We start from the raw sequence: 72,089 nt of genomic DNA, 5'->3' as shown, positions 1-72,089 counted from the left end.
TTAGTAACTGTAGTTTGCAAGCGGCAACAAATTGAACAATTCTTAATTTATTGTCATTAAGGACTTCAGTCATGAAACAGTTCTTAATTTATTTCCAGTAAGGCCTTCAGCTGTGAGTGTCGATACTTATCTTAAGGTTTTAATTTGGCAATTGTATTTCTGCAGTGAGTATTAAGACCTTGGTCATTTGTCTTTTATATTTTAATAACTGTAATTGTAAGTTGCAGCAAATTTAATCAATTCTTAATTTATTGCCATTAAGGCCTTCAACCATGAAACAATTCTTAAATTATTGCCATTATTTTAATTTGTTGTTTATTTTAAATAAATTGTGTATGATTAAAGGAAAAGCCAACCAATAGTAACTGATTACGGCCCCGTCCATAATCTTAATCCAATCCTGCCTTCCTTGACCACCAGGTTTCACTAACTTCCTCTTATTGCCTCGTACTGTTGAAGATACTGAAATCATTGCAAATGCTTGGATGTAAAGACCAAAATTGTAAGTATGGGCTAAATACAATCATACTCTTCGAACTTACGCGAAGTACTACACTACTCGAGGACCTGTAACAACAAGGTAGTCGTCAAAAATGGTTCAAACGGCGCTGAGCGCTATGGGACTTCACATCTGAGGTCATCAGTCCCCTAGACTTAGAACTAATTAAACCTAACTAACCTAAGGACATCACACACATCCATGCCAGAGGCAGGATTCGAACCTGCGACCGTAGGAGCAGTGCGGTTCCGGACTGAAGAGCTTAGAACCGCTCGGCCACCGCGGCCGGATCCTTTGCTAGTCTATAACTACTTTTACAGAACTCAGTATAAAGGGCGATCGTTAATAAAATCGACAAACTGCGGAGGTGGATTCCTGACTGCAAATGGAGGGTAAAAGTTCATATGAACATATGTTGGGAAATGCATCATTGTCAGTGAAGACAGCGCTGACAAATGAAACCTCGTTCCGTGTGTTACTTGTGTGTTTCAGTCTGTGTACTTGATACAGGGTACTGTAAGAAGCATATGGTCTGGTTTTCAAGTCGGTGACAAGCCGAGACGGGTTCTGTACGGCCAAGCAGATGGAAACGGTCGAGAGGCAGCGCGGCTGTACCAAAACAAGTACCCCCATAGACACGAAGAACATCACACATCATTCCAAGTCCTCTTTGAGATTTTTTGTGACCATGGGTCCTTTCAGACAGACGAACGTGCAGGGAGGCGATAGACTGTGCTGGGTTCTACAGGATATTGAGACGATTCCTAGCTCCAGGCCAGTGGCCCGCCAACATGTTATAAGCCAAAGTACTATTATGTGTATCGTGCACGATACCTGCAACGAGTGGACGTATTATCAGCAGCGGATTTCCCTGTACGCGAAGGAATTGTCGGTGGTGTATATGTCAGGATGGTATTAGGAGCTCAGGTGGGTACACAGAATGTTTTTCCTACACGTAAAATGAGAAATGCCAGGATTCAGGAAAAGGCGAACACTAAGGCGAACAGTATTCATGAAAGCTCGCTACGGTCACTGTATGAACCGCATATGGTACTCAGAGAGCATTTCGCCCTCGTTAGGAAGCAGTGGTGGACACGTCCAGAGGGCAAGGACGCTCGAGGGAGCGACTTGCTGTGGTGACCGCTACGTCACCGACCCTATTGCGTACCTCACGTGATGGCACCCAGTTCTCCCATTGTCGGGTTTATGGCAAAAAGTTGGCGACTCTCAGTCAGTAATACCGTGATCGTCCCTAGTTCACCATAGTAGCGTGGGAGCCGGCTACAAATATTGCGGAGTAACTTACGTGACTGCTCACGCCACTGCCTGAGACTAAGTCAAAATGTGAAAGTAGAACGCAATAAAAGTTTTTACCATTATTACCTGTAAAACTGTACAATGGTCTTAGCACCAGGCCGCGAAAATTAGGTGATTTCTGTCATCAGTCCTCTTTATAGGCAAAGCGACCTTTCACAGAACTGGCATCATCAATTTACCTAACCTTTATCTGTGGGCTACAGACGCGGACCATGGTCAGAGGAACTTTCTTTCGTCAGTGCCTTCTACCATGGCGACAATGCGTTTCTAGGCACATGTTTATACGACTTATTTCCAGTTAAGAATCCGTTCCTACAATTTATCGGCTCTATCAGGGTCGATTCTAGAAGTCGGTCAACGCGGGGCGTGGGGCGGGGGGCGGGGGGCGGGGGGGGGGTTGTTAAGGGGGTAGGGGGTTTACGGGAATGCAATATCGCTTATCAAAAGGAGAGTTGGGGTTCTACACCGACAAATCGGTAAAATTTGGTGTTGCTTAAAGTAGATTTTGGTAACGGTTTTGGAGTTCAGGATAGTAAAAAAACTTATTTTACCATGAGAGATTTTATGAATTACATAAACCAGAAAACGGTCAACTTACAACAAATAAGTTTTCATTAATTACAGAAGATGATATGATGTAAAAACTTGAACATGACGTGAATATAAAACAATTCTGTAACAAAATTCACTGGATATTTCCGTGTTTCGCCCAGTTTGTCATGCTCATTTGTCTCTGTTTCTTTTTACTGAATATGTCAATCACATTTTCAGTGTCCATATCTCTTTCTTTATGGATATTTGCAAGAGCCAATCTATATATTCTCACCTGCTCCATTGTGCTGCGCAAATAAATCTTTATTCTCATCAGAGTAGAGAAGCTTCGTTCATGAGTGCTTGTGGTGACAGGAATAGTCTCAAATATTTGAAGCAAAACGTGTACATTTGGGAAAAACTGCTTATCACACTTCTGTAAGGCTTCACCTGCTGTTTCAGGTCTTTTACATTCATCAATCCACTTTTACTTCCATAGTTTCAACTCTTCTTTCATTACAAGCGTAGAACTCCCCAAAAACTGTTCATGTTTCTCGGATGCCTGGCTCACTCCATCTTCACTGTATTTTAAACAGTAGCCGCAATAAGACCTTCAAGTGGTAATATGGTGTGAAAATCTTGGGCGTTGCCAGCACTGCAACAGCGTCTACAGAATGTGTGCCCAGGAAAACAATACGCTTTGACCCAGGTGCCAGCTTTTGTCTGAGGTCAGCAATTTAAGTTTTTGTAGGCGTACCCGACATATTTAGCTTTCTTGACTTTTGTAAGTGGTACATTGATATACATCAAATATATATTAATGAATAATAAGACGCCCATTTTAAGTTAAATGACATTTATCGGTTTAGATAGTAAGCTATTTGAGGCTCTTATTCTTTTCTTAAAATGTGTTTGAAATACATTGCAACCTTTATTGCTACACAGTTATAAAAAATGACTTAATCTATTGATGTAATATATTCGCAGATTTCTGAATTTTATCCAGTTTAATATTTTAATGTCATACTCCTTGGGGGAGGGGGGGGGGGGGCTATGGGGGCTATAGACTGAATCTGTTGAAGTAATATATTCGCTGATTTCTGAAGTAATTTTATCCATTGTAATATGATACTCCATTGGTGGGGGGGGGGGGGGGGCTATAGCCCCCCTTCCCTGCCACTGCCCTTGGGCTTTATTTAAGTTCGCACTTTAGTCATCCATCTGCTAAGTTCTTGTGCTCCATGTACAACCACGGCATCCTTCGATGGTTATTGTTATTCAGTTGCTATTGTCGTGAGGCATCGTATAATCCTCCCTTGGTTCTTACATCTTCATCTTCATTTGTGTTTCTGCTCTTTCTTTTCGGTTTTTGATTGATTTGCCCTCGCCACTCGTTTTCTATTCCTTCCGGGATCCATCTCCAGAATTTCCACGTCTCCCTGACAGGCCCAATTCTAATTCGTATGATAACACCCCCCTGACTTATTTTATGTAATATATCATGCTATATGCTAACGTTGGCTGTGTCATGTATGGGTTCATCCCTCAGATTGCACCTTTGGTAACAACATATGTTGTATTTATAAGTACAATCTGTCTTACTTCTTTTCGATAGTAATAATACAGTCTGACATAGCTACAAGACGGCAATCATCAGTTACCAAATCCACCAATTATAATTGACATTACTATAAAGAAAATTATTGCAAATGCGTGGGCTGTGATAATAACATTATAAATTTGGTCGTCACCTGATGTTAATATTCACATTCTCGCGGTGTTTTACTTGATTCATTAAAGTACAAGATTTTAGCCGTAGCCAAAGTGTGTCTGCTTCTAGTAAGTCGGCTATGAATCGTTCACCCATCCCCGAAGCGATTGTTATAAAAATTGGAAATTTGTGGTATGATCTTAAGGGACAAAACTGCTGAGGTCATCGGTACCCAAGATTAATCAAACTTAAACGAGCTTACACTAAGGACAGCGCACACACCCATGCCCGAGGGAGGACTCGAACCTCCGACGGGCGGAGCCAAGCGAACCGTGACAGGACGCTCAAGACCACGCTGCTAACCCGCTCGGCGAAGCGATTGTTGATTGAGCATACCCAGAGGAGCCCTGCCTTCACCCCTAGGGCTAGTGAATAAGCGGAAAATCACAGTGAATGGAACACTACTTCGGCGACAGCGATGTAAGCTGCCGTAACAAGCCTGTGAATGTTGTTCCACATATTCTGGTCGATAGGGGGATAGTGCCGTTGTCTGTGAAAGCTATCCATTGTCAGTGTCGAATTCCACATTCTGTGGTCTTGCGGTAGCGTTCTCGCTTCCCGCGCACGGGGTCCCGGGTTCGATATCAGGCGGGGTCAGGGATTTTCTCTGCCTCGTGATGACTGGGTGTTGTGCGTTCTTCATCATCATTTCATCGTTATTGACTCGCAAGTCGCGGAAGTGGCGTCAAGGACTTGCAATACGGCTGCCGAACTTCCCCCGCATGGGGCCTCCCGGCCAACAATGCCATACGATCATTTCATTTTTTTCCACATTCTGTGAATGTTTAAATCACCCTCACCATCAATTAAATCATTCCCTAAATGAATTTCAATAGCTTCCCTGAGAACTGAATCCCAGAGAGATGAAACACGTTAAAATATGGAGGCTCTCTTAGTTCCTAGCGTGCTTGTCTGTATGCTGCTGATGTATCAAGTTGTAGCATCCGAGTATAGCGTGTGTGCACCGCGCAACATGAACTGTACGTTAACTACGTCCCATATGCAACAAATACACATTGACAGGAATCATTACACATGCCTGTCTTCCTTAGAATCAAACCTTCAAATGTGTATGAATTCCTAAGAGACCAAATTGCTGACGTCATCGGTACCTAGACCTACACACTATTTAAACTAACTTATGCTATGAACAACACGCACACCCATGCCCAAGGGACGACTCGAACCTTCGAAGAGAAGAGCCACGTAATCCGTGACATGGCACCTCAAACAGGGCGGCCACTCCGCCGGGCCCATTGAACAAATCACTCATTATAGCAGACTGCTTTGGTTCTGGAGGAAAAATAATGTTTGGAGAGGATATGACCTATTTTGGAACACATATTCCCTACGACAAGTAAGGAGACCGCGGAAATGAACCTTCCCGCTTTAGCGTCTAAGGTGGGGCGGGCACTGAGATTTTCATCTCAGTAAGGGTAAAACATTTTCCCGGTACATAGCTTAGAAATTATGAGGACATTGTAATCTGCTAACTACGTTTACCTAACAGCTGACACAGTTTCTCCTAATAGTTGGTATCAGTGTAATTGTTGTATAACCTGTTCTAGTCTCCAAGATTTTACGCCTCATGACACTTACGTTACTTTATGTTGGCCCTGTTGCAGGCGCTAATCTCGCCATTAACTGTTATTATATGGATAACATTTTCCACCGATTTTCAAATCGATTTATGTGGACACCACAACGTATTCTCGCTCACGGAAAACCTGTAGTATAACGCACGGCGTAAAACTACATATTATTAAGAATTTACTTCACTTTTTGAATGCTTGTTTTAACTTCTAAATATTACACAACAATTTATTATTTTAATGTTGGCAAAAGCGATAGTATTTTTGCCTCTGGGACAAAGACAATAAAATCGTTGAAAATAAACTGATGGTTCATCGGCTTTCTGTCATTGTCGCATCACTTAATACACGGTTGTCACCATGTACCAGATATGGGTAGTAAAACAAATATATCGATACTATACCCAAAGTAAGGATCACTTTTGAAATATCGATGCTCGTGTGTCGATTTTTTTATTCTTTTTTTAAACTAAAGGAAAGTATGAAAGTGCGTCCCAGTTGTTTCAGCAGATGTAGAAAATATTCTAACTACAGACTAATGCCGTCCGATGAGAAATTCCGCTTCACTTGCGAAAACGAGTACTTGCTGCAGTAGCTCTAACAAATTTCTACAGTGTCAGAGAGTGAGATTTCTTGAATAAAATGTCGATTTTAAATTGATCATCCTCTTTTATTATTCCAGTTTTTGATAACATACTTTATTTTATAATTCACTTTACATATGTCTTACATCGCTTTTGCGCCATTTATGGATATTTTCGGGTCATTTTAATGAGAATTTTTCAAGTACCTTAGGTTTTAAAACTCCAGACATTACGGTTACTGCTCTTTTTCCACATTCGTCAACTAAATGAATTCTTTAAAGTCAGTAGCGCCATTACATGTTGTTTATATACCGTTTACATTTACACTTACACAATCATGATTTCGGCTTCAAAGTGCCTTTATCAAGTGTTTTACGTGTTATACATTGCCTAAGATGGTACACTGTCATATTAAAATACACTATTAGGCACATTGTCTAAGAGTCTATATATCAGTGATGAAACAAAGCAGTAGGCTCTGTCTAAGAGTCAATATTTCTGGCAATGTGCCTAATAGTGTATTTTAATACGACAGTATGCCATCTTAGGCAATGTATAACACTGAAAACACTTGACAATGGCACTTTGAAGCCTAAATCCTGATGTGTAGGTGTCAATGAAACACTGTAAATAAACAATAGTCTAACGGCGGTACTGAATTTAAAGAAATATATCATGATTGTGGCCCCGCATTATGAAAAAAATTAGTACATGAATTATCACCAAAGCAGCTGCCTCCCAACTGCTTCCGCTGATAGATAACAGTATCACCACAAACTTCACTGACATGTACTCCAAAGAAATTTTTCATCACCAAGATTACGTTTAAAACGTCTTTTGACCGGTTTTTGAAGGCGATCTCTTTAAAGTTCATGTAGTTCACTCGTTGTCATTTCTCATTATGAGAACTTTCAAATTATTTGGGTTGTTCAAGTTGAGTCAGTAGTCGGTCTTTAGAGCAATCATACGTGCAAGTACATTCATTTTACCAAAGGTTTGTGCAGAACGATAAGAGCTGTCTGCTCGCAGCCATCGATCTGTACGCGTCCCCTGACGAAAGACACCATGCCCCACGCTGACGTTGATATTACGATGAACCGAAAAACCTAATAAATGGTGACGTGGTGGCATGTGTCGTTTCACAGCTAAATGATAAGCTGTAGGTTCACGTGGATGTTCAAACGGTCCGATATTTGATAAGTTTACATAATGTGATGACACCTAAATAAAGAAAAATTATAAAGTTTCCCAGACGTTTGACTTTGTACAATGCCGAACTAGTCTGTCGGAACAGCCTTCATTTTCTTTTGATCATCCATATTGCTTTGCAGGCTATGTGAAACGACACCAGCGCTTAGAGATAGCCAACGGAATTATTTTGGCTTCTTTGTATGTAAGCAAGAAACAAATTTGCCTTCCAAAGCGTCCGCATTAGCCGCAGAATTTTCCGCGTGCGGAGAAATTGCATTGCGGCTGATGAAAAAAGTGAGATCTGGCCCGCGCTTATCCCACTTTATCAGCAGCGCGCCGGCGGCGCCTAATGCGCCAAAATGAGGCGCAGTTTGGCGCGGCTCTACTCTGCTCTCACATTCATGGGACCCGAATCCAACGGCCGGCTATCGCTCCCCCCACCCCCAGCAAACCTACACAGCAAATGGGCCTCGCCCGTTACCACACCGACAACAAAAGCGCCACTGAGGCACAGTCCGAGCATGGTTTACTTATTCTGCAATCTACGGCATGATGTTAGCTCTTCGGAATGTTTTTCTCTTCTCGAAATTTTATTTTCAGCGTTGCCACAGTTATCGACTCCTCGGTACTTGTCTATGGTCCCGGGTCCACATTCACTACGAATTTCTGGAATTATGATTTTCTATTTTCTTTTCCTTTCTTGCTTGTTGCGGCCTGCCACAGATTAAATTCCTATCACGTGCCAACCTCTTCATCTCAGGATATCAAGTGCAGCCTGCATCATCAGTTATTTGCTGGAAGTATTCCAATCTCTGTTGCTCTTTACAGTTTTTAGCCTCTACAGTTCCCTCTGGAATCGTGGAAGTTATTCCCTGATGTCTTATCAGGTGTCCTATGATCTTGATCTAATTGTCAGTATTTTCCAAACCACCTTTTCCTTGCCGATTCCGCAGAAAACACGTCATTCCTTACCTTATCAGTCAGTCAGTCGGGCGGTGGTGTTCATTAAGCTGCAAGTCTGATTAAAGTGGCGTTTTGCAGGCCGCAGGCTGCTCGTTGTAATTGTTGGTACAGATGTCCGTATGTGCACAGTTTTAATGTTTCTGGCGCACACAATTTACGTTTACTTATGCTACACACAGTTTATAAAACTTGCAGACCGCGAATTCTGTAGAAAGTCATTTCGTATTATGAGTGCCGCGAGCGCGAAAAACCGTCCTGTGTGGGAATGTACTCACACACAATAAACAGTTCGCATAAGTTCAGAACGACTGTTACTGGTTATAGGCGTCCGGTAGTTCATCGAAACGCGAATAAATACGTAAGTTCACAGTAGGCCTACTTTAGTGTACGAAAACACAGGCAATATGCAAGCGTAGTTCAATTCACAGACACACAGCTAAAATACCGTCCATTCTCGGTTGCAATGTCAGTGTTACTTCGTTTCACGGCACAGAATCAGTATTTACTTCGCCCAGTTTCTACACCCACTATTGTCATATCACGTCTTGGTATAAAACATTCATTAAAAACGTACATCGCTTGCCACTAAACTCAATCTTTACCAGCTCGTAAAAGTCAGGACTCCGACAGTAAAACATGTGTCCGCCTCTCTAGCTAGACAACAACACACACCCGCTCTGTTGGATCGACTATCGATATTGCTCTCTCTCAATATTCTCGCCCACAGTTTATACAGCATCAAAGTAAATTACATATATCTTTACACAGCTATTTTCTACCAAACTTTTTACAGTTAACGATAAACATAAAAATTGAAGCCTTCCAGAATCAATAAACTCTAAACATATTTATCTACTTACAAAAAAGAAATAGTTTCCTGGTACATATTACATCTAGAAAACAACTTTTATCTCTATATTACAGGTCAAACGAAAAATGCGCTACAACATCAAAGATATATGAACAGACGGAAAAAAGGAGAAAAAAAACAAGATAAATATATATCTATCGCAAATAACGATGTCATCACATGCACCACATCTCAAAAGCAATGATTCTGTTCAGTTCCACTTTCCCCACAGTCCACCCTCCACTACGATACAATGCTGTGCACTAAACTTATATTTTCAGGTACTCCTTCCTCAAATTAAGGCCTGCGTTTGATGCCAGTAGTCTTTCCTTTTTGCTATAACTAGTCTGCTTTTAGCTTCCTCCTTGGTCCGTCCATTGCGGGTTATTTTGCTGCTTGGACACCATAACTTCGTAACATCATCTACTTGGTGATCCACAATTCAAATGTTAAGTTTCTCCCTGTTTACATTTCTGCTGCTTCTCATTGCTTTCGTCTTTCTTCGGTTTTCTCTTAGTCCATATTCTGTACTCAATAGACTGTTCCTTCAATTGAACGCATACAGTAATTCTTCTTAACTTTCTCTGAGCGTAACAAAGTCATCACCGATTCGTATCTTCGATACTCGTTGACCTTGAGTTTTGATTTTACTCTTAAATGATTGCTTTATTTCAATCATTGCTTCTTCGATGTGCATATTGAATAGTAGGGGCCGAAAACTACATCCTTACGTTACACGCCTTTTAACGTGAGCATTCGTCCTTCGTCTTCCAGTCATTTTGTTCTTCCTGGTTCTTGTACGTACTGTATATTACCCATCTCTCTCTATATCTTGCCCCTATTTATCTAAGAATTTCGAACAGTTTTTCGAAGTCGACTGGTCTTATGAACGTGTGTCGATTTTTCTACACTCTTGCGTCAGAACTTCGTCTCTGGGGTTTTTACCATTACATTTAAAATGGTTACGATATACTAAATTCCTCGACAAGTTTTTAATAGTTGTCCGAAAAATTTCTGTATCATCTTACAGCTCACCAGCGCTGTCATGGTGATACAAGACTAGCGCAGATGAAGTACAATGACTGTGTTGGTACCTCAGCCACAGAAAGTTATAGTTTTCTTATAGAGATGTAAACTATTATCTTATTTTAGCATTTTAATGTAGGTGGTAGATGTTTTTTACAATCTGGACAGCAAAATAACCAATGACGGCCAAATTAGAGAGGATATGAAATACTAACTGCCAATGGCAAGAAAAATTTTTTGTGAAAAGGAAAATATTGTAAACGGAAAGATAAATTTGATAGAAATCCCCTCCTGAAGGTATATGTCTGCGGTGCAGCCTCGCACGGATGTAAAACACTGTGGACAAACAGTTGAGACAATAACTAAAGGTCATCTTTTGAAATGAAATGCTGCCGTTGAATGTCGAAGACTAAATACGTAGATCTATAAGTAAAGAGGAGGCGACAAATTGCGTGTTAGCTTCTGTCAAGGGTTCTTCTGCCGACGTCTCTTCGATGATTTTTCTGATGTTTCCCCATCACGAGAGGCTGTCATTATCAAAGTTTCACCCTCCATTTCTGGTGGCGGACTGGAGTCGGGCTCGCGACCGTAGGTTACATGTATCTGGCGCGCCAACGTCCGAGGGCTTTTCCGTGGTCGTTACCGCTGCTGTCCTACCTTTGGTACGTGCAACTGTCGTTCGCCGCAAGACGGAAATCATAAATCCGTTCACTTTGAGAATCTATCTTTTTTGTTGAAGCTATTCCTATGTCTGCTTCCGTGGACAAGTGGGTGTGACACCTCTTCTATAAGGCAAGAGCTTCCGTGTCATTGATTCCAGTCCTGCAGCGGCAGCGGTAATAACCGGGGAAAAGCCCTTGGACTTTGGCGCACGAGATACAAAAATATGCTACTGCGAGCTCGACTCCGGAATGGAGGGTGAAGCCTTCAGAATGCCACCCACTCGTGATAGTGAAACGTGAGACAAAATATCAAACAAACGTCGGTCGCGAAACCCGATACAGAAGCCAACAGGCGATCGGTCAACAAGTGGTCACGAAAAAAATTGTTGAAATGTCTCTGGGCACTATGGGACTTAACTTCTGAGGTCATCAGTTCCCTAGAACTTAGAACTACTTAAACCTAACTAACCAAAGGACATCACACACGTCCACGCCCGAGGCCGGATTCGAATCCGCAGCCGTAGCGGTCGCGCGGTTCGACTATAGCGCCTAGAACCGCTCGGCCACACCAGCCGGCTGTCCACGAAAGCCTTAACAGTTTTGTAATGAGGTGGAAGTGAAATGGAGTGGAGATAAATCAAACTTATTTAATGGTGAGACGGGATCGTTTGATGAGACATATGATGAGGCCTTAAAGAGTCTTACAATCGTTAATGGATTGAATTTTAAAGTATAAAAAACACCGTCGAAAAAAACAGGAATAAAAAATTAATGTAGAACAATGAAATTTACGGATATACGTTTGTCAAGATATGTAAGCGATTAACGTAGCAGGATCACAGGTTAATGGAAGAGTGAGATAAGCATTGCAGATGTGATACATTGGTACATTAATAACCGGTGTAACCGCGAAAATGTTGAATGCAAGCATGTAGATGTGCATGAATTGTGTTTTACAGGTGCCGGACATCAATTTGGGGGATGGAGTTACACGCCTGTTCCTCTTGATCGGTCAATACAAGGGCGGTTTATGCTGGGTGTGGATGACAGAGTTGTCGTCTAATGACGTCCCACATGTCCTCGATTGGAGACAGATCTGGTGGTCGAACCGGCAAGGCTAACAAATGGCTATGAGCACTATGGGACTCAACTGCTGTGGTCATAAGTCCCCTAGAACTCAGAACTACTTAAACCTAACTAACCTAAGGACATCACAAACATCCATGCCCGAGGCAGGATTCGAACCTGCGACCGTAGCGGTCGTGCGGTTCCAGACTAGCGCCTTTAACCGCTCGGCCGCTCCGGCCGCAAGGCTAACATGTCGATACCCGGTACAGCATGTTGCATTACCACAGCGTGCATTATCCTCTTGGGAAACACCCCCTGGAATGCTGGTCAATATGGCAACACAACGTGTCGAATCACCAGACTGACGTACAAATTTGCGGCCAGAATGCGTGGAACAATCACGGGAGTGCTCGTGCTGCCACATGAAATCGCACGAAAGGCCATAACTCCTGGTGTAGGTCCAGTGTGCCTAGCATGCAGACAGATTGGATACAGGCCCTCAACTGGTCTCCTTCTAACCAACACAAAGCCATCACTTGAACCGAGGCAGATCCAGCTTCCATGAGAAAACTGACCGCCACCCTTCCCTCCAGTGAGTCCTTGCTTGACACTAGAGAAGTCTCAGATAGGAGTGGTTTGGGGTGGGTGGATTGTATGATACAGGGCGTCTGGATTGGAGCTATCCTTGGAGTAACCGACTTGTAAGAGTTCGTTTGGTCACTATGGTGCCAGCTGCTGCTCACATTGCTGCCTCAGATTCAGTAGGATGGCCCACAGTCATACACCGAACACGATGGTCTTTCCGCTCGGTAGTTCCACTTGGATCTGAAGCCCCATTTTCTCATGACCATATTTTCCCCTGACCACCTCTGCCAGCAATCATGTACAATGGCTACGATCCTGCCATGTCTTTCTGCAATATCGCAGAAGGAACATCCAGTTTCTAGTCGCCCTATTACACAACCTCGTTCAAATTGAGTGAGTTGTTGTTAATGGCGTCTTGGTCGGCTTAGAGACTAAAATCGAATTATGAATTCCATTCTCAAAGGTAATTGACGGTCACGACCGTACAGAATGTATTTAAAGCACACATGATTTGCAGCCTCATAGTGGCGCTACCAGCGCCACGCTTACGCACGAAATTTCAGCAGAAGTCCTCTTTTATGTCGTACAAATCGTTTTTGGTACTGAGATTATTTTTCCATTAGTGGAGTTGACGGACACGAGACTTGAATACCGTAATCAGGTTCAAACGGATGCAGACTGCAGCAGGAATGCAAAGATGACGCGGCTTCACAAGATAAACAGAGAGAAGAGCAGCATAAAACTAGTCTTCGGACTGGAAAGCAAAAACGGTAAATTATACACAGATATATTGAAAAGTAGTTAGATTTTCCTACTATTCCTAGTCCTAAATGCACGCTGTTAGACGTTAGCACAATTCCTTACAATGAACTAGCAGTAGCTTCCATCGCATATATTTGTGGTCATAGAGCCACCAGAAGTATGAAGTACATTATTACACAACATGTAGCATAAAATATTTTTGGTTTAGTCATTGCCTTTAACCTTAACAAATACTATATACTGAAAACCAAATACTGTTTAATGACAGACTTTTTTAAAGAGTGCTTGGAAATAGCTCGCAACAGTACGACAGTAAAATGATTATTTATAGTTGCAGCCATCATGTGTCAATTAAAAAAGTGTTTCGCAACTACTTGCATTGTACATGTACTGTCGTGGCGCAGCTTTTATTTAAATAGTGACAGCACACTGACATGACTGCCCTGCTCGTACATGTGATTGCGCCGTGCGCTAGCTATCGAGACAATAAGACGAGCCAGACCCTATTCAAATCTATTTGCGTGATCCTCTGTCGAGCCAGAGTGTCGATTTCAGACCATTCTACAGGTCCCTAAAGGCAGCTCTTGGACGCACCACGCTATCTGTCTCCGAAAATTCGGAACAAACAAACAAACATCCAAAAAGGCCCTGAAGGCCCAGTGGTACCGACCGGTTGCTGTGTCATCCTGAGCGCTTTGGCATCACCGGATGTGGGTACATCGGGATATGTGGTCAGCACATCGCTCTCCTGGTGGTTGTCAGTTTTAGGGACCGGTGCTGCTACTTCTCAGTCGAATGTCTCCTCACTTGGCCTCACAAGGGCTGAGTGCACCCAGTTGCCAGCAGCTCTCGGCAGATCCGGACGGTGACCCATCCAAGTGCTAGCCAAGCCTGACACTCTTAACTTCGGTGATCTGGCGGAAACCAGATTTACCACGTTGGCGAAAGTTCGAAAGCTAAAATACGCTATCACACAGAACGAAGTTTACACGATTCACAATCAGATGAAACATGTAACTTAACTCTTCTAAGGTAACAACCGTGATGACAGCGATGGCAAGCGGCCACAAAATTAAAATAACTAAATTTTTGGAAACTTTAGTAAAAATGTAAGAATAATGGACTGCAACATAACAGTGAAACCAGAAACTGTCGACACAAGTGAATGGACAGTACTGAAAGTTAAATAAGACAAACTAGGAATATTAGAGGGAAAAATCACGAGGAAAAGGGTGGTGCAGAGGGACAGCCATAAACCGTGCATCAATTTCCTGATACCTTACCGTCGTTCTAGACAGACTTCTAATGTGGCGAAAATACACAGAGGAAATAAGTGACAGCGCCACACCATCTTCGAAAAAAATATGATAGGAAAATTGAAAATACAGCAAGAATTTAACGAATACAATATAACAAAATTGTTACGTAGGTAGCCAACAAGTCACACTACATTTGCTACACGTAGTGGCAGCCACAACGTAAGGACCAGACAAAAGAATATTCAACGCAAAGTGCTTATACTTCACCTTAATTTGGAAGTTAACAGTTTCCAGTCCTGAAGCTCGCGTCGTCGTCACGAGAAAAATGTTTGGTCCAGTAAGAAGAAGAGAGACTTGTAAATTAAAAAGCAATGAGAAATATATAAAAATATAGACAAAATAACAGAAATACGAATGAAAATTCGCTCACAAAATTAACAGCTCTAGCACAAGAAATCTACAAATGCTGCTTCAGATAAGTTAGAAAGGCTTAGAAATACACTACACAAATGGTAGAGAAGTAGGAGAGAAAAATATATTCAGAAAGAATCTGTAAAATTCAGTATTTCAAGGCAGAAGCACTAAGAGAAACGGTGTGATGCGATGTGGTGCAAAGAGACATGATGAAAAAATAATGCTGGACGAATCCGAAGGGGGAAATGTAAAGGAACTAAAATTATTCTCTCATCTCCAATTGGCTGAAACCGGAGTCAAAGACATTTCAATAATATCAAAATTATAGCCCCCATACGTGGGAAAAAAGGAAGGGAAGAGAGAGTACATGAAGAAAAGTACATTCCTGAAAGTTCTATGTAGTCCGTGCGTAAACAGGAATGTTTTAGCCACAGGTAAAATTACGGCCGTTTTTAGTGTGTTTTTTTGTCGACGACTCCGTTGACTGTTCGTGTTTGATTACACAGTTATTCGTATACTTCCTAGGTGCAGACCATGGATTACAAAGGCCAACGAGAAAAATATTTTCGATTTCTTTTCTAATTTCATAGTTTTTTGTGGCACTAAATTCATACCTCGCCTCAGGTTTCTTCAATGAGGAGAAGGAGAGTAGAGTTTATCGTACTGTCGACAACTTAGTCGTTAGGACCGGAACACGAGTTCGTATTAGGGAAGGATGGAGAAGGAAAGCGGTCTTGACCTCTCGAAGGAACTATCCCACAATTTCTGTTAAGCCCTTGAGGCAAATTACGGAAAACGTAAAACAGGACGGCCGGACACGGGTTTGAACCGCCCTCCTCCAAAATGAGAGTCCAGTGTGCTATCGCTATCGCTTTCTGTAGTTTTGTTCCATCACCTAGAGTTTTGTCACAACGTGACCTCGTCTTAACTAGGAAACTAGCAACACGCTTGTAACTGGAAAAAAAGAATAATATAATTTATTTTAAAATAAATAATGAATCCATTTCAGTGGTACGCTACTTCGAGAATTATCCACACGGTATACCTATCGAAATATCAGTATCCAATAAAATGTTTTCCACAGTGAATTACCTGTTGAACGTCTGGAACTGATCAAGAAAGGTCTCTTCTTATATTACATGTTCATTATTTCGATACCTCAGTGACGGCTCTAATATTGCTCCTCACGGAAATTATTCAAATGGTGAGGACAAATCAAGGTGACGTTTCAGAAAGTGAATCCAGATGCTCTAGACACATTCTAACATCATAATATTTCGAAGCTTGTTCCATACACCAGGAATAAAATATGGATCCTTTTTGTTGTTTGCTACGCTCCTGACAAAGTACGAGGGGCGTTCAGAAAGTAAGCTCCGATCGGTCGCGAAATGGAAACGACTATGAAAATCCGATAAAGCTTTGCACAGATGTGTTGGGTAGTGTCTCTAGTATAGCCCCAGTTAGCATCACGTCGCTCTTCTCATTTCTGAGCTCGCAGTGAGTGCGTAAAGATGCCTAGAAAATAGTGTCTGCCGCCAAGTACGAGGGCCTGGTGAGAAATTTCGCCTGAAGCTATGCAGCTAACATTACATAACTGTCGTGCTGTTTCTTCTTCAAGACAATTCTCAGCCGCATTCTGCAGGGGCAATGAAGATGCTCCTGCATCGTTTTCAAATGGAAATGTGAGATTACCCACAATACAGTCCGCAATTGTCTCCCCCTGAGTTTCATCTCTGGTCACATGAACCGCTGTCTTTGAAGACAACATTTTGACACAGACAACGAGGTGTAGGCCAGCGTGGAGAATTGGCGGAAAGCACTGGCGGCTGCCTTCTATGATGAGGCTATTGAAAAGTTGGTACAACGCTATGACAAAAGTCTAAGTCAGAACGGCGACTACATAGAGAAGTAGCTGAAAGGTGTAGCTAATTGTTACAAGTAAAACATTTCTGATGTTCACTGTGGTTTCAATTTGGCAATCAATCGGAGCTTACTTTCTGAACAGGCCTCGTAGTTAGGAAAGCTTACGATAAGGGGACACAATACTAGGGAACATATTGATTATAGTCCAGGTATAAAAGTGTCACAAACAGCTTATCAAGAGTTCGGAGGTATAAAAGTGTCACAAACAGCTTATCAAGAGTTCGGAGGTATAGCAGGGACAGCCAATCGAAACTGATGAGTTGTTGATGACACTAGAAGCGAATGCCTACATTGAAACCTTCTAGTTGTGTTGCACTGTTTGGGAACACTTACTCTTTGTTTTTGATGGTCACAATAGTCGAATATGCTATACGCTGTGTTGCAGGAATTGTTGCCAGACTTCACGGCCTGATGGAAGCGCTGCCAAGATTCAGCATGGAACTGTAAATTGCGGCGTTGCTGCCATAGCTCCACCAACATACTACAGATCAGTAATTGTGAAGAATGTGTAGAAACGAATTTGTAACAGTTTTCCAATGAAGCATACTTACGTGACTGCACTTTTTGTGAAGATCCTCAGAGATGAAGGCATTGTGTGCTATGTCGTTTATGTATATCGATGTGTAGCGATTGTCCTCGATGTCTTTGAGATGCGGTTGTTATTATTTTCGCATTGTCAGCAACGTACTGTAATCTGTTTGCTTGGAAATCTTCTGCCCATTCGTTTGCCCTTGGCGCAGAATACTTCTGGCCCGCTATAGCTCCCCGCTGATCCTGCGCCGTTTTCTGATTGTATCTGTGGAGAATGACTGCGGTAAGTTTTCGCAGGACGTCTAAATTTTCTTCATTTTCTGTCGTTGTCGATTGGTGAGATATATGGGAGATAATGCTAATTATAAACAAGCAAAAGCCTAAAGGTAAGTTCACAGCACATTCAGTGTAATATCTGTTACGAAATTCACCAATAACTTTTCTGTTGCTCACTTTTAGTACTAGTCAGTTGTTTTCCATTATTGGGGGGTACTTGTTTACTTGTGTCAGTACGACTCCCTGTCGGGCATGTATCTCTGCGTGCGTGCCCAAGTGTGTGTGTGTGCGTGTGTGTGTGTGGGTGTGGGTGTGTGTGTGTGCGTGTGTGTGTATTTGTGCCTATGTTTGGTGATCAGACATTCTCACAGTCAGAATCCACAAACGTGTATGCAGTTTTAATGAACAGCTTTACCATTTTGCTGTTGTATCAGTTTTTTTCAATGAGAGAGGAGGTTATACTGGGTACAGTGACGAAACTGATGAAATGACTGAATTGAAACAGGCGGCAAGGAAGATAGTATAGGAAAGAAAGAACTTAGAACGAGGGCTATTCCCAAAATAAGGTCCGATCGGTCGCGAAATGGAAATCACTGTGAAAATCGAAAACTTTTTATTTGCAACAGTTAGCTATACCTTCCAGTATCTTCTCTACACTGTCGCTGCTCCGATTTAGACAGATGAAGCAGTGTTTTACCTACTTTCCAATGGACTCGTCATAGAAGGCTACCGCCTCTGCTATCCGCGAGATCTCTGCGCTAGTCTGCAAGCTCGTTGTCTGTGCCAAAAGGTTGTATTCTTAGTCAACGGTTCACATAAGCAGAAACGAAACTCAGAGCTAGCCAATTAAGGATTGTGTTGCGGGTAATCAAACACTTCCCATCGAAAACGCTGCAGGAATATCTTCATCGCCCCTGAAAAGTGCGGGCGAGAATTGTCATACAGAAGGAAACGCATGACAGTTGTGTTACGTTGGCTGCATGACATCAGGCAAAATCTCTCACCAGACCCTTCAACTTGGCGGGACACACTTTTTTCTAGGCGTCTTCAAGGGCTCACTGTGTGGTCAAAACTGAAAAGAGCGACTATTGCGCGATCGACGGGCACACTAGAGACGCTGCCTGACAGATCTGTGCAAAATTTCATCAGTTATTCATTGTCGTTTCCATTTCGCGATCGATCGGACCTTACTTTCCAAATGGCCACGTAGTTTCTATTAGAACAGAGTGTCCAGAAATTACGTACCGATTTTCTTGAAAAACTATTGTCGTCTTATTATTTACAGTGGTATATGATTATCACATGTAACATTCACCATGAGCACCATTCACATATCGACACTTCTCAAATCTGCCAACTATGGTACAGAAAACATTCCGGAGCATTTGTGATGTTATAGCTGTAGAAGCGTGTCTAATTCGGTCTCGGCGGTCCACCCTCAGATGATGCAGTGTCGACGAAAAAGATACTCTCCATACGAAGAAGAGGTCGGGAAAAAGGGCCACGCAGATCATGTGTCCTGTGCGCCTAATGTGTACTCGAGGAAACACATCACTGGAAAACGTACTCACGTCTCTGGTATAATGGCATGGTCTCCCACCCTGTTGGAAACAAACTTATCCACATACTGCTAAGAAACTCTTACAGCATATCCAGGTGCAGTGTCCGACTGATGAATTTTTCGGCGAAGAAAGAACTGAATATTTTGTCAACGGATTTTACCATCCACTTTGAGAAAGTCGCACGGGAATTCTAAGTGTTTCACCAGCGGTGCGTCAACCCGGAAGAGGCAGTTATGTCCGTTAATCCTTCCTCTAGTATGGCAGGTTGTCACATTGTTGAATAGAATCTGGTTGAAGATGTTATTTGCGTCTGCTTCAAGAAATTCTTTGCTCATATTTACTCGTTTGCGAAATCCATGCAATTTGTCTGTAATTTTGCAGTTTGTGTCACACGTAGCAGCACTTTACGAGTATGTACCGTCGAGCATGGAATGTCTAATTCCAGCTACAACTGCCGTACCGATGTCGGACTGCATTCAATGGATGTTTTAGCGACTTCGGTTCGTTCATGAGATGTCGATGGATGGCATTGTCGTGCTCGTTTTTAACGGTACCAGTGCAATGAAACTCGTTCACTAATTAACTTCTTTATACCTGGGATTCACAGTCGTGTAGGACTTTATAAAAGACATCATATTTACGCCAGTGAATGTGCTACAGTCACTGGCATAAATGTGATGTCTTTTATATCGTTCACTAATTGTTGAACTGCCTTGTTAGTAGGTCCAGGTTTATGGAATCGGCGATCAAATCTTGTCCGAATTTCACGAGACGACCTCGTCGCGGCATTGGTTACCTTCTTCTGCACGGTTAACATCACGCTAGTTCGAGTATCTGTAACAACTGCTTTAGCTGTACCATGAAACCTCAACAACTGCGACTGTTACATCTACGGCGCACCTGTTATGCACTAAAATATCCATCGTACCCCTACATCATCGTTTTCTACAAAAATGAAATTAAATTCCTGGACACCCTGTGCTTTTCACCTAAGAAGGAAGGTACACAACAACTGCCGGGAGAAGAGTCGCTTTGCACCTACGCACTAAAAGTACGTCAGCGCACCACAGACCACTCTGAATGTGGAAACAGCCATACCAGACAATATTCTAAGGGAGTGTGGCAAATGTCCTAGTGTTGCAGTTCAAGGTAGGAACTTTTTCAGTAACAATATTCCATAATGTAATAAAAATAAGGAGCTGTAACAGAAGCTTAAGAAGGTAACAGGCAAAATATAAGACTACGAACTGCTAGTCTACCTGGTTCAGAGCCAGAATGAAAGAAGCTAAATATCATACCAAAAGAGAATTCCATTACATAGCATTCTTCCGGAAGATGAAAAAGATATGACTTCATGGAAAATGGAAGTGAGTGGCAGATATGACTTTCCGATACGCTGACACATCCCTCTCTCACACTTCACACATAGCGGATGGGGGAAGAAGTATACGGGAGGGGTGACAGGACATTTCCTCTGATTCCTAAGTTGACAGAGCGCGGCAGGGAATGTAAGTCATTGGAAAATGAGACAAGCAAGTTTCGCTTGTAAGTGTCATATAGTTCTGTGTAGGGTACTGCAATGTAGTGAAAATTAACAAAATCCAAAGTCTAGGCTATTGTGTAGAAGTGTGGTGTGGCACAGTAGTGGACCTTAAACATGTAATTACTGTATTAACACTTTTTCTCTGTATCTCTGTTACTCTCTGTCTTGGTTCTTCTTTTGTCCCGCCTACTTTAAACTCCTTCTTTAAACGGCAGAGCGCTACGATAAGTATATTTTTAATTCTACGTTAGTACATAGTGTACCTGTCCTACAAATAATTGTAAGTGCAAACTGTGGTCTGACCTAGGATGTAGCTAACCGAATAAAAACAAACAGCAAATTTATGAATAAACGAACAAAACCTTGACATATAGGCTGGGTTTATCTGATATATCCTCCACCTACGTCTGACCGTATATGTAGCTACAGAATTCACCTTCTATTCTCCACGCGATTGCAGCATTTACGATTAAATAATATTTGTTTCTCCGCGTTCATTATTCTGACGAGTGTGTAAAATTTCTTGTTTTTTGCGACGCTTTCCGAATTGAAGCTGTAAAAAATTTTTTCATTTGTGCCTCACTTTTTACTTGTTTATCCAGTGTGCTATTTATGACGAGCTGTGGATTGGTTTTATAATGAATGGGTATTTCACTATTGTACGTATTTTACGGACGATAAAGACGTCATCATCATCATCATCTATTTGTATCAGTTGGTGATAAGACCTTTTGTAAGTCGGGGTGCAACGTAATATCCCTACAGGTTTTTCTATGTATGCCGATCTTATTTATTTATTCATTTTTATTTATTTATTTATTGTCCGTGGGACCAAATTAAGGAGAAGTCACCATGATCATGGAACGAGTCAATAAATTAAATTAAACACGATGATAGAAACAGATAAAATGAAATATAAGAAACATATTCAGGCGACAAGTCGTAAGTTTAAATAAAGAAAATCAACAATGTAATACTGGAATTGCTTAATTTTTCAGCTCTTCCAGGAGCTCCTCGACAGCATAGAAAGAGTGAGCCATGAGGAAACTCTTCAGTTTAGACTTAAAAGTATTTGGGCTACTGCTAAGATTTTTCAGTTCTTGTGGTAGCTTATTGAAAATGGATGCAGCAGAATACTGCACTCCTTTCTGCCCAAGAGCAAGGAAGTGAGTTCCGCATGCAGATTTGATTTCTGCTTAGTATTAACTGAGTGAAAGCTGCTAAGTCTTGGGAATAAGCCAATATTGCTAACAACAAACGACATTAAAGAAAATATAAACTGTTAGGGCAATGCAGAATTCCCAGACTATTGAATAGGGGTCGACAAGAGGTTCTCGAACTTAACAACACATATAGGTCGAACAGCCCGTTTTTGAGCCAAAAATACTCTTTTTGAATCAGAAGAATTACACCAAAAAATAATACGATACGACATAAGCGTATGAAAATATGCGAAGTAGATTACTTTTCCTGTTGAACTGTCACTTATTTCAGATACTGTTCTAATGGTAAATAAAGCAGCATTTAGTTTCTGAACACGATCGTGAACATGGGCTTTCCACAACAGCTTACTATCTATCCGAACGCCTAGGAACTTGAACTGTTCCGCCTCGCTTATAATATGCCCATTCAGTCTGATCAAAATATCGGTTCTTGTTGAATTGTGAGTTAGAAACTGTAAAAACTGTGTCTTACTGTGATTTAGCATCAAATTATTTTCCACAAGCCACGAACTTATATAATGAACTACATTATTTGATACTGTTTCAATATTACACACAAGATCCTTCACTACCAAGCTGGTGTCATCAGCAAACAGAAATATTTTTGAGTCACCTGTAATACTAGAAGGCATATCATTTATACAAATAAGAAACAGCAGTGGCCCCAGCGCCGACCCTTGGGGAACGCCCCACTTAACAGTGCCCCACTGGGACTAAACATCACTACCACTCTCAATATTGCGGAGAATTACCCTCTGTTTTCTGTTCTTGAAGTAAGAGGCGAGCCAATTGTAAGCTACTGCCCTTACTCTATAATGGTCCAACATCTGCAGTAATATTTTGTGGTCAACACAGTCAAAAGCCTTGGTTAAATCAAAGAAAACAACTAGCATTCGCAACCTTTTATTTAATCCTTCCAAAACCTTACAGAGAAAAGAGAATAAAGCATTTTCAGTTGTTAAACCATTTCTAAAACCAAACTACATTTGACAGCAAATAATGTGAATTTAAATGCTCCAGTAACCGTGTATATATAACCTTCTCGATAACTTTAGCAAACACTGATGGCAAAGAAATAGTTCTAAAATTGTCAACATAACCCTGTCTCCCTTTTTATAGCTTGAGCTTCCTGTTACCAGTTTAGTCTTGCTGTCTTTCGAAAGTCTCAGTCCCATCGTTCCAATGGCCTTGCCCTTGGTCTCTTTTAGTAAATTAGGATCAAAGCTTTGGTTTGGACCACCTAGCGTCTTTTTCTTATGAGCGATATGACCAGCTCAATGCCATTTATGTTACTGAATCTCTCCACGTCACTGAACGTTGTAGTCTGTGTGATGTCAGCTCCTTTCTTCCGTTATTTATATAGCCCAACAGATATTTCCATTACTTTTTGGAGCTACTATTAGTTTTCTAACAATGAATTCACTTAATATCCATTTGTCAAAGCAATATTTTATTACCGGTAGTATGCATTCGCCAAAACTGTTTTCTTCAGCTTGGCAGACATCTTCGACTTCAAAACTTCCGGTTTTAGTATTCCTTTCATATTTACAAGTTTAACCAGATAGACTTGTTACGTGCTCTCACATTTGCAATGTGACCGAGATAGACATATTCTGCGACTCTTTGCATTTGCATACTCTCAACTAATGAATTTCCCACAGGTGTTCATTCATTCATCATGATCTTAGGTTAATCGATTTTAGACCAATTTCAAAGCAGACTAACTCATACTCACTAACCAGTATTTGAAGTTCTTCTATAGTATTTGCAAATAGATCAGTATTATCAGCAAACCTCAGGTTCTTTAATCTCTTTCAGATATTTACGTACCCTTCTTTTTATGACCGCTGAAAATAACAGACTCTGAAAATAATAGAGTCTCCTAGTTTTACATACTTATTAATGGGCAATTAGGTAGTTTCTTCAAAAACATTCACAAATGTTGAGGAGATTTTGTATATGCTGCAAAAAACTTTAATACAGGTCTGTTCTATTCTTTGTTATCTTAGAGCCTGAAACTCATCTGAGTGACAGATCGGATCAAATGCTTGCGGGCAAGGAACAGCTATTTTATACCGTCGGCAGCTGACATACCTGTACTGTGTTACGTATGAATAATTACATGAATAAATATTTCATTCTCAAACATACATCAGAATATTTAAAATGCGATTATTTTAAATTACGTGTAATTTGACGACTAACTGAGGGACAAGTATCTGGTGATTCCGCGAGCTTTTAACTATACATTGGGAAAGTGTTAATTTGAGTACAGCTCGTTAGGCCGATAACTGCCTTCAACTGCAACTGCTGAGCAACACTCGCGAATACGGCCGTTGACCGTAAAAACGCCGTGCAGCGATTGTAGTTACGGTAATGCCCGCCAGCAGTGCTGCTTTCACATTAGCTTCAGATAATAACATTCGTGGCTTGTAATCACATCAGATTTGCGTATTCATCGCACGCAGATATATCTATCGCCGATCGATATCAACAACATAATCCATCGGATTTACAAGTCTGCGGTGTTTATTGACCAATAAATCTGTCACCGGCAGCGCTAATCAGGGCCGTGGTAATGAAATAAATCGTGCGCGCCGTTATCGCCGGTACACTGCTTAGGGGACGCAAACGAACTGCGTACGAGTGCGTGTATGCTTCTGCTACGCCACACCGCATTGCGTGGGAATGCGAGCTGTATGCGCTGGGAATCTCGCATGTTGTTGTTTCACTCCTTCACTATATTGTGAAAGTTAGATAACAAAGATCAATATCCACTACTGCACGCTCTCTTCAACCGTAGCTAAGGTATCTGAACATAAGTTTTCACCTCCTTTTTTTTAACATCAAAACCATTTTGGCCGACACTAGCTCTTTCATTTGTTTCACTGAACAGAACTTTTATTACCTTTTTCACAGTCATAACCTCCAACAGCACGCGTAGTATGCACTTCATCTGACGATACATTTGTTATGAGTTTGTGTCGGAACTGTCCTGGCGTGTTTATTTAATCTCTTTTTCTCTTACCGAAATCAACACTATTCACGTTTCATAAAATATGTGAATCTGTACGTATGTGACTGATGGACATATGCAACATATGATCAAAAGTATCCGGACACCTGGCTGAAAATTACAAGATCGTGGCGCCCTCCATCGGTAATGATGGAATTCAATATGGTGTTGGCCGACCCTTAGCCTTGATGACAGCTCCCACTCTCGCAGGCATACGTTCAGTTAGGTGCTGGAAAGTTTCTTGGGGAATGGTTGCCCATTCTTCATGGAATGCTGCACTGAGTACAGGTATCGATGTCGGCCGGTGAGGACAGGCGTTCCAAAACATTCAGAACGTGTTCTATAGAATTCAGCTAGGGCTCTGTGCAGGCCAGTCTATTACAGGGATGTTATTGTCGTGTAACCACTTCGCCATAGACCGTGCATTATGAACGGTAGCTCGAGCGTGTTATGAGATGCATTCGCCATCCCCGAATTGCTCTTCAACAGTGGGAAGCAAGAAGTTGCTTAAAACATCAATGTAGGCCTGTGCTGTGATAGTGCCACGCAAAACAACAAGGGGTGCAAGCCCTATCCATGAAGAACACGACCACACCATAACACCACCCACCGAGCGGGGTGGCGCAGTGGTTAAACACTGGACTCGCATTCGGGAGGACGACGGTTCAATCCCGCGTCCGGCCATCCTGATTTAGGTTTTCCGTGATTTCCCTAAATCACTCCAGGCAAATGCCGGGATGGTTCCTCTGAAAGGGCACGGCCGACTTCCTTCCCAATCCTTCCCTAATCCGATGAGACCGATGACCACGCTGTCTGGTCTCCTTCCCCAAACCAACCAACCATAACACCACCGCCTCTGAATTTTACTGTTGGCACTACTCACGCTGGCAGATGACGTTCACCGTGCATTCGCCATACCCACACCCTGCCATCGGATCGCCACACTGCCATCGGATCGCCACATTGTGCACCGTGATTCGTCACTGCACACAACGTTTTTCCACTGTTCAATCGTTCAGTGTTTATGCTCATTACACCAAGAGAGGCGTCGTTTGGCATTTACCGGCGTAATGCGTGGCTTATGCGCAGCCGCTCGACCATGAAATCCAAGTTTTCTCACCTCCCGCCGAACTATCATTGTACTTGCAGTGCATCCTGATACAATTTGGTCCGGATTGATGTCTGCCTATTACACATTACTACCCTCTTAAACTGTTGGTGGTCTCAGTCAGTCAACAGACGAGGTCGGCCTGTACGCGTTTGTGCTGTAAGTGTCCCTTCAGGTTTCCACTTCACTATCACATCGGAAACAGTGGACCTAGGGAGGTTTAGGAGCATGGAAATCTCGCGTACAGACGTATGGCACAAGTGACACCCAATCACCTGACCACGTTCGAAGTCCGTGAGTTCAGCAGAGAGCCACATTCTACCCTCTCACGAAGTCTAGTGACGACCGATGGTGCTAATATGGAGTACCTGGCAGTACGAGGCAGCAAATTGTACGTAATACGAAAAACTAATGTTTCTGGGTGTGTCCGGATACTTTTGATCACATGGTGTACAGAGTGGTGAAAATAGTCTGAAAAAGTTTTAAGAGCGTTGCAGATTAGGTTGGGCTAAGAAGCAATTGGCAAGACAAAAATTAGTCACGCTGCGCCGAGTTACTTACCTTTGAGTTAGGTAATCAGGCCGTTGCGCGCGCAAATTCAAGTGGCGCGCCAGAAACGGTGTTGCCAAACAAGTTTTTGTCTGAAGCGAACTAGGGAGCGATACAAAAGTTGGGCCTGGGACGGTATTAAGTATCGAACCCGTGCCAAAGGACGAGCAACGAGCAGTCTCGTGCGCTATCATCTACGTCATAGGTGGGCAATGTGAGAGCCCCACTCCCGGAGGCAACCGCTTCAGCCACGCCAGAGCCGACGAGCCGTGAGCAGCTCACGTCTGTGTATTAATTTGTGCTGTAAAGACTAGATGTCGATATGCGTAGCGAGGTGCAAGCATAGCCACAGCAGTGTACTTGGCTGAGTGTGTTCGAGTCGGGTCTGGTAAGTGCGTTGTCTAGTTGAAATGGGTAGTCAAAACAATGAGGTAAAGTGGTGTTCTATTTTATGGTTCAATTCTAGTTGGGAGTGTGATAACATGTTCGCCGTAAGCGAAGGGGGAGCACCGTGTTTGGTACGTGGTGAAGTATTAGGCAGAAAAAAGTAAAATTTGGAATGTCGATACAGACCTCACTCTTTCAACCAATATGGAATTGTGGAGTTTGAATCTACGCGAGTAAAGATCTAAAGTAGAGGTATGTATTACAACGTTGTACCTACACACGATGTAACTTAGCTACGGTGCCTAATGAGACAAATTTCCTTTTCAAATGACAAATCCGTTAATTTCTTACACAGGAATGTGATGCACCCACTTCCGGTGCAGCTGCTCGTGCCAGTTACAAAACAGCTTTGCTGATCGCCCGTTCTTCGCGACCATTTTGTGACGGCGAATTTTTGAAGAAAAGTTTGTAAATAGTAGCAGGTGAACTGTGTCCACAAACATCACTTTCTTTTGCAAGTCTGAGTGTGTCGCGTCGCACTATAACTCGTCGTATAGAACGTTTGTCAGGTGATATCGTGGAACAAGTAATGTATGTTATTTCGAACGTGTTGGTGTTTTTTATTGCATTTGATGAGAGTAGCGACCTTCTCGGACACAGCGCAGCTGGCAATATTTATTAGTGGCATTGATGCGAACTTAGTTGTAAAGGAGGAACTCCTTTAGTTATGTCGTCTCAATGACGTCACGACAGGTGTTGACATACTGCAATGCTTGGAAGATGGATTTATCAGGTTTGGTCTGCCTTGGGAAAAGCTCGTTTCAGTTACAACTAATGGAGCACCATACATGGTCGGACGTAGAGCATTGTCTATAGTTCGTCTGAGAAACAGACTGCTGCAACAGGAAGAGAGGTTCATACCTGTGCATTGTTTGAGTCATCAATAAAACCTATGCACAGAAAATGTCATAATGGCAAATGAAATGGGTGTAGAAGTAGGAACAGTTATTTTTATTAAGAGTCATGAACTGAACCATAGACAATTTAAAGCTCTCCTGAAGGATATTGACTGTGAATTAGGTGATATTGCATGCTTTTGTGAGGTTCGTTGGCTCAGTGGATATAATATGTTGAATCGCTTTTTTGATTTGTTGGACGAAATAGATTTATTCCATCCCGTCCATAAATTCACTGATCCAAACTGGATTAATGAGTTAGCATTTCTCACCAAAATCACATCCCACTTAATCTTATGTTGCAGGGAAGCAACATACTTTTTTGTAGACAAAATTACTGCTTTCTAGAAAATGTTGGCGCTTTGGCTGCGTCAGATGCTGAAAGGTGAGTTAGCCTATTTCCTCCAAATTGTCAATGCGGAAATCTAGTTTAACTTAAGATCAGCTACAGACATTTTCAGGTACTATTGTGAATAGTGTGAACGAATTTCCCATTCGATCTAGAGATCTGGATGATTTATCAATGGATCTGAAAGTGTTTGGTGCGCAAATTCGATATAACAGTGAACTGAAGGCAAAGTATGAATCACGAACAAGCCTATCGCACTTTTATGCACATTTTTCGCAAACAGATTTCCCAGCTGAGCGCAAAATAGCTGTTAAACTGCTATCAATGTTCAGCTCAAAACATTAGCGTAAAAAACCCTCTAACTAAGATAAACAAATCTCAGCGAAGAGCCGCCCTAACTGACGCACATCTCACTGCACTTATGCACACTGCAAGTGCGAGATCGATCGCACCAAATATAACTCGTCTTCTTCAGCGAAAAGAGACGCACACCTTCACATTATCTGCTGAATGACATAAGCTTTTGTTTTGTTTATGGGGAATTATATTTATCCACTTATCCATTTCTCTGCTTAACCTGTTGTCGTACATTGGTTATGCTGTATTCTAAGTAACCTTTTATGTTGGCCTACTGTATTTTCATGACTACAGGTAGTAGTCAAAGTAGTACTTAGTTACAAGATGTCAAAGTAACTACTTTTAATTCCTACGCATAATATAATGAAAGGAATATAATAAAACATAATTATTTATCACCATAATCTAATGCACTGACAGAACGAGACATTAGACCCCACAGTAACGTCGCAAGTTTACGTCTGGTTTGATAAGCGTTCCTTCTTCAGTTGTTAAGGCAAACTGTGCGAGCAGCTATAAGGTTAAATTCCGCCAGAGCACGAAATATGATCTTTTTCCTGCCTTAGCTGGAGCGCTGCTCATTGAGCCGATTTGTGTACACATCTGATATACGATATGAGAATAGCTGACACTAAATGTATCTGGCAGGCTGCAAGAATCTGAGCTCGCAACGCAACCATTACAAGCTTTTCAGACTTTCTGACAGCCCGGCATATTTTCTGTTGTATGAATGGAATGCGCACAAAGATTAATATCTCTGTAAAATCATAAGAACGGAAAACTGAAGGACAATGAGTAGAGGGAAAACAATTATGTCAAATTTTCTGGAGAGCGAATGTGTGAAAACGAAGATTTGGACGACACAAGGGCTAACAGTTACTGGCAAAGGTGTATTCAGGAGAAATAATGAAAGAACGATGCCAAGTGATTAAAGATGTTGAAATTCTGATTTAAAAAAAGTAGATACAGTCACATGTGCATGGCCTATAGTTTACAAACTTCCTCTTCTTATATACACTACATGATCAAAAGTATCGGCGTCAGAAAAAACATAAAAAATGGTTCAAATGGCTCTCAGCACTATGGGACTTAACATCTGAGGTCATCAGTCGCCTAGAACTTAGAACTACGTAAACCTCACTAACCTAAGGACATCACACGCATCAATGCTCGAGGTAGGATTCGAACCTGCGACCGTAGCGGTCGTGCGGTTCCAGACTGAAGCGCCTAGAACCACTCGGCCACACCGGCCGTCCCTCAAAAACATACTTTTTTCATATTAGATGCACTGTGCTTCCACCTACTGCCAGGTACTCCATATCAGAGACCTCAGTAGTCATTAGACATCGTGAGAGACCAGAATGTGGTGCTCCGCGGACCTGGTCGAACGTGGCCAGGTGATTGGGTGTCATTTGTGTCATAGTCTGCACCCGAGATTTCCACATTCCAAACCATCCCTAGGTCCACTGTTTCCGATGTGATAGTGAAGTGGAAACCTGAAGGGATACGTACAGCACAAACGTGTGCAGGCCAACCTCGTCTATTGACTGACAGGGACCACCAACAGTTGAAGACGTTCGTAAGGTGTAGTAGGCAGACATTTATCCAGACCATCACGCAGGAATTCCAAACTTCCCCAGGATCCACTGCAAGTACTATGACAGTTAGGCGGGAGGTGAGAAAACTTGGATTTCATGGTCGAGCAGCTGCTCATAAGCCACACATCACCACGACAAATGACAAACGGCGCCTTGCTTGGTGTAAGGGGCGTAAACATTGGACAACTGAACAGTGGAAAAATGTCGTGAGGAGTCATGAATCACGGTACACAATGTGGTGATCCGATGTCAGGGTGTGTTTATGGTGAATCCCAGGTGAATGTTATCTGCCAGCGTGTGTAGTGCCAACAGTAAAATTCGAAGGCTGTGGTGTTATGGTGTGGTCGTATTTTTCATGGAGAGGTCTTGCACCCCTTGTTGTTTTGCGTGGCACTATCACAGCACAGGAGTACATTGACGTTTTAAGCACCTTCTTGCTTCCAACTGTTTAAGAGCAATTCGGGGATGGCGACTGCATCTTTCAACACGATCGAGCGCCTGTTCATAATGCTCGGCCTGTGGCGGAGTGGTTGCACGACATTAAGATCCCTGTAATGGACTGGTCTGCACAGAGTCCTGAATGCAGCAGAACACCTTTGGGACGTTTTGGAACGCTGACTTCGTGCCAGACCTCACCGACCGAATCGATACCTCTCCTCAGTGCAGCACTCAGTGAAGAATGGACAGCAATCCCCAAAGAAACCTTCCAGCACCTGATTGAACGTATGCCTGCGAGAGTGAAAGCTGTCATCAAGGCTAAGGGTGGCCAACACCATACTGAATTCCAGCATTACCGATAGAGGACTCCAAGAACTTGTAAGTCATTTTCAGCCAGGTGTCCGGATATCTTTGATCACATAGTGTATAAACGTTGGCTTCCGCGGCCATTGTCACCGCCAAAAAATTTTTCTGGGTGTTTCACAAATTTGTCAATATATAAACATGCCGACGTTTCAGTCGCTGCTGCAAGTGACCTTCTTTACAAAGTAAACAAAAACACCCTGAAGAAGCTCACTTGCAACAGTGACCGAACGTTGATGGGTTAATATATTGACAATGTGGTGGAACATTTGCCTAAAAAGTGACAGTCCATATTTAACAAAAACTGTTGACGTCCTTGTACCCAACCGTTTGTCACTGACATAATTATATATTGTATCCTGTAATACAGCCATTTGCGACGAATAATGTATCACTTCGACTCACAAAAACTGTCTAACAGTTGTGAACATTCTACAGCTATCGTACACACATTTGTATGAAATGTAATGTGTGCATTGTAACTGCGGTTTCTCCGCCGAAGTAAAGGTAATCAGCAGGAGGACTTCAGTAAAGAATTAAAATAAATAAAAGACAATCCATATACCGCGGCTTCCAAGTGGATTTTGGGAAGTCTTTCTGCATCAGAATGCGTCCTCTCACTCGTTGTGATGTCACAGAGTCGCTACAATGTTTTTCAGTATAATGGGAGACACCATAGTAGTGATTTGGAATTACGAGCTAATCTATTAGAGGTGCAAAGTACTTTTCTAAAATACGCTTTACTGTATGATACGTACGGACTGAGGCATGACACCTGCCTCAAGAGGAATATCTGCAATTTTAACATTCTGTAGTGACCGCGTGTTATCTTTCAATGTCTCGGTTTCTCACATGTAAGGAAGCCAAATGGGGGGGGGGAGTTGTTTTACGAGACTGAGATGCTAATGAGCCACGGACACATTATTATCAGGACTTCATCGAGCTGCAAGCATTAGCGCATGCTACATGTAGAGTATCGCTTGCCGATAGAGACGTGTGAACATAATAATTAATATATGAACCATACAAATCTGTATGACGTGACGTTTATCGCTAGGGAGACGATAGTAGAGATGAATCGGCTCGAAATTTTCCGATATTTAAAATTTGTCCTTTCTTTCGTCGTCTGAGTTCTACATTTACAAGGGCATGCTGACAGTTAATGCCTCCGAAATATTAATGTGAAAACTCTCAAAGCTTGTTGAATAAAACAAACGATTTCAACGTTCTCCATCATTATTCTTCATGACGACATATTTGCAGCCCTCTGCCGCTAGAGGGCTCCAAACGGCAGCGTGCAGCATAGCGATATGTAACGTAACTATATCGGTACGTGAGAAACGGTTTGCTGTAATGGAGTTTCCAATACGATGAATATGGAGCAACCCCTCCTTCAGCATAACGATGCCAGACCACATAGGAACACTGCGACATCTGCAACGATCAGACGCCTTGGGTTTACTGTCATCCTCCATAGAGTGCCGAATTGGCCCCCAACCGATTTTCATCTGTTTCCAAAGCTTAAAGACGACTTTCGAGGACTTCTCTTTGTTCGTGACGAAGCGGTGTAAGCTGAGGTGAGTCGGTGGCTTTTCCAACACAATCAAACATTCTGCAGTGACGGTATTAAGAAGCTGGTCTCTCGTTGGGAGAAATGTGTTCGCCATCAGGGTGATTGTGTTGGCATGTAAATATGTAAGCCGGCCGCTGTGGTCGACCGGTTCTAGGCGCTTGAGTCCGGAACCATGCGGCTGCTACGGTTACAGGTTCGAATCCTGCCCCGGGCATGGATGTGTGTGATGTTCTTAGGTTAGGTTAGTTCGGTTTAGGTAGTTCTAAGTCTAGGGGACTGATGACCTCAGATGTCGAGTCCCATTGTGCTTAGAGCCATTTGAAGCATTTTGTAAATATGTAGACATGAAAATGTAGAATGTTAATAACCTTTGCTCTATTTATTAAACTTTAAGAGTTTTCGCATAGAAAATTCAGAGGCATTACTTTTCCGTGCATCTTCGTATTTTTATGAGATTACTAGCTTCTATCAAAGAGTATCATCTTCAGATGTTTGTTAGTACGTCAGAAACTCGGCGTATTTACATAGAACTACGCATCATAATATGATATAGACACGACGAGCTGTTTACGTAAAAACCAAGATCTTGAGATCATCACCCGTGATCGAAACTATACGCCACATAAAATAAATTTGAAACTGAGACGACAAAAGAAACAATAAATTTTTAATGCCATCACAGTTGTGGAGTTTCCCGTCATTCCAAATGCTTTCGAGATTCGATAAATTAAATTATCACTGTTTCCAAACCCTGTGATTCTCACACAGTTGCGATACGTAAGTTTGGGATGCGCCTCAAAGGTGTGTACAACACGCCTCGCTAATACTTCAAACGCTTAGCGCCCTGCGATGTTTCCCTCACGCTCGACGACGCTTCATGCGGCAAGATGCCGAAACAAGCGGGAAAAAATGTCACAGCTCAAAGGTTCATGTAACATGTAAGGTGGGATACTGACGTCACATTGGCACCAAACGTCACAACAGTCCTCCCCAACGCCACCGTTGACAGGTCGACGCAACCCGTGCTACCCGCGCCTCTGCGATGGACGCTAGAACCACGGCGCCCAGCGTGGCAACAACGCTTTCTTGTGGGTGGCCGAGGAAACCATTCGAGACAGTTCACAGTGCGATGAGGAGCAGGAAGAGCTTCTTGACAGACGGTTCATGGGCGTTTCAATGGGGCTCCATCCACATTAAACCACTTCGGAGCGCAGCGTGACTGCATTTTTGGCTCTCGTCTACAGATTGGAACCACTAGGAACAGTTCAAAAACATTCGACGAAACCTGAATTTGATCCGTGGCAGGTAAGGGTACTTAGGCAGTTTCGTCCTACTTATTTCGTCCTATTTCGCGTTCTCCTGTGGCGTGATGTCGAGGAGTCGCGACAGTGACACACACGTGAGTGAAACTACAAGGATCCCTATAATACCACCCGTTCAACAAAGTTCTCGACGGCACCTGCCCATCTTTGTTGAGAAATTTTAAGACGATCGTGTACAGCTAAAACCTATATAGTATTTTGAGATGCTTCCAGGTAGGCAACTAACTGACACCTTTTTCTAACCCAGTTGCTTTCCTGGATGCATGTCGGACGATTTTACAGTTTGCAGGTGTACAGGTTCATTTTTAAAATTTGCAATGGAGTTGGGAGGGTGCCACCGAGGGTTCTGCAGAGAGGGGAGAGCGGGGGCGTGTTAGGCGACCCTTTGACCCTTTGTCGTGTTATTCATGTATATGTCAATGTCGCCCCCTCCCCCCCCCCCGCCCCCCGCGTCGTCGTGAGCATGCCAAAGATGGACGCGAAATGGGAGGGATGGAAAAGTATGAGCACCGTTTCCTGCCACAGATCCGTTCAGACTTCGATGAATGATTTTCAACGGTTCCTAGTGGTTCCATCATACACATCAGGGCAAAAATTGCGGTCGAGCTTCGCTCCAAAGGTGTCAGATCACGTTTAATGGCAATACAGCCTCACAATATCCTTAAAGAACGATGGCAACGTCTGAGGCAGTCAGTAGTGTCAAAGTTTGTCAAGGACGTCTTCACGTTGCTCAGCGCACTTGTTGCTGTCGTTTTCGACCACGAAATGTACGGGAATCACCACCCTAAGGAAAGGGTGGTTTCATTGACGCCCTTTGTGCCACCCCGTGAAGCTTTTTTCTGCCGTTTCTGAGCGGCGGTGTCTCTGCATTGTTTTGCTAGGCCCTTCATAAGAAATTCGCATGATTTCGATGCTGGGCCTCTCAATACTATCTTCCATCACAAAGGAACCGAAAGAAGGGGCAAAATGTGCTTCTTATGTGACCTTCCCATCATGTGACACGTCCACCGTGGCGTTGGAAATAATTCAGGTGAATTTTGACGCCAAGGTGAAAGCGTTAACCCGCCTTACACGTTACATGATCTTCTCAGCTGCGACATTTTTTCCCCATATGTCACCACCTTGCCGTTTGAAGTGTTATCAAGCGCCAAGGTCACGTCGCAGGGTTCAGCACTTTTGTTCAATTAGACAGGGATGTTGTACGCGCGTATGAGCGAATTTAAAATTTGTGCGTGAGAATGGGAATCATTTACGGGATTTCTGAAAAGTGATCCTTTAATTCTATTGCTCAGTGTGGAAACAACTTGGGATTGGTGTTTTCATCACTGAATTATACAACATAGTTCCCACCCACTTGCATACAATGCATGAAATGTTAACACAACCATGTGGAACGGTCAGATAAGTCCTTCTTTGGAATGTTGTTCAACTCACGCATCACATTGGGTTCAATGTCTTTGATATTGTCAAAACGTGTGCCCTTCATGCGAACTTCTGCATTATGTCGTTTTGTGGTACGTTCGTGTTAACTAAACCAAGTCTCGTAGCGCGTGATGATTTTTCTCCAGGAAATAATTGTTTACGTTTTACATTTTAATGAAGTCGAATTAGGAAACCATGCCGCATTTTTCTTCTGGAATGAAGTTGTGAGATACAAACTTCACTTTATTTTTCTCTTATTCGTAACATTTTGGAGAGTATCTTCAATAGTTGATTTACCGATGTTCATTTCGTTGCTCCACTTTGGTTTGTGGCACAACTTTGGCAGACTACCGCTGCAGGTCCACTACTTAGCAGTGCCTTCTTACAAGTGTGAAACGTATGTTGTTTACAGTTGTTCGTTCAAGCTACCACAGTAGTTACCGTAGTGACGTTGCATACACGTCGGGAACAAAACCAGCCTCGGAACATTTTGGACGACACTGTATGTAGGCAATAGTAATATCCCGACACGCCGAGCCGACCTCTGTGGTCGACCGGTTCTAGGCGCTTCAGTCCGGAACCACGCGGCTGCTACGGTCGCAACTTCGAATCCTGCCTCGGGCATGGATGTATGTGATGTCCTTAGGTTAGTTAGGTTTAAGTAGTTCTAAATCTATGGTGCTGATGACCTCAGATGTTAAGTCCCATAGTGCTTAGAGCCATTTGAACCATTTGAACCGACATGCCGATGTGCTCGATACGCTAACGAGCCTGTTAGAGCACTCAGACATGCGGTGCGAAATGGAGGGATACGATGGAGACTATAAACCAGTCACAATAACATGCTGTAGTTTTGCATAAAATTTGACAATTTCGTGAAACACTCGACATATTGCACTAAATTTTATCACCGTAACAACACATTTTTCCATTTGAACAAATACACAAAGAAATTTCTTATACAGTCTGTCGAATGTTGAAACATTTAGGTTGATTTTTGAAGTATGGATTCAGTGAAAAGCGAAAATGTTGTCCTTCACAAGTAGTAGCCGTTTCTGAACCCAGTACAGCGTCTTATTTGGTCATTAGACACCTGAATGATTTACGAAGTGGGTTGGAAATGAGCGTTTCAATCCATTTTGAATACAAGAGAAACGAAGAAGAAATTTATCACCTTGAAAATAAAATTTATATGAAGCAGCAAAAGTAATCAAGCAGTAAATGCGTGTAATCGAAATAAATTACAGTAAACTAACTGCAGTTGTGATCGTGAGACTAAATTAGAGCTGCAAGATCCATCATAGAGATACTAGCAACAGACGCCACTAGAAAATAGAATTGATTCCTGATTTTAGTCTTCCATTATTTGATATTTGCTTTTGTTACACGTGAACTGCACCGTAAGAGCTATTGCATTGCGTGTTTCATTCCTATTAATAACACTAAGACACGGCGCGGAGGTAGCGTTAACCGAAGCCACTATAGTGTGTAGCTATCAAAAGTTCGAGCAGACCGCGAGATTTCTGGAGCTGTGACGTAAACTGCGCGAGTTGTCCCCAATTACAGCCTTAACGCTGTGGAAATCTACGTCAAACAACAAAATAATAAAAAATGACGTAAATTAATAACGGGTTTTAGGGAAAATGATCTTTTTTCGTGTATATTAGCGTCGTTTCAAGCAAAAATTACAAAATTGAAATTTCCAGTCACGAGTGTTTTAACCGGACTCCATCTCCTAAATGTTACGTGTTTTCATAATTTTTCAAATGAATAAAAAATACACAATTTTTATCTGTAATAAATAAGAAAGGTATATCAGCTAATTTCTAGAATTGGAATACAGTTTAGATGTTTCGGCAGAATTTTCCATTAGGATATCGATAAGGCAAACGTTGGAGCATCGAGGACCACGTATTTCCTTTCTTTCTTTTTTTTTTTTTTTTTCATCGCCGGTATCAACGGAGATACTTTTTTTTTTAAATGAAACCGTATAGGTTTTATAACTGCATTCGATAGCTCTTGAGAAGACAATTACAGTGATGTGACGTTTGTTAATGTAAACGTTGAATGCTGTCGTAAAAAAATTCGAGAAATGTCCTAGAATGTGAGAGCAGGATGGCAAGAATTTGCATTAGCGTTGCAAACACCGCCAAGCAGAGCTCTCGTGCTATGATGTGTCAGTGTGTCAACACATTAGCCTGTTTACTTCTCTGCCGCTCATTTCTGCTTCAACATTCGTTGCGTGGAGACACGTACGCCAGCGAGAAAAAGTTGAATATACTACTTTTATATGATGAATGTAAGAGAATGCCATAAAAAACAGTGTAGCGGGGCCGGCCGTTGTGGCCGTGCGGTTCTAGGCGCTTCAGTCTGGAACCGCGTGACCGCTACGGTCACAGGTTCGAATCCTGCCTCGGGCATGGATGTGTGTGATGTCCTTAGGCTAGTTAGGTTTAATTAGTTCTAAGTTCAAGGCGACTGATGACCTCAGAAATTAAGTCGCATAGTGCTCAGAGCCATTTTTGAACAGTGCAGCGGTATAGGACTATCTATCCGGATCGCCAACGTCCGACGCGCCAGGCAATCGCACAAATTATTGTGATGCTATTGCAGACAGTCTTCTTCAGCGTCAGAAAAGAGGACGAGAAAGAAGACTGCACGTGACAGAAAACACGAAAGCGACGTTCTGGTTCAAATGGTTCAGATGGTTCTGAGCACTATGGGACTTAACATCTGTGGTCATTAGTCCCCTAGAACTTAGAACTACTTAAACCTAACTAACCTAAGGACATCACACGCATCCATGCCCGAGGCAGGATTCGAACCTGCGACCGTAGCAGTCGCGCGGTTCCGGACTGCGCGCCTAGAACCGCTAGACCACCGCGGCCGGCGGACTTTCTGGTTTCAATGCTAATGAATCGAGATGTATTACCAAGGAATTCTTACAGTCGAATGACATTCTCCTCCTGTATCGACCGAATTTCCATCACTATCATCTACGTCAGGCACTCGACGACCGTGATTTCCAACGTCGTATAGAATTTTGTCGGTTTGGCCTTCAGCAACTGAGAGACGAACCTACGTTTTTGCAACGTGTGCTTTTTACCGATGAAGCAACGTTAACTAAGCACTTTAGTATAAATTTGCGTAACATACACTACTGGGTAGCCGAAAATTGACATTGTCTTCGTCAGGTGCAACATCAACGGCCGTGAAGCGTAAACGTATGGTGCGTCATAATAAGAATGACATTGTGGAACCTTACTTCATCTCAGTCGTTGTAAATGGACCGATGATGGTGCCACTAAAGCGGGGTTGCTAAAAATACAGTTTTCCGTAATTCCTTCACGAAAGAAGACGAAGTAAACATTCCATAATTCGCAACCAGAAGAGCTGTTAGCTTGAGTAACATAGAAGTAGATATCTTAAGTGTTGCGAAACAACTCTAATCACTTAAGAAAGGCAAGTGTTCCGGAACATATGGTATAACCGTCCGGTTCCTTTCAGAGTATGCAGACACAATAATGCCTTTCTTAGCAATCATATACAACCGCTCACTTCACGAAAGGTCTAATCCTAAAGACTGGAAAGTAGCACGGGTCACACCAATATTCAAGAAAGGAAAGAGTAACCCATTGAATTACAGACCCATATCACTGACCTCAATTTGCAGTAGGATTTTGGAGCATATACTGTACTCGAACATTATCAATCACCTTGAAGAAAATGATTTATTGATACATAACCAACACGGATTCAGAAAATATCGTTCTTGTGCAACACAGCCAGCTCTTTATTCCCATGAAGTAATGAGTGCTGTCGACAAGGGATCTCAGATCGATTCCATATTCCTAGATTTCTAGACGGCTTTTGATACCGTTCCTCACAATCGACTATTAATCAAATTGCGAGCATATGGAGTATCATCTCAGTTGTGTGACTGGATTCGTGATTTTCTCTCAGAGAGGTCACAGTTCGTAGTGATAGACAGTAAATCGTCGAGTAGGACGGAAGTGGTATCTGGTGTTCCGCAAGGTGTCATAGGACCTCTCCTGTTCCTGATTTATATAAATGATCTAGGTGATAATCTGAGCAGCCCCCTTTGATTGTTTGCAGATTATGCTGTAATTTACCGTCTAGTAAAAACATCAGCCGATCAATTACAATCACAAAATGATCTAGAAAGAATTTCTGTATGGTGCGAAAAGTGGCAATTGGCACTACACAAAGAAAAGTACGAGGTCATCCACACGGGTACTAAAAGAAATCCGATAAATTTTGAGTGTACGATAAATCGCACCAATCTAAGGGCTGTCAATTCAACTAAATATCTAGGAATTACAATTACGAGCAACTTAAATTGGAAAGACCACATAGATAATATTGTGGCGAGGGCGAAACAAAGACTGCGCTCTGTTGGCATAACACTTAGAAAATGCGACAAACCCACTAAAGAGACAGTGTGCATTACACTTGTCCGTCCTCTGCTGGAATACTGCTGCTCGGTATGGGATCCTTACCAGTTAGGATTGACGGAAGACATCGAAAAAGTGCAAAGAAGGGCAGCTCGTTTCGTGTTATGGCGCAAAAGGGGTGAGAGTGTCACTGATTTTATACGCGAGTTGGGGTGGCAGTCACTGAAACAAAGGCGATTTTCTTTCCGGCGAGATCTATTTACGAAATTTCAATCACCAACTTTCTCATCCGAATGTGAAAATATTTTGTGGACACCCACCTAAGTAGGGAGAAATGATCATCATAATAAAATAAGAGAAATCAGAGATAGAACGGAAACATTTATTTATTCATTTTTTCCATGCGCCATTCGAGAGTGGAATGGTAGAGAAGTGGTATGAAAATGGTTTGATGAACCCTCTGCCAGGCACTTAACTGTTAATCACAGAGTAACCATGTAGATGTAGAGGTAGATCCGTACGCACACTTTCTGACGAACATTCTGATGTCTATTCGACTGTATATTCGACAGTGTATGTGGCTGCCACACGATGGTTGTCCAGCTCACTCGTCCCGTGTTGCTACGCAATTGCTGAGTGAGAACTTCCCTGGACGTTGGATAAGACGAAATTCTGTTGTCAAATGTCCTGTGAGGTCCGCTTATTTGACTCCTCTAGACTTATTTCTTTGGGGAGCACTCAAATTTGCAGTCTGCGATGAAGCCCCAACTACGTCAGGCGATATGTGCCGTCGAATCGCCAGTGCGTGCTCAGCAATATTATCCACTTAGTTACATCTCATCATCGTCCTTTCGAACGACGATCGCTAATGTGTCTTCAACACTTTGAACACATACTTAAATAAAGGACCAATTTAATTTTTTGAGAAGCAGAATTTACGTAATATGATCTCGGTGGTTACCAAATCATTGTTAGTAACTCATTTTATTTCAATTACACATGTACGAAACTGGACTGCAATGTCAAATAATTCGACAAAATGTGTTGCTCGTTACAGGTAACACTGTCATTACGCGCTTACATTGAGCATAAAACGACGTTTCATTGAGAAGAATACTCAGTTTGTGGTGTACAAGTTGTCACCAAAGTATTTTTAATAAAATGTTTAGTTCAACAAATGTATATCGTATGATATAATTTAGAGCAGTTTAGGTAGAGAGAGTTGTCCGACACCCAGCGCAAAGCTGCGTACAGGAAAAGAGAGGTAAAATCTTCCTTCTAACATTTAGATACGTAATACAGTACTTGCTCTTGGCAGGATATAACGCCTCTTCACTTTTGAGGAATGAACGTAGGGGAATACACAAATATGATATAGTTTTCCTAAGCACTTTGTGATATCTTAAATTGTAGACTATGTCATTTTCCCATGTACAATATTCGTAGGTGAACCAGAAACTAGGTCGTAAGTTGATTCGTAGCGCAGGCGTATCTTACGGGATACAACTACGCAGCCGTGTACGAGACGCCTTCTTGGCGGTATTTGCATCGCAAATGCCGTTTTCGCCCACTGTGCTCTCACATTCAATGACATTGCCCGAATTTTTACGATAGGTTTCAACGTCAACCTTAACGAACGCTATATCACTGTAATTGTCTTCTCAAGGGCTATCAAATCCAGTTCTTAAAAAATGAAGATCCATTAAAAAACGTAGTTACTTCAATATCTCAGTAGATACCAGCGCTAGAAACAAGTACCAAACAAAAACATATGTGCCTCCCGACGATGAAAACCGCGTTTCGATGTGTGTAACAGTTCTCGAAATAAAGTGGGTGTTACTCTTACATAACTCACATTAGCAATGTTTATTGAAGATAGTATTTTTACAGCTCTTCTGTCATAAATTAAATATTTTGATTTGGCTGAATATCAAATAGAGAAAGATATTAACGATTAAGCAATGATGTAGAGGTAAGAATATTTCGTATCCGTGAGACAGTTTGCACTCGGAGAGATGTTTCACATGGTGCAGATAACCAGATACGTCCGTAGGACTGCGGCAGAGAGTCGTGGTAGTCTCCAGTCATAGTCTCCGTCCTTAACACGTACACTCTATGATCAAAAGTATCCGGACACCCCCCAAAACATATGTTTTTCATATTAGGTGCATTGTGCTGCCACCTACTGCTAGGTACTCCGTATCAGGAATCTAAGTAGTCATTAATGTGTAATACGCAGACTTCTACGCAGATCATCATACTGGAATTGCAAACTGCATCAAGATCCACTCAAGTACTTTGAGAGGCGGGACGTGAGATAACTTGGAATTCATGGTCAAGCGGCTGCTCACAAGCCACACATCACGCAGGCAAATGCCAAACGATGCATCGCTTGGAGTAAGGAGCTTATACATTGGACGATTGAATAGAAAAACGTCGTGTGGAGTGACGAATCACAGTACACAATGTGTAGATCCGATGGCGGTATGTGGGTATGGCGAATGCCCGGTGAACGTCATCCGCAAGCGTGTTTTCCGTGGAGAGGCCTTGCACCCCTTGTTGTTTTGCGAGGCGCTACCACAGCAAAGGCCGACATTCATGTTTTAAGCACCTTCTTGCATCCCACTGTTGAAGAGCAACTCGGGGATGGTGACTGAATCTTTCAACACCTTCGAATACCTGTTCATAATGCACTGCCTGTGGCGGAGTGGTTACAGGACTATAACATTCCTGTAATGTACTGGCCTGCACAGAGTCCTGACCTGAATCCTACAGAACATCTTTGGTATATTTTCGAACGTTGAATTCGTTCCGGGCCTCACCGACCGACATCGATACCTCTCCTCAGTGCAGCACTCCGTGAAGAATGGGCTGCTATTCCCCAAAAAACCTTCCAGCACCCGATTGAACGTGTGCCTGCGAGAGTGGAACCTGTCATCAAGGCTAAAGGTGCGCCAAAACAACACTGAATTCCGGCATTACTGATGGAGGGCGCCACGAACTTGTAAGTCATTTTCAGCCAAGTGTCCGGATACTTTTGATCACATAGTGTCCTTTAAAAGTCAGCATGACTTGGATGTCGGCAGTAGTGAAGTGCCGTTTCGCGAATGGGCTTCGGAAAATTTACCAACTAACATGAGCAAGTCGCGTTTCATGAAGAATAACTCACAGTTTTTGTGTGGCATAATTATGAAGCTAAATGCATTGCATATATTATTAGCTAGGTGTAATTTATTGTGTGTCATATGCGTCACATACTGCGTGCTAGGTAAAACTTTACCAGTACCAAATGTCAACTTTTTGGAGAGCTATCTTGTACTGAACTTACCTGCCAAGAGCTGACGATTCTTCATGTTGAAGGTGTAGGAAAATTTCACATTTTTTAAATTCCAACAGGAAAAAAAAAGCGTCAAGATTTGTAAAACATAATTTGGATGTGAAACTTTTTGAATCAATATACATTTATTAATTCCAGGAAAGAATTCTTGTTATTTTGAGATAAATCTTTAAGTTCCACGAAAGAAACTTTTACTATAATTCTCTTCACCCTCCTGCTGAAGTAATTATTCTTCAGCACAGAACGTATCAGCTCAGTAAGGACAGCAGATCACAAGTAATCAGTTTTTGATTATGTTATAGTTGCCCATATAAGTGTATTGCTGGCCTTGGTTCAGTTGCTGGCAGCAAAGGCTTTTTAGAACAATATCTTTTACTCTGTAGTGTTAATTCTTTATTTTGCCTACTGGCTACAAGTTTCGTTACACAGTACCATCTTCAAGTCATCCTATGACCGGAAAATACGATTAGATAGTTAGAACAGTATTTCAGTTGTGTCAGTTTACCCATTGTATCATACTGATGCCATTGATGTCATATAGTTCCGGGAACACGAAGAGTCCTAGTAACTGAGCCACTACGCCACCGTCTCGGCTGGTTTAAGGAAACTAATATGTGATGGCACTAAAGGCAAAATAGGTCATAATATGACGTCTACCTTATACTTTTGACAAAATAAGCTGCATGCTGTTTATTTCTTGGTGACTGCACAGTTCACGAAAGGCTTGTTTCGTCATATGTGCCATTATCAAGTGTTCCGTTTGACATTACTTCTATATATCTGTTCTTGTACGTCTATGTAGTAGAACTACGAGATTTTATCTTATACTTAAGTCCAGATGGAATGACGTCCATATTTCATCTTAGAACGTAAATTCTCATACGTACATAGGTGAAAAATATAGTTTCTATTGATATTTTGTGTTGATTGTAGACAGTTGTAAAATGACAGATAGTTACAACCGTGCCTTTTGTATACAAATACCATAAACTAATTTAATTTTGTCTAAATTCACTGCTGAATTACTTTGGTATTTATGCTCCATTGTTAACTTATGTCATCTATTTACTTTCTGTAGAAATTTGTGGCCGGCCGGTGTGGCCGAGCGGTTCTAGGCGCTTCAGTCTGGAACCGCGCTACCGCTACAGTCGCAGATTCGAATCCTGCCTCGGGCATGGACGTGTGCGATGTCCTTAGGTTAGTGAGGTTTAAGTTCAAAATGGCTCTGAGCACTATGCGACTTAACTTCAGAGGTCATCAGTGGCCTAGAACTTAGAACTAATTAAACCTAACTAACCTAAGGACATCACACACATCCATGCCCGAGGCAGGATTCGAACATGCGACCGTAGCGGTCACGCGGTTCCAGACTGAAGCGCCTAGAACCGCAAGGCCACACCGGCCGGCTAGGTTCAAGTAGTTCTAAGTTCTAGGGGACTGATGACCTCAGATGATAAGTCCCATAGTGCTCAGAGCCATTTGCTCCATTTTTTTTAAGAAATTTGTGCCGTCTTTTGAGTCATAAAACGGCACATCATTCCAGTAATGCTTTCTGTTAGCTAGTAAATTATACCTCAGATAGTCAGACGTATTTTCCTCCAGAGATGTTGTGCATTACGTAGACGTGCGATCTTAAGGCTCTGTATTGTTTTTTGTATATCATTTTGTGTTCATCCCTTTTCTTTATCTGTTACTTCAATAAAGTTTCTCAGGTAATTTTTATGTTTGAAATCTGTCTGTTAGATTAGGATGTCATTCCGACATCTACACTAAGGCGCCACAGAAACTGGTATAGGCATGCTTATTCAAATATAGAGATATGTAAACAGGCAGAATACGGCGCTGCGGTTGGCAAAGCGAATATAAGACAAGTGTCTGCCGCAGTTCTTAGATCGTTTACCGTTGCTACAATGGCCGGTTATCAAGATTCGAGTTAGTTTGAACGTGGTGTTATATCGGCGCACGAGCTATGGACCACAGCATTTCCGAGGTACGGACGAAGTGGGGATTTTCTCGTGCGACCACTTCACAAGTGTACCGTGAATATCAGGAATCCGGTAAACCAGTATATCTCGGACATCGCTGTGGCCGTAAAAAGATAGTGTAAGAACGGAACCAACGACGACAGAAGAGATTCTTTCAACGTGCAACCGTTCCGCAAATTGCTGCAGATTTCAGTACTGGGGCATTAATAAGTGTCAGCGTGCCAACCATTCAACGAAACATCGTCGATATGGGCTTTCGGGTCGTGTACCCTTCATGACTGTACGACACAAAGCTTTACGCCTCGCCTGGGTCCGTTAATACCGACATTGGGCTGTTGATGACTGGAAATGCATTCCCTGCTCGGATGAACCTCTTTTCAAATTGTATCGAGCGGAAGGAGGCAATTTCATGAATCCATTGACCCTTCATGTCAGCAGGGGACTATTCAAGCTCTTTAATGGTGTGTGGCGTGTGAAGTTGGAGTGATAAACGACCCTTGATACTTCTTGATATGATTGTCATGGTGACACGTACGTAAGCATTCTGTCTGATCATCTGCATCCATTCATGTCCGTTGTGCATTCCGACGGACTTCAGCAATTCCTGCAGGACACTGTGACGCCGTAAAAGCCAGAATTGCTACAGAGCACCTCCAGGAACACTTCACCGAGCTTAAACACATCCGCCGGTGGCCACCAGACTCCCCAGATATGAACATAGTTGAGCATATCTGGGATTCTGCTCAGAAGAGATCCACATCCCTTCGTACTCTTACGGATTTCTGGACAGCACTGTAGGATTCCAGGTGTCAATTCCCTCCAGCACTACTTCAGACCTCTGTCGAGTCCATGCCACGTCTTACAGCTACACTTCTGTGTGCTCGCGGGGGCCCTACAGGATATCATGCAGGTGCATCTGTTTCTTTGGCTCTTTAGTGTATTTGTGTGTGCATAAATTTCTAGTTCTTGCACAATGTTCATGGTTTGACGTTTCGCTATCCTATGTAAAATGGTCAAAGCTTTATCGCTTTTTTTAAATTTCTGTGTTCATTCTATGGCTTTTTTTTTAAAGTAGATAAAAACTTGATTGGTTGTTTTCGCAATCTCTCGTGTGTCCTTTAAATCTGATATTAAAGCTTGATTCAGTTTATTCCAATGTAAAACTGTTTCAGTCATCCAGGAAATGTTGTACACACCAAGCGTAGTTTCGTCTGTATCAGAGGGAGACCTGTGGCGGCATCGCCTTGTTAGTAGCGCTTTCTGAGGAAACTAAAGGGTGGCAGTCGGGCATGTGTGGCGACTAGCCGTGCATGTTCGCGGTTCGGTGGCACGAATTTGGAACTTAAGAGAAGATAATCCAGAGGTGACGGTGGCATTAAACCGATGTCACACGCATCAAGGCGAGACTGGCCAGCTTCATCTAACCCATTTCGTTAGTACCAAAACGAAGAGAATGATTGTCGTTCCACCTACAAATTTTTCCGAGAATGGTGTAATGGTGACACATGGCGACATAGCATTCTGCATCGCACCAAGACTCCAAGCCCAGTATTATCTGGTAGCAACAACTCCCACCGCGACCTCAAGTTATCCATGTAAGAACCTAAAACGAGTCGAAGAGATCTTCAGTAACATATATTTCGTTTTTGTGAGGTGTGTCGTTGCGATTTCAAAAAGGGAGCACTTACGAAAGGAATGATTTAGGTTTTATCTTGAAATGTTCTACTTCCTTCATCAACCTCACATCATCTGAACTAGTTAGTTGTCTTACCCATGTTCAATTTTTTTTTAGTTTTTTACACTGCGATGTAAATAGTGAAGTTTCTTATCTCCACGTCTAACTATCCTTTTGGTTTTGCCCTGTTAATGTGACCCTCAACTTTTTAGCTAAGAAAGCGCCGATGAGCAACGGTATCAACAACGAAGCTCATGTATGCAGGGTCTACCATATAATCGTTATTAGCCCACTCCAGCAGTATCAAAATGAAATGAGATAACAATTAGCGTTGCCCATTGAGTTAGTTTCTGCCACAGTTCCTTAGTATTTAACTTAGCATTCTGTTTTGAAAATTAAACTTCGAAAACTCTGCTATGAATATCTTGATAGTCTGAAGTCGTGATTAGTGTGAAGAAGCCAGCAAAGAAAAGACGAAAAATGGGAACCAATTGCATGTTACTGCACAGAAATTAGGACCCACGATCACCTAGGGTAACCTCTTCTAATTTACTATGATCCTGTGTTGTTTGAAAATCTAAAAGCTAACTCATCAGGCTCATCAGGCTGTTTTTGCTTCGTCAGCATCACCAGTAGTTACAATGTTACCGTTACGTGTAGACAACAGTTTTCATCGCTGTCGATTATATAGAATCAATAACAGTTTTGCTTGAGACTGCCATACTCGTATTCGAGACATTACTCCTTTTTAAACCATATATTATTCACAGGTTACAAATTTCTTCTTCTGACTGTTCGCATTTTTTAATCAGTGCTACGTTGTTCTCTCATTTGTGTTGTTATGTATTAGACGAGGAACCAATGAAATCTTACCTACTGAAAACTGTTTTCAAATATATGAAAATGAACGTTATTTACTCATAAAGTTAATGGTGTCTCTAGAAGCCAAGAACATGAAACACTTACGTTGAATTGATTTTGCAATTCACTTAAGGTCGAAAAACTGAAGTAGCTATGACAGTTATTGACGAGCAGAGCCGTCCAAATAACTTCCTTTTCTCTTCATTTATGGTCTAGACTTGGAGAAGATACATCTGGATGTTATTCGTAACTACGCTTTGTACCAAAATCATAGTTACAGAAATGTGAGTAAAACTCATTGATCTAACTAGATATATCAGTTCCCTGTCAATGCGCTGGCTGACAGTGCCACTGCATCTTTGAAGCGCGACTTTGCCAGTGCTGACCCTCTCAAGCAACACATCGGCTGAGAAAAAGAACGAACTGACACCACTGTACGACACATTTGCCAATTATAATGTCGATTCACTGGAGTGATTCAGAATTTTCCTGCTGTATTCACTCGAAATTTTCTGCTCGTTTACATTAACCATTCTGAACGAATGTCACTTAAGCGACTAAACAAAGGCAGAGTCCAAGATGCTCATTCCAATAAAAACTACAACTTTCTTTGCCATACATGTTGCGAATTCTCAGTCTTGGCTGTCACTGCAGAAACAAGTTAGCTTTGTCTGTTACAGCTGTGTGCTACCTTAGCGGTAAAGTGTTGGTCCTTTCTGGGGTAGACTGCGCTATATTTCCTTCCTGATGTCGCTGGAGACGAGATCTTAATTTTTTCTGTGAAAGAGCAGGTCGAGAATCAGTGAAGAAATCTTAAGAAAACTTTTTCTTCACGTTTTTGTCACTACTACGATTCTGTACCCTGTAGATCTAAAGGTGAATGAGATGTAGAATTTCAGACGTGTTAATGTCTACTTCCTCTGTAGCTGTCAGTTGTATTGACTTCATTGTGGCACTGAATAATTTCATACTTGGATTTCGTTATGGATCTCCCCCTACTACTACATTCTCACACTTCGGTGGTAGCACTTCCTGCAATGGTACTTCGGTATGACTGTTGACTGAAAGTAGACACAGACCGATTCGAAACTGAACGTGAATATTATTTTGCTAATTCGTAACAATTTGGGTATTTCGTTTTAACAGAAATTTAAATTTTCGTAACGTTATCATAGTAAGTTTTAATGGATTCTTATTAGCACAGTTCATACTAAATAAAGTTCTTTCGTTATTTTATTGGAGACCAGAGATAAATGTAAGAGATAAATTAATAATTAGCAATATAGTCGACCACATTATATAAAACAGTCTGACAAAGCTCGGATGATTTCTGGAATGTGTAGACTATATGTTGCTAGCACTTTGTCTCCTTGCATGTTATGCTGAGCAAGGGACAGCAAAGCTGTCCAGATGAGCATTCTTCCACAGGCTGTACCCTGAGTCCGTGTGTTTTCGATAGTACCGTTCACTAAGGCGATCAGTTTATTAGAAATCTCTTTTCAGTATTGGAGAAATTGAAACTTCCTGGCAGATTAAAACTGTGTGCCCGACCGAGACTCGAACTCGGGACCTTTGCCTTTCGCGGGCAAGTGCTTTACCAACTGAGCTACCGAAGCACGACTCACGCCCGGTACCCACAGCTTTACTTCTGCCAGTACCTCGTCTCCTACCTTCCAAACTTTACAGAAGCTCTCCTGCGAACCTTGCAGAACTAGCACTCCTGAAAGAAAGGATATTGCGGAGACATGGCTTAGCCACAGCCTGGGGGATGTTTCCAGAATGAGATTTTCACTCTGCAGCGGAGTGTGCGCTGATATGAAACTTCCTGGCAGATTAAAACTGTGTGTCCGACCGAGACTCGAACTCGGGACCTTTGCCTTTCGCGGGCAAGTGCTCTACCAACTGAGCTACCGAAGCACGACTCACGCCCGGTACCCACAGCTTTACTTCTGCCAGTACCTCGTCTCCTACCTTCCAAACTTTACAGAAGCTCTCCTGCGAACCTTGCAGAACTAGCACTCCTGAAAGAAAGGATATTGCGGAGACATGGCTTAGCCACAGCCTGGGGGATGTTTCCAGAATGAGATTTTCACTCTGCAGCGGAGTGTGCGCTGATATGAAACTTCCTGGCAGATTAAAACTGTGTGCCCGACCGAGACTCGAACTCGGGACCTTTGCCTTTCGCGGGCAAGTGCTCTACCAACTGAGCTACCGAAGCACGACTCACGCCCGGTACCCACAGCTTTACTTCTGCCAGTACCTCGTCTCCTACCTTCCAAACTTTACAGAAGCTCTCCTGCGAACCTTGCAGAACTAGCACTCCTGAAAGAAAGGATATTGCGGAGACATGGCTTAGCCACAGCCTGGGGGATGTTTCCAGAATGAGAATTACTAAGTGCATGTTACGGAATATTTTGTATGCAAAATCCCCTATATTTGGAGCACACCTTGGTATCACCGTTCTTGTGTACTGCCTGTATCACACATATGTTTCAATCATTAATGATACATTCATCTATCCATACATTAATTTGAAGTTTGTGAAAATGTTTGACTCATTTCTTACGTGTCATTCTTACCAGTTCGCTTGTAAATGACCCATTTCTGGGGACTTATTATTCTTCAGTTTCTTGATGTCTGCCTCCGCTTCTTCAGCATTTGTTGACGTTTCCTCTATTTCTAGTTTCCTACAGAACAATAGAGGCCAAGTCTCCTTGGTTTTCAATTAATTCTTCATTCAACAGTTTGTTGAAGTGTTGAGCTCATGTTTCACACAATGCTTGAACACAACTCAAAACTGAGCCAACTTCGGGAAACCTTTTTAACTCTTAATGTTTTCATAAAAAGCTGTCACCTCGTTCCTTCCTTCCAGCGATTCCACTTCATTCCCTTCATTCCGTTTTTCTTTACTTTTTGTGTAGCCTTTTTTTCTCTCTTCGTATTAGTATACATTCTTCAATAGATCTGTGAGTATGGTTTACCACTTCTGCTGTAGTCCTCATTTTTAATTGCTGTTACTTATGTATTCTCTTAATCAAACGCGCCAAAGTGTATGATTCGATATCCTCTTCGTAGAACATCGTTGCCAGATTCTGTAAGGGTGTCGTTTAGTTTGTCCCATATTTCCTCTTTTCTCTGTCAGTGTCGTGTTCCTTGAGCTTACTAATATCCAGTTTTTTGCGTTAAGTTCTACGTACCTCCATTGCATTAGATCTTCGGCTTCCGTCTGTTCCTTTTAGAAGGTAATGGTCAGAGTTAACATTCGCACCTCTATAACTTCTAACATCCATTAAGTTTGACAGATGTGTTAAAGAGATGGTCGATTTGGTTGAAAGTATTTCTACCAGGATGTTTCCGCGGAATTTTACATATATGTACGAGGGTTGCAACTTTAATATTGGCAACTATTTATTTACAGCTCGTGCAAAATAGGTACGTGTTTCAAAGTTTTACTGGCCTTCAAAGTAGTCACCAGCATTGTGTATAAACCGTTGCCAGCGATGTGGAACTCGTAGGATACTCCTAGCTGTGTCAATTGTATTGAAAGTTCGAGCGGCGTGGTCTATTGTCCGACGAATTTGCAGCAGTTCTGAAGCGAATGCCGTGAAGTGTTTCCTTCAGCTTAGAAATCGAGTTGAACTTACGAGGGCTTAAGTCAGGGGTGTGACGTAGGTGGTATACCACTTAGCAGCTCCATCAGTCAAACAAATCAGTAACAGCTTGCACTGTACGTGCTTGAGCGTTGTCCTGCAAAATGATGGTCAGGTCCTGCGGAAAGTGTCATCACTTCTGTCTCTATGCTATTCATTTCTGGAACACAACCTAAGACCAGCTTAGACACAGAAGTGATTACACTTTCTGCAGGACCTGACCATCATTTTGCAAGGCAACGCTCAAGCACGTACAGTGCAAGCTGTTACAGGTTTGTTTGACTGACGGGGCTGCTAAATGCTACACCACCTACTGCATTCCCCTGACTTAAGCCCTCGTGAATTCAACTCGATTTCTAAACCGAAGGAAACACTTCACGGCATTCGCTTCAGAGCTGCTACAAATTCGTCGGGCAATAGACCACGCCGCTCGAACTTTCAATACAACTGCTTCCACATCGCTGGCAACGGTTTATACACAATGCTGGTGACTAGTTTGAAGTGCTAGTAAAACTTTGAAACACGTATCTATTTTGTACGAGCTGCAAATAAATAGTTGCCACTATTAAATTTTCAATCATCATATATGAATATTTTATATATGTCTTCGTGTTTAAAAGTAGAATCACTCACTATCATATTTCGTGAGGTAGCCAACTGTACATGTCTGACTGCTTTGTCCTATTACATGGCATATAGAATGTATTGCACAATACAAGTCTCATATTCATCTTTTTTTCCCATTTCAGCACTCATATCTCCTAAAATTATCTTAGAGTCTCCACTCAGTCACATAATCTAACTTATCGCAAAAATCATCTTTGACTTCATCAATCTTCTCTTTTGCGTGGGCACGAGCTAATATAATGAGGTAACCAAAGTCATGGGATACCTCCTAATAGCCTGTCGGACAACCTTTTGCCGGCGTACTGTAGCGACTCAACGTACCACTGACTCAACAAGTCGTCGGAAGTTCCCTGCAGGAATATTGAGCCATACTGCCTCTATATCCTCCCATAATTGCGAACGCGCTGCCGGTTCAGGATTTTAAGGACGAACTTGTATCTCGATTATGTCCTAGAAATGTTCGGTGGGATTGATGTCGGGCGATCTAGGACGCCACATCATTTGTTCGAATAGTCAGAATGTTCATCAAACCAATTGCGAACAGTTGTGCGCATTGTCAGCTGTAACAATTCCATCATTGTTGGGACCATTAAGTCCACGAATGGCTGAAAAATCGTCTCCAGTAGCCTAAAATAACCATTTACAGTCATTGATCACTTCAGTTGGACCAGATGACCCAGTCCATTCCGTGTAAACATAGCCAGCACCATAAGTAAGTCACCATCAGATTGCACAGTCCATTCTTGACAGCTTGGATCCATGACCACACTCGAACCCTACCAGCAGTTGTTAAAAACTGAAATCAGGGCTCATTTGACCAGGCCACGGTATTCCAGTTGCCAGCGACGCCGACAAGAACCGAGAGGAGACGCTGCAGGCGATGTCGTTGTATTAGCAAAGCTACTGGCGTCAGTCGTCTGTTACAGCAGCCCATTAACGCCAGATTTCGCCGCACTGTCCTAAAGCATTCGTTCGTCGTACGTTCCACATTGATTTATGCGGTTATTTCAAGCAGTGTTGCTTGTCTGTTAGCACGGAGAACTGCAGGCAAACGCCACTATTCCCGGTCGGTAAGTGAAGGACGTCGACCACTGCTTTGCTCTTGGTGACAGGTAATGCCCGCAGTTTGGTATTCTCGGCATACCCGCGGAACATTGGATCTCCGAATAATGAATTCCCTAGGGATTTCCGAAATGGAATGTCCCATGCGTCTAACTACAACTACGACCATCGCGAAACAGTACTCAAGTCGGAAACCTTTTCGTATGAATCACTTGAGTACAAATTACAGCTTCGCCATGGCACTTCCCTTTTGTAATTGGTTTACGCGACACTACCGTCATCTGTACATGTGCATATCCCTACCCCACGGCTTTTGTCATCTCGGTGTATAAGACTGTAGCTGAAGAAATTCCATCTGACTCTGTCCTGCTTAATGCGAGTGCTTTCGTCTGGAAATCCTTACAAACGTTTTTTGGTACTCTTATTCCCAATATAACCCCCTTACTTAATCAAGAAGAAGACAGTACCATAAATTTCAGATATAGTTCGTAATAAGAAATAACTGCAATTGTTGTTTCAGAAATATGGCTACCCGTGTTGATGCACAATTATTATCTGTGTTCTCTCTTCTACAGTTCTAAATAAAGGCTACCATTCGTCAATTTGGGTGCACTATGTAGCAGCAGGACTAAGATATCTACAAATATATTCTCAAAATCTACCAAGTTTGTCAGTCGTTAGGTGGAGAATGACTGGGAATCACCCGTCCACTATTTGACCATAATTTTCAGTTTTCTTCTGTTTGGCCTGACGCACTCTATTAATCTTTTAAACTTTGTCCTGTATTCCTGTTTTGACCACATATTGTATTTTTCTGGCATAAAAGGCATCAATGGGAACCCAGGTGTCCCCATAGACTTAAGCAGATAACAGAAAAACATTTAGACTTTTCGTTTCAAACAGACACACGGTCATTAATATAGCTTGTGGATTCTTAATAATAAGACGTATGTTACTGTTCTGAAGACCCATCCATTAACATTAAATCTGTTTCTGATATACTCCTGAACTGCAGGTTCAACTCTAATACAGTATTGTGTTAAAATTCCACTCTTATATTTCTGTTACCAGTTATCTCACCATATCTCCTTCAACACTGACCACCAAAAAGTACAGTTTATAACTGAAATATGTTGGTGAATACTACTCACCTACTTCTTATGGAATATAAAATGATTTCCTGTACTCAGAGAAGTCTTGTGTTAGAGGAAATACCATTCTCATATTACTTACAGTTTTCTACGTTTCTCGTTCTTACACGCAACCTATCAATTTCACTACAACATAAATTTCTCAGCGCAGATTCATTCTGAAAAAAATTTTCTATATTACGGAGAACATATTACAAATCCTGGCACAAAAAATTTAATCTATTTACAGGTGCCTCTCCACTCAGTTTTTTAGCATACGATATGGTATACGATTTGAATCGTTTTATTCCTAAAGGCCACTGAGTTTGTATACTACCTTAACAAGGTGCTTTCCTCATAGCAAAGATTGATACCATTGCCAGTTTTATTTATTTACACATTACCGTCAAGCCAAACTGGATACCCACAAGTTAATACAGAATTCTCATTTAACGATTAAAATTTATCTGATATCAGAAGATGTTGAATGGCTCTGTCATGTTTTTGAATACTTAACTTCACTGCATAAGGAGGATGAGATAGCAATGTGGATACGAAAATTATATCTAATTCTGCGGCTATTTCAGTAGCCCATAGCAGAATCATTTTTGATACGTAAATAGTGGGTAATGAAGATATTATTGATCAGGTTAAGTCTATGCAGAATACAATTTTTAGCATTATTTACGTATGAAGAGAAGGACTGGGTCATCCGTTAAATGTGGCAGACTCACTTCCCACTGAGTCGGGTCAGAACTACAAAGTTTTTTCTGTACAGTAGGAGATAATTAAATGCTCGACTGGCGTTGTCTCCCTTAATTAACAACACGCAGGCCGCTAGAGTCCTCTCTGCTCTATTCTAATTGTATTATCGAAAATTATATCTAATTCTGCGGCTATTTCAGTAGCCCCGGTAATATAGATATTATTAATCAGGTTAAGTCTATGCAGAATACAATTTTTAGCATTATTTACGTATGAAGAGAAAGACAGGGTCATCCGGTAAATGTGGCAGACTCACTTCCCACTGAGTCGGGTCAGAACTACAAAGAATTTTCTGTACAGTAGGAGATAATTAAATGCTCGACTGGCGTTGTCTCCCTTAATTCACAACACGCAGGCCGTTAGAGTTCTCTCTGCTCTATTCTAATTGTATTATAAATGATATTCTCCAGCTTCCGGTACCGGTACGTAAACATCTAAAAAGGTAAAAATGTCAAGCGGCTCTCTAATTAAAGTCTGCTGCTGCAGTTGTTCATCACTGTTCTTTGTAATACATTGCTGGAAGGAATTTCAAACCCCCTCTACCATTTATATGTTGGTAAGGACATAGAAGTACCGCTATGTCAATGAACACTTGTGAAAACTGTCGGACCGGATTCTTTCCACGAACTCAATACAAGAGCGTAGAAATAGATGACGAGGCAGTCCATACTTTTTGAGTTAGTAATGAAGAACATTTTACTCAACTCTGAAATCAGTAACACACAATAAATATCTAAAATGACCTGTGTTTGTTACTGTAACAGCATGGAAAAATTTAATTCGTGGGCGGACGAGATTCTTCATGGCGCCATTCAGGCTACACATCGCATCTGTTTTAGAAGTGCTTTTATGGTAGTCGTGTGTGTTCTGAAGAACGCATTGTAAATCCTACCAACAAAGATTGTATTAGAAATATTTTGGGAAACTCATTATACAATGTGCCCTGCATGTAGAACAAAATATGTGAATTACGCGTTATGGTGCTCCACAGTATATCATTCTCATTGTTCGAGATGCACTGGATGAAATCCTTCAAAAGATGTGATGCGTAGGTATAGCAGAGAGGGCACGTCCGTTACATGCAAGTTTCTACAACCTTAAATCATGGATTAATGTCTCTGTGGCTTCCTAAACTACTTGACTTACGGATCAGACTTATATTTGCACAATCGCTTCATCTATGTAACATTTATGATGATACTGATATGCCACTCGCTGTCCTTTGGCGCCTGTACATCCATATGACGTACCTGTATCTTTGGCATGGAAATTGTTGTACAGGCCTCTTGCGTCATGATAGCTTCCCTCTTGATGTGTAGCTGGGTCTTACTAGGATTAGCGCAGAGTTTCTGTATGGTGTGGCGCCTGCGTCTCCTTAGATTTGACACGACTCGGTGGTGATGGTTGTCCCAGTCGGTATTACGTGGAACGGCATCCGTCGCTCACGACAGCGCCACCCCGTAACCAGTAGAATAAAACAAACTCCTCGCGTGGTTTTCTTTTGTTGGGAGTAGGCGACAGACTTTTCAGCTTGCGCGAACTGGCTAACTGTAGTTCTTCTTTTTATTATGCCCGGTTAGATAACGGATGTTGAATATTAATAACATATAGTCTTGAATCTTCAATCCATCACCAAGGCATGGCCACATTATGGAACTGCGAGGATATTTTAAGTTGATAAATTGTTATTCCGTCGTAAAGACGTCGCTATGTCGCTTGTTCAATAACTACACGACGTAATTCAAGAGATAACATATACTGAAACAATGTTCAGAATGCGACGTAATCTTGAGACAAATCGATGAATATTCACTGTTAAACAACCTTGAATTCACTTTTCACATCAAAATTTTCTAATAATCAATTAATTGTCACTAATACACATGATAATGTCTATTCAATTGTGTAGGCGACACGAAGAATTAAAGATTGAATTCAGTTTTATTGTTCCTTGTAATTAATTATCCCAACGCTGAGCACGCACACCGATTTCTCACTCAGCGAATTGCTTCCGTTTGCATCACTAATCCTGTCATTGACGACGACCTCTGACAACTCGTCGCAATTGTACGTTCTTCGTTTTTGCGTTTGTCTGTTACCTACTCGAGACTAATAATTGTTGAATGTTCGTCCTTATTCAGTATCACGAAGGCTAAGTCCCATCACAAATCTCACACGATTTAATTTTGTCGCGAGTCTCCATATCCCGTTATCTTGCTAAATGTAAAGATGACTATGCTTCATTATGACTTCTGAATAATACTTCAGTCTATATCGCAAAACTTTCAAACTTCCAATTAGCTTAAAACAATCTAGTAGCGCTTAAATGCATGCTAGGATCGCAATAGTACTAGAGAGCGACTAGATAGCAACTGAAGCTAAAATTTCCATTTCCGAGTTACATTGTAGTCACATCGACCTTCATTTTCGATGCGGCTACAACTCTCTTCTATGGTAACTGTTGTCTTTGGCCAATTTGTAATCTGGGCTTTAACCTTCGTTATTAATTATTTTGCAATTCTTAGTTGTGGTTCAGCTGTCAGCCATAACGTTTCACACTATGTTAATGCCAGTAAATTTGCCACCGTAAATGATATTTGTAAAATTTTGTAAGAGGTGCAGCATATGCGGTAGCAGTGCTTCTTGGGTCTAGTTCAAAACAGAATGATGCAGAAGTTGAATTCTTTCTCCTAAGCCGTTCGCATAAAGGAAACTTAGAAAGTGCTCATTGTTTTCCGTTTATATACTTTCAGTTTTTCTCAGTCTCAACTTGTCACAAGGATTTCTGTAGCTAAGAGTGTCGACAACATTCGTGCGACATATTATTTTGCTGTAACGTCTAAGACAATATAATTAGACGAGGAAGTGAAGTGCGAATGATACAGTAAAATTTTCTACATCTAACTTTTATAGTACAGGTAATCTATCATGGGGATTTTAATGGTGAATTAGATAACTTCATTCTACGGAGAACTGGCTACAGATTGACGATAATGGGGATTGTACTGCATTTTCATGATAGGGGATGGGTATGGCCAAAGAACCGAAGAAATTGCCACATTGTTGCCTGTAATTAAAACAGTGCCCTGATGGTCTCTCCATTGGCAAAAGATTCCGGAATAGTGCTCCTTCGGATCTCCGGAAGCGGAATCTTCAAATGGCTCTGAGCACTATGTGACTTAACTTCTGAGGTCATCAGTCGCCTAGAACTTAGAACTAATTAAACCTAACTAACCTAAGGACATCACACACATCCATACCCGAGGCAGGATTCGAACCTGCGACCGTAGCGGTCGCTCGGTTCCAGACTGTAGACTAGAACCGCACGGCCACTCCGGCCGGCAAGGGGAATGTCAAGCGGGAGGTGACCACGAGAAAAAGATTCAGTAACCAACGAAAGTATAACGTTGTACGAGTTTGGACGTGGAATGTCAAAGTTTGAACGTGGTAGGGAAGCAAGGAAATCTGGAATGGGAAATGCTAAAGCTCAATGTAGATATAGTGATGGTCAGTGAAGTAAAATGGAAAGAAGACAAGGCTCTCTGGTCAGATGAGTATAGGGTAATATCAACAGCAGCAGAAAATTGTATTACGGGAGTAAGATTCGTTATGTATAGGAAGGCAGGACAAAGAGTGTCTTACTGTGAACTGTTGAGTGATAGAGATGTTCTTATTAGAGTCGACAGCAAAAGAATACCAGCAACGATAGTCCAGGTGTAAATGCCGACGTCGCAAGCATGAGGACATTGAAAGGGCATTACAGTACGTAAAGGGAGATGAAAATCTAATCGTCATCGGGGACTGGATGCACCTATAGATGAAGGAGTAGAAGAAAAGGTTGTCGGAGAATACTGACTTGGAACTAAATGGGACTAATTGAGTTCTGCAATAAATTTCAGTTAGTAATTTCGAACACTCTCTTGAAGAATCACAAGAGTTGTGGTTCAGCTGTCAGCCATAACACCTCACACTATGTTAATGCCATATGCAGTAGCAGTGCTTCATGGGTCTAGCTTAAAACAGAATGATGCAGAAGTTGAATTCCTTCTCCTTTGAAGAGGCCGGTGATACGGTAAGATTTCAGATATGTTAATTCAAGGTCCGGCAGAGATTTCGAAATCAGATACTGGACTGTAAGGCGTACCCAGGAGCAGACATGGACTCAGATCCCAATGTAGTAGAGATGAAGAATAGGTTGAAATTTAAGAGATAAGTCAGGAAGAATCAATACGCAAAGAGGTTGGGTGCGGAAGTACTAAGGAATGACGAGATACGCTTGAAGTTCTCTAAGGCTATAGCAATTAGAAATACCTCGGTAGACAGTACAGTTGAAGAGGAATGGATATCTCTAAAAAGGGCAATCAGATAGATTGGAAAGCAAAACATCGGTCCGAAGAACTATGAAGATGCCACGGGTAACAGAAGAAATGCTTCATTTGATCGATGAAAGAAGGCAGTATAAATTGACCATGGGAATACAGGAATACTGAAATACAGGTCGTTGAGAAATGCGGAAATGGAGAAAGGAAATGATGTCAGAAGGACTGACTCAGCGTATAAGGAAGTCAAAACATCCTTCCGTGAAATTAAAAGCAAGGAAGATGACATTAAGAGTGCAACAGAAATTTCACTCTTAAATGCAGAGGACAGAGCAGACATCTGGAAAGCGTACGTTGAAGGCCTGTGCAAGGGGAAGATTCGTCTGATGTAATAGAAGAAGAAACAGGAGTCGATTTAGAGGAGATAGAGGAAAAAATGTTAAAATCAGAGCTTAAGCGATCTTTGGAGTACCTAAGGTCAAATTAGGCAGAAGGGATGGATAACATTCCATCATAATTTCTTATATCTCTGGGGGAATTGGCAACAAAACGACTATTGACGTTGGTGTTTTGAATGCTATTTTCTGGCGACATACGGTCTGACTTTCGGAAAAGTATCATCCACACTATTCCGAAGAGTACAAGAGTTGTTGATTGCTAGAATTATCACACAAGCAGCTTAACAGCTCATACGTGCAAGTTGCCTACACGAATAATATACAAAAGAATGGAGGATGTGTGAGATGAGGTTGAGCTTTTCTTTAGAAAAGGTAAAGGCACCAGAGAGGCAATTCCGATGTTGCGGTTCATAGTGGAAGCAAGACGAAAGGAAAATGAAGACATTCTCATAGGATTTGTTGACCTGGAGAAAGCGATCGACATTGTAAAATCGAGCAAGATATTCGAAATTCTAGAAAAATAAAGGTAAGCTATAGGTTGACGCGGGTAATATACAGTTCGTTCAAGAGATAGGAGGAAATAATAAGAGTGGACGATCAAGGAAGAAGTGCTTGGATTAAAAAAGAGTGTAAGACAGGAACGTGTACATCGGAGAAGCAATGATGAAAATAAGAGAACCATTCAGAAATGGAATTAAAATACAAGTGAAAGAATATCAATGATACGATTTGGTGATGACATTGCTGTTCACAGTGAAAGTGAAGAAGAATTACAGGATCTGCAAATTTATTACAGAATATGGATTGAAGTAAATGAAGAAATGAGAAGCTGCAGAAACGAGAACAGTTAGAAACTTAACATCAAGATTGTTGGTCACGAAGTAGATGAATTTAAGGTATTTTACTACCTAGGCATGAAAATAACCAGTGACAAACGGAGCAGGGAGGACAATAAAAGCCGACTAGCTCTGGCAAAAAGGGCATTCCCGGCCACAGAAAGTCGACTAGTATCAAACATAGGTCTCAGTTTGAGGAAGATATTTTTGTGAATGTAGTTTCAGAGCCCAGGATGGTATGATACTGAAACACGGACAGTGGGAAAACCAGGACAGAAGAGAAACGAATCATTTCAGATGTGGTAGTACTGGCGAATGTTGAGAATTTGATTTAACTGATAAGGTAAGGAATGACGAGGTTCTGCGCAGATTCTGAGAGGAAAGTAATACCATCCTCCTTTCGAAAAGCACTGACGAGGAGAAGGGACAACATGATAGGATATTTCTGCAAACGTCAGTTAATGACTTCCGTGGTACCAGATGGATGTGTAGGGGGCAATAATTGTAGAGCAATACAGAGATTTGGAGTACATCCAGCAAATAATTGAAGACGTAGGTTGCAGGTGCTACTTGGAGATTAAGAGGTTGGCACAGGATAGGAAACGGTGGCGGGCAGCATCGAACCTGTCAGAAGACAGATGACTAAAAGAAAAACAAGAGGAAGGTGGCGAGCGGAGTCCCTTAGCCTATGCCTCTACGTACCTGTCTCCTGCTAAGACGAATTACTCTCCTTGAGTTGGAAGCGATGGAGAAAATTAAATACTACCCTAAACACTGGGAATTCACACTGGAGACGGACAACAACCCCTTAGGGGGGGGTACTTCCGCGCCCTCGCGAACCTGGGCGTATTATGAGGTGGGCTGTCCAAATTTCGGCTACCCGTTGCAACGTGCGCCACATTATGGGGTACGATAAAGCTATAGCTGATAACTTAAGCAGTATATTGGAAGAAGAGGCATCGCCACGATGCCAAGGTGGTACAAGGTCTTGTTAATTCAGTGCTTACTGAGGTTTGTCATTGTTTGCTGACACAGCGCAACAACAAGAGCAAGACCTAACGCTGGACTCCATTAGGGAGCAGTGGAGAGATGGGTAGCAAGTTCCCGGGTACGACCTGCGGAAGGACGTTCACTGCTGCCGAGTGCGTCACAATGGAAAGCTTAAAATCTGTCTGCCTATTGTGCTTGTTCCGGCTGTTTTCAAATATTATCATAATTCTGATGCGCAGGATCATCTGAAGATGTATGAAACCATTCGTAAGATACCTGAGTCTCTAACCTGTCCCCGCCTGTATCGTAATGTTAAAAAAAAAATGCAAGGAAATGCAAGGCGGCTAAGCCGAATTGCGATGGCCATAGTAGGTAGCTTAAATTTGCCACGGCGGAAGTTCCCATGGAGCGTTTTTCTATTTATTACGTCAGTCCTCTTCCGCTCACTCACGGTGGGCAACGCTATATACACACATCAAAAAAAGGTTTGCATCACCCCAATCCGAAAGGTCCGGAACCTGAACAGAAAATTGGAATAGAGATCAACATAAACATCATTTCCACCCTTTTTATTGCTCATCAAAACTACACATTGCATGTTGTACCACCATCCAGCAAGATTGCTGTATACACCGGTACCTCTAATACCCAGTAGCACGCCCTCTTGCACTGATGCACGTCTGTATTCGTTGTGGCATACTATCCACACGTTCATCAAGGCACTGTTCGTCCAGATTGTCCCGCTCCTCAACGGCGATTCGGCTTAGGTCCCTCAGAGTGGTTGGTGGGTCACGTCGTCCATGAACAGTACTTTTCAACCTATCCCAGGCATGTTCGATAGCGTTCACGTCTGGAAAACATGCTGGCAACTCTAGCGTTGTCGTTATCCTGAAGGAAGTCATTCACAAGATGTGCTCGAAGGTGGCACGAATTGGCGTCCATGAAGACGAATTCCTCGTCAATATGCTGCCGATATGATTGCACTATCGGTCAGAGGTTGGCATTACCGTATCGTACAACCGTTATATCTCCTTCTGTGACCACCAGGGGCGTACGTCGACCCTATATAATTCCACCCCAAAACAGCAGCGAACCTCCACCTAGGTGCACTCGCTGAACAGTATGTCTAAGGCGTTCAGCCTGACCATGTCGCCTCCAAACACTTCTCCGACGATTGTCTGGTTGAAGGTATATGCGACACTCATTGGTGAAGAGAACGTGATGCCAATCCTGAGCGGTCCATTCGGCATTTGTTGGGCCCATCTGTACCGCACTGCAAGATGTCGTGGTTGCAAAGATGGATCTCGCCATGGACGTCGGGAGTGAAAATACGAATCATGCAGCCTATTGCGCACAGTTTGAGTCGTAACACTGCGTCCTGTGCTTGCACGAAAAGCATTATTCAACATGGTGGCATTGCAGTCAGGTTTGTTCCGAGCCATAATCCGTAGTTAGCGATCATCCACTGCAGTAGTATCCCTTGGGCGGAATGAGCGAGGCATGTCATCGACAGTTCCTGACTCTCTGTACCTCCATGTCCGAACAACATCACTTTGGCTCACTCCGAGACGCCTGCACACTTCCCTTGTTGAGAGCGTTTCCTGGCACAAAGTAACAGTGCGGACGCTATCGAACCTCAGTATTGATCGTCTAGGCATGGTTGAGGTACAGACCATCCGAGCCGTCTACCTCCTTCCTGGTGGAGTGACTGGAGCTGATCGGCTGTCAGAGCCCCTCCGTCGAACAGTCGCTGCTCATGCATGGTTGTTTACATCTTTGGGCGGTTTTAGTGACATCTCTGAACAGCCAAAGGGACTGTGTCTGTAACACAATATCCACAGTCAACGTCTAACTTCAGGAGTTCTGGGAACCGGGGTGAGGCAAAACTTTTTTTGATGTGTGTATTTGTGGTGGTTGATGGTTTTACTTGATTCAGCTAGTTGCTCCCCCGTGGTGCTATTTCTGCTGGACAAAGTATTAAGCATTTGAGTACGATTCTTCTCTTGGTTCGTTTCTCCAAATGTCATTGTTAGTGACAATGTACTTTGTTTCTCTTCGAGGGACTTTTGTTTCCGGTCAGGCGTTAAACGCTTCGACACGTCACCTCATTACCTGCAAGCTTCGTTTGTGGAGCGGGTTAATCGTGACTTAAAGTCCTCTCTGATTCTATTCTACTCCGAGACTCTCATTAAATGCGATCTTAGTATGGCTGAATCTAGTCTGGTGAGACATGAGGCGTACAGAGCTATCCCTGCTTAGTTAATGTTTGCCTATCCCCTTAATTCTCCTTGAAGCATGATTTGTGCTCCAAAGATATTAGTCTTGAGTTAATCAAGGTTCACTGGAGTATAGGCAGGACAAATATTCACAGCGCCCATAATACGGAAGCGCCCCAGTCACCCACGGCCGAGGTCCGGGGAACATTCAGGTCGGAGATTTAGTCTACTTGTGAAATTATAGGGATAGAGACTCTGCGAGTAAGGCGTCCAGAAAACTGTCACCCCCACTTTGTGGGACTGTGTAAGGTGCTGTAGGTACCCTCTCCGGTCACGCTCAAGCTCCGTAACGAAGACAGTGGAAATGACTTGCGGGTGCACCATTGCCAATTTAAAAGAGGCAGTATTAAGTTTCATTTGTGAATCCAGCACCCCCCCCCCCCCACTCCCCCCTCCAACACCCAGTGTTACTGTCTTTGGACTGGGAGGCTGAATCGTTGCGTGATCGATAGCTCGCGCTACATTCCTGGAGCATAATCTTTGGCATTAAAGAGGTCGTGGTACGTTTTCCAGAACGCCGTTGACACCGGTATTTCGGATAGAGGCAGTGTATGACGCAGCGCTAGCAGCGGGGCAGCGGGCCGGCTGTTCGTTGTACCGCTCGTGTGACTTCCACGTTGGTCTGGCTGAGCATCTTCTGGTCGCGAGAGACTTGCATCGGAAACGAGAGTGGACACATTATTCCTTAGGGCGACCAGGTCTGGGGGCAAATGGAGGGTCGTCGACATCCACACATCTTTTGGCGGCTCCTAGATTTTCAGTATTCGTCATCGCACAGCAGATTTGATTGCTTCTACTTTTAGTTAGTTGCTTCGGTACCGAGACCACGAGGCATTCGTAAAGAATAATCTTTAACTCCGCTGTGAGTGTGATAATGGCGACTGGTTCGCTTCCTGCGCATGTCTGTGCCCTGATGCTTCTATAGCGGATTCGGTTCAGCTTTCTGTTGTTGTTGTGCTCCGTTCCTGTGTATTCCCCGGCATGTCGGTCGTATCAAAACATAACACTTTCCAATTACTGATTATCGTAGAGTAGTTGTTTGATGGTGTAGTATAATTTATTGGAGTTTTTGTAAATTGATTGAATGGTTAATGCTTCGTTGTTTAGGAAATTCAAAATATTGTTTGTCAGGTACATTACACACTAAATCGCCAAGTAATTTTCTCTAGGTGCTGGGATCCTTAAAAATTATGCGCCTTACCGGAAGAAATATTGTTGCATGTATTTCGGTGAGCTATACTTCCAAGCCAAGCTTGTGTTTAAGTATATGAGGCTCATCAGTCAACTGTTCACGTCTTCCTTCCATTTATGTTTTCAGGCCCACGCCGACGGTTAAGTTTTTACCGTTCCCGCCTCGTTGCGTGAACTTCTTCTTCACTATCAGGTGTAAGTAGACGATGGTTACCTTACCCGATTACCTAATTATCAGCTGCTTTACACAACTGTTTTGTCTGCAATGTCAGGGGGTAACCTCAGTTTCCTTAAAAATTACATCTCTGTTCATCAGGCTGTCACTGTATAAATGTGTATTGGGCGTGTGTCCCAGTGGTTGCTAAGAAAAACAGTGTGATGCCCTAAATACACTCCTGGAAATGGAAAAAAGAACACATTGACACCGGTGTGTCAGACCCACCATACTTGCTCCGAACACTGCGAGAGGGCTGTACAAGCAATGATCACACGCACGGCACAGCGGACACACCAGGAACCGCGGTGTTGGCCGTCGAATGGCGCTAGCTGCGCAGCATTTGTGCACCGCCGCCGTCAGTGTCAGCCAGTTTGCCGTGGCATACGGAGCTCCATCGCAGTCTTTAACACTGGTAGCATGCCGCGACAGCGTGGACGTGAACCGTATGTGCAGTTGACGGACTTTGAGCGAGGGCGTATAGTGGGCATGCGGGAGGCCGGGTGGACGTACCGCCTAATTGCTCAACACGTGGGGCGTGAGGTCTCCACAGTACATCGATGTTGTCGCCAGTGGTCGGCGGAAGGTGCACGTGCCCGTCGACCTGGGACCGGACCGCAGCGACGCACGGATGCACGCCAAGACCGTAGGATCCTGTGCAGTGCCGTAGGGGACCGCACCGCCACTTCCCAGCAAATTAGGGACACTGTTGCTCCTGGGGTATCGGCGAGGACCATTCGCAACCGTCTCCATGAAGCTGGGCTACGGTCCCGCACACCGTTAGGCCGTCTTCCGCTCACGCCCCAACATCGTGCAGCCCGCCTCCAGTGGTGTCGCGACAGGCGTGAATGGAGGGACGAATGGAGACGTATCGTCTTCAGCGATGAGAGTCGCTTCTGCCTTGGTGCCAATGATGGTCGTATGCGTGTTTGGCGCCGTGCAGGTGAGCGCCACAATCAGGACTGCATACGACCGAGGCACACAGGGCCAACACCCGGCATCATGGTGTGGGGAGCGATCTCCTACACTGGCCGTACACCACTGGTGATCGTCGAGGGGACACTGAATAGTGCACGGTACATCCAAACCGTCATCGAACCCATCGTTCTACCATTCCTAGACCGGCAAGGGAACTTGCTGTTCCAACAGGACAATGCACGTCCGCATGTATCCCGTGCCACCCAACGTGCTCTAGAAGGTGTAAGTCAACTACCCTGGCCAGCAAGATCTCCGGATCTGTCCCCCATTGAGCATGTTTGGGACTGGATGAAGCGTCGTCTCACGCGGTCTGCACGTCCAGCACGAACGCTGGTCCAACTGAGGTGCCAGGTGGAAATGGCATGGCAAGCCGTTCCACAGGACTACATCCAGCATCTCTACGATCGTCTCCATGGGAGAATAGCAGCCTGCATTGCTGCGAAAGGTGGATATACACTGTACTAGTGCCGACATTGTGCATGCTCTGTTGCCTGTGTCTATGTGCCTGTGGTTCTGTTAGTGTGATCATGTGATGTATCTGACCCCAGGAATGTGTCAATAAAGTTTCCCCTTCCTGGGACAATGAATTCACGGTGTTCTTATTTCAATTTCCAGGAGTGTAATATAGGGCCCGTGCGTTCGGACCACATTACCGGACATGTGATGGTTTCATATCAAGGAGTTTTAATTGTTTTTTTTTCCTTTTAAATGAAATCATTTTATATAAACCTCAATTTATTGTAGTATTTCCGTCAAACACACTCAAGAAAAGTTTTTGGACTACCTATTTGAAGATGGCTTGCTCAGAACCGTTGGAAAGAATGTTAGGTAATTTCAGTTGCTAAAATACTATCTTGCTTCTCTTATTAAAATATGGTGTAAATATTTCAACAATAATAAAAAGTGGTACACAAGATTTGTATATTTTTGGAATGAGAATAACATTTGTTGCAAATTTCAATTTTCATTTCTCATGTTACCTTGAATGACTTTTCGAGAGCTGAGAAAAAGTATCTGAATTATCACGATAAACTTTCTTTATCCGATCTCACTGAATTATTTGATAAATTGTTGACGATTATCAGCAATCGTTTTTAAGTAATTTTAGTTAGATTATTAATTTTGTCTTAATATGTGAAGTTCTTGTTGCCCTAATTAATAAAATTATTTTTCTGGCAAATGTTAGTAAAAATCTTCATATAATTGATGTACCGCTTGTATCTGACTCGTACTTTCCAATCTCAGGCAACCTTACGCCAGCTGCGCGGTGAAATTGCGCTGGAGCCTCACACGTTCATCCAGCGGGCGTCAAAGTTCACAGTATTGCATTTTTCGTCGATACTTATGTGAATATCATTGAGAGACCTATTTGCATACCTCCACCATGGTGCGTAGCTTTCTTTGTCTTACTGTGTATTATTATTACTGTTTATTTATCATTATAATATCATATAGAGTGAACATGAACGAAACTGGCAAACTGCATTGACGGATTCCTGACTGGAAATGGAGGGAAAAAGGTCCAGTGAAATGTGACCGGAAATGCTTCGTTGCCACGGTAGGTGGCGCATACGTATGACAGTTCCTCTGGCCACGTGCCGTGTGTTTCTTGTGTGTTTCAGGCCGTGTGATTGACGCAGCGCACTGTAAGCAGCAGATGGGCCCGGTTTTCATGTCGTGAACACGTCGAGATGGTGTATTGTACGGCGAAGCCAATGGAGGCGTTCAGAGGCAGCACGGCTGTACCAAAGTAAGTATGCTATCAGACACCAACAAAATCACACAATATTTCAAACCTATTATGTCGTTTGTGAGGTTATGGGTCCTTTTAGACAGATGAATGTGCAGAGAGGTGCCGGACTGTGCGTATACGAGATGTGGAACTTGTACTATGGTTCGCCTCAGTGTCCTGTAGAACCTGGTCCTCCAAGTAAGGTGTACGTTAAGTCCTCCACCTCCCGAGCGTTCGTCTGTCCCATGCTCACACCAACGCCAAAAAGGGCTTCTTGTGATGTGGCTAATGTCTGTGTGGGTTTGAGATAGCCGTGTTACCTGTCGACTATCTCCATTTCTGCTTGTTGAACACCGGACCATTCTGGTGCTTACTGTGAGCTGCGTCAATCACACAGCGTGCAACACACAGGGAACACATGACATGTGGTCAGAGGAACTGTCATTCTTCAGCTCCATATACCGTGGCAACAATACGTTACCGGACACATGTTCATAGGACATCTTTCTTATATTTACAGTCAGGAATTAGTCCCTGTAGTTCGTCGGTTTAATTAATGTTCACCCTGTAAATGCATATTGTAATGCTGAGTCACTAGGGAAGACTGATAAATATAAGTGAATAGCTGAAGTCTCTAATCTTGCCAGATGAAACATATGTAAATGCAAATGGATAAATATTAAGATTTTAATGTGACGGCGCTTAAATAGCTTTGTATGGAATGGCTTCAGTGGACTGAAAATAAAAGCCAATCGTTTTCAAAATACAGGTTTATTAAACGTTGACCATGGTTTTAACAATTTTAAACTATCTCCTTTAGAAGATATTGTACATAGAACTACATATCTACATCCGATGTGGGAGTCGTTGATTCTGCTTATTACATGTACATATCATCCACTTGATCACCATTTTAGATCTTGTAAAATAAGAATGAAAAAACTGAAGAAGGCGACCATAATGAAGAAGTGGGATCTAGAGAAGATAAGATCCAACAAAGAACAAATTACAGAAATGCTGTCTCGGGAGTTTCAAAACACATTACGAGACAAACAACCACCTGATAATGCCAACGAGTACTGGAATATGCTGAAAGAAGGAATCATTAAAGCAGGACACCAAAATATAGGATATGTAAAAGGGAAAAGGTTAAAAAAACCATGGATCACACAAGAAATCATTTCCAAGATGGAGGAGAGAAGGAAATTGAAAAACAAGGACTCTAAAGATGCAAGAAAGATATACCGAAGGTTAAATAATGAACTGCGAAGAGAAACATAGCAGGCTAGGAAAAGATGGCTAAAAGAGGAATATGATGTAATCGAAGAACTGGACAGGAAGGTAAGATGTGACTTACTATATAACAGAGTAAAGACAATGACATGGGAACAAAACAGAGCAGGAAGTGCTACTATGGAAATTTAGAGTAAAGACGAAGAGGTAGTGTACAAAGATCGTGACGATGTCCTCCAGAGCTGGAAAGAATATCTAAAAGAGCTGCATGACACAAATAGCAAACCAGAAACTCTGGAACTTGAATCACAAAACAGTGTAAGTGATGACGAGAAAGGACCTACCATCATAATGGAAGAAGTAAAGTCTGCCATAGCTGCAACGAAAAATAGCAAAGCGATAGGTACAGATACAATACCGGGAGAAATATTAAAATGCTTGAACCAAGATGGAATAAGAGAAATAATGAGGTAATGTAATAAAATATATGACAGTGGTGAATGACCTGAAGAATTTCTGACAACAGAATAATTAATAAAATACTTGAAAAAGTAATGGAGGAGAATCTTGGCTAGGAGCAGTTTGGCTTTAGATGGAACACTGGCACCAGAGATTCAACAGGGCCTCTACGAATCTTTGGAGAAAGGTTTATTGAAAAAGGAAGAGACCTATATATGTGCTTCATCGATCTAGAAAAGGCATTTGACAATGTGGTTTGGGACAAGCTGGCGACTATAATGAGGGAAAAGAAATTGGAGGAAGAAGGTGTTTGAGGTTTGCTGATGACATGGTCCTTCTAGCCACAGGGGAGAAAGAATTACAGGATTCGGTGGACACCATTCAAACTACCGGAAAAAATATGGAATGAAAATTAACACAAATAAAACAATAGTATTGGCTCTAGGAGGAAATAAGGAAATAAAAATTATGCTGAATGGAGAAATACTAGAACAGGTGAAAAATTTTAAGTGTCTTGGAAGCAGGATAGATAGCGACTGGAAGTGCACCACAGAAATTTAAACAGGGGTATCAATGGCGAAAGAGGCGTTTTATAAGAAAAGGAGAATTTTCTGCAGTAGTTTGGACAGAGAACTCAGGAACATACTCATAAATGTCTTGTATTGAATGTTCTTCTATATGGCGCTGAAACATGAACTATGAGAAAGAAAGACAAAGGGTGGAGGCCTTTGAGATCTGGACATAGTGGAGGATGGAAAGAATAAGTGGGATGGACAGAATAAAAAATGAAGAGGCACTGAGAAAAGCGGGAGAGAAAATACATTTACCAGATGTAATAAAGAGAAGAAAAAGAAATTGGATTGGGCATATATTTAGAAATAATGACGGACTGATAAAAACAGTTTTAGAAGGTTATGTAGAAGGGAAAAGGAAGCGAGGAAGGAAGAAATTCCAGATACTGGATGACATGATGGACAGTACAACATACAGCAGCCTTAAGAAGGAAGCAATGGATCGCAGAAAATGGAGAGGCAAAGGACCTGCTAATATAGCAGATAACTGATTATGATGATTTTAGATTATGATAAAGAGGATGACACGCATTGTACTACACAATGAGTCCCACATCGGATACAGATAATAAGCGATTCTCTGTAAATACCTCCTGAAAATGACAGTTTTCAAATTCTCGAAACTATGGTTTAGATTTAATAAATTTCGTATTTTGCAACTGGCTGGCTATTGTTTCCAATTATTAAAAAAACACTGAAAAGCCAAGATCGCACTATATATATATATATATATATATATATATATATATATATATATATATATATATATATATATATTCATGACAACCGGGTTCAACAGTCTTAGCTGTCATCTTCAGGTCTTGAACATTCTTCTGTAGTAAATCATGTTCATTTCACGCCTGACTTCATGCACAAGACATCAACTGGATAAACCTCAGCAAATTTGATCGAATTTCCTCATTATGGCACTATTGAAGGGAGATCAGTTTTCACTGTTACAAACCTTTTGAAATACAAGATCCCACATTATATATATATATATATATATATATATATATATATATATATATATATATAAGAATCCGTTTCAGCTTTCCTTAGCTGTTATCTTCAGGTCTTAAACATTTTTTTGTACTAAAAGAATCAACGTAATAAATTCTTATATCTGTACGTCCCTGGATCTAATTTGAGACATTCTAGATTATGATACTTTCGGAATGGTTTGAACTAAGATACATATAGACAGAAGACGAATCTCATTGGATCTGGTATTAAGTTCAAATGGTTCAAATGGCTCTGAGCACCATGGGACTTAACATCTGAGGTCATCAGTCCGCTATAAGTTAGAACTACATAAACATAACTAACCTAAGGGCGTCACAAACATCCATGTCCAAGGCTGGTTTCGAACCTTCGACCGTAGCGGTCGCGCTGTTCCAGACTGAAGCCCCTACATCCGCTCGACAACATCGGCCGGGTATTAACTGAAACTGCTCAGAAGATCTGTGTTTGTACAGCTCTCCGACACGTTTCTAACATCGTATCAGCTTTAGGACACGATGTCACTCAAAATGGGCGATAAACTACTAATGTGTTACAGCTATGGCAGTGCTTAATCTGCAGAAATCCTTTTATAGAGGGAGTACTTCAAAACTGTGTGACGAGCAGACAGCGTTTGGCAGGCAAAGGATTTTCTGGCTGGAATGGCACGCGGACCGCAAGCCTTTTGTCACCTGTAATAGGCGCGTGGACGCAGCGGCGCGGAGCCGAGCCGAGCCGAGCCTCGCTGTATCGGGAATCGATGCCAGCTGCTCCGACGGCCGCGGCGGCCGCTTTGCCGCCCGCCGTCGCCT

The sequence above is a fragment of the Schistocerca nitens genome, chromosome 1, assembly GCF_023898315.1.
Source record: "Schistocerca nitens isolate TAMUIC-IGC-003100 chromosome 1, iqSchNite1.1, whole genome shotgun sequence".
Classification (NCBI taxonomy): Eukaryota; Metazoa; Arthropoda; class Insecta; order Orthoptera; family Acrididae; genus Schistocerca; species Schistocerca nitens.
Note: the sequence above shows the minus strand (reverse complement) of the source record.